The sequence below is a fragment of the Oryctolagus cuniculus genome, chromosome 19, assembly GCF_964237555.1.
Source record: "Oryctolagus cuniculus chromosome 19, mOryCun1.1, whole genome shotgun sequence".
NCBI classification, from domain to species: domain Eukaryota; kingdom Metazoa; phylum Chordata; class Mammalia; order Lagomorpha; family Leporidae; genus Oryctolagus; species Oryctolagus cuniculus.
In genome coordinates, this window is record NC_091450.1 from 46564829 (window position 1) to 46636691 (window position 71863).

General features: G+C 49.0%; 1 pseudogene; it reads left to right on the forward strand.

The window, feature by feature from the left end:
* Positions 1-20471: 20471 nt before the first annotated feature.
* LOC100351320 (transcription factor A, mitochondrial pseudogene) lies at positions 20472-41362 on the forward strand (annotated as a pseudogene).
* The last annotated feature ends 30501 nt before the right edge of the window (positions 41363-71863 follow it).

A 71863-nucleotide genomic window follows, 5' to 3' on the forward strand; every position in this document is an offset into this window, starting at 1 on the left:
TCTCTGCTGTGGCCAGGGAGTGCAGTGGAGGATGGCCCAAGTCCTTGGGCCCTGCACCCCATGGGAGACCAGGAGAAGTACCTGGCTCCTGCCATCGGATCGGCGCGGTGCACCGGCCACAGCACACCGGCTGCGGCGGCCATTGGAGGACGAACCAACGGCAGAGGAAGACCTTTCTCTCTCTCTCTCTCTCTCTCTCTCTCTCTCACTGTCCACTCTGCCTGTCCAAAAAAAAAGAAAGAAAGAAAATAAAACGCTATTTCTTACCATAGAGATCTGGGGCTGGCTGGGTACCAGCTCCCAGGACAAGCTCATAAAGTCTGCTCCCCCCACCCCCACCCCAGGGCGGCCTGCGGCTCTCCGGTTGGGGCCGTGATCTGCTTTGCTGGGCTCTGTCATTTGTCAAGATGTCATCAGCTCTGGGGCTTGGGAGGCAGCCGCAATGCCGAGGAAGAGAGGCGTTAGGAGGCAAGGCTGGTAGCCCGAGTCTCGGGCCCTCCTTAGGGGCGTGTGTGCGGGCTTCGGGCTCCAGCGTGCAGAATTTTCCCGCACAACCGCGTGCCGCCTCCCGTTGTGAACTGAACAGGACACCCTTCCGTAGCAAAGGAGCTCCGAGCCTCCAAGCTGCAGGCCTGGAGCTGCTGTTGCGACAAAACCTTGCAGACACAAAACCAATTCAGGCTCAATCTGGGTGGAGCGCAGAGGAGGATTCAGTTCCCTGTCTCTGCTGGTGTCTGGCTCCCCTCCGCAGCTTCTGTCCTGGGCTGCTCCTGCTGGCTATAGCTACCCTCTGACGTCGCCCCTAGGTAAGGTAAGTCTTCTCCAGTGCACCTCCCCTCTCCCCTGTGATCCCAGGGCTCCGCCCCGACCCGTGCTGGCGCCCCCTGCGTGCGTAGACAGACTCGCAAATCTGAGCGCCAGCAGCATTGAGCCCCACCCCCTTCACCCCGAAGTCCCTGAGTCGGTTAACGGCACCAGCCTTCATACCTGGTCACTCAGGCCAGGGATCCGGGAGTCAGCCCCCATCGCCAGTCTGTCCCCCATACCTGACCCAATGCTACCAACTCTTCCTCCAAAGTAGGTCCCAGCTTATCCACTCCTGCTTGCTCCTAGGCTGCCACTGCGATATAAACCATCATCAGTGGGTGCCCGGACTATTGCAAGAAACTCCTGTGCCTAGGACCCCTTGGCCTGCAGCAGCCAGAGGCACGGCTGCAGCTGTGCTGTGCTGACCTCTCTCTCTCTCTCTCTCTCTCTCTCGTGCTGGGAGCCCTCTGAGGGCTTCCCACGGTGTTACAATGAAATCCGCCCTCCTGCAGGGGCCTACAGGCTCCCATCACGTTCTTACATCACGTCCCGAGTGTTTGGTCCTCCATTCTCTCTGCTGCAGCCACCCTGACCCCCTCTCTTTTCATCACAAACATCAAACCCACTCACTCCTCTAGACCTGGTAAGACCCTGGTCCCTCTGCCTAGGAGGGAGATCTGAGGTCTTTTGGCAGCTGCTTCTCACCAATCAGGCTCAGCACGAACGGACAAATAGGGAGAGAGACTGTGCTTGACCACTTTGTCCAGAGCAAGCCCCTCTGCCTCCCTGTCTCCCAGTGAGTCCCATAGCAAGACACATACTACCAGGGTGCCCAAGACAGTATGATGGCGAGCAGGAAGAAAGTGATAGTATTTCTATTTCTATGAATTTTTTACTCCATTTTACAACACTCCTAACTTGTGTATGTTTTGTGATGCATTAGTGCAATGGTACATGCATGTTTTTTATAAAGTTACACAGACACACATCAAAATTGTATATAGCAAACTGCAAAAAAATTTAAACTGCTTTTTGTTTATTTGAAAGGCAGAGAGAGAGAGAGAGAGAGAGAGAGAACATCTATCCACTTGTTCAGTCTCCAAATGGCAACAGCCAGATCTGTGCCAGGCTAAAGCCAGATGCAGGGACCTCCATTCAGGTCTCTCTCCATTCAGGGTGCAGGGGCCCAAACACTTGGGCCATCTTCTGCTGCTTTCCCAGATGCATTAGCAGCGAGCTGGATTGGAAGCGGAGCAGCTGGGATTCAAACTGGCACTGCAGTATGAGATGCTAATGTTGCAGGCAGTGGCCTATCTCACTGTGCCACAGCGCTGGCTCCATGAAAATTTTTCATGGAGGTATGCAATCAAAATTTGGAGGGTGTGGGTGGTGGTTCACTGGTTAAAACTCCACTTTGATACATGCAACCCACATCTGAGTGCCTGAACTCATGTCCCAATCCACTCCCAATTTTAGTTTCCTGACAGTGTGCACCCTGGGAGGTGGCAAGTGATAACCCAAGTGGCTGGGTTCCTGCCACCCATGTGGTAGACCTGGGTTGTTTCAATCTGGCCCAGCCTTGGCTCTTGTGGGCATTTGGAGAGTAAACCAGCAATGGGAGGTCTCTCTCTCTCTCTCAAATTAATTAATTAATTAATTAACATTCAAAATAAAAAACTGGGAGCCAGTGTTGTGGCACAGAGGTTAAGCCGCTACCTATAACACCAGCATCCCATACCAGAGCTATGGTTCAAGTCCTGGCTGCTCCACTTCTGATCCAGCTCCCTGCAAACATGCCTGGGAAAGCAGTACTTGAACCAGAGAAGGGGAGAGCTCTCTCTCTCTCTCCTTCTGTCTCTCTCTCCCTCATCTCTCCATCTCTATCTGTCACTTACCTTTCAAATAAATATATATTTAAAAAAAAGAAAAGGAAAAAGTGGAGGGCTAGATATTTAGCTTAGTAGTTAAGATGCTGGCTAAGACACCAGCATCCCATGTTGGAATGTGTATATTCCATGCCTGGTTCTACCTCTTGATTTCAGCTTCCTGTAACACACATCTTGAGAAGCTTTGGCTATTCTGGACATTTGGTCATTGAACCAGTGGGCAGAGAATTTCCTCTCTGCTTTTTCATCTCCCTTTCTGTCACTCAATTTTTTTTAAGTTGTATTTTAAATGTTGGGAACTGCTGCTGTATGGTAACACTCCATTTTATTATCTTATTGTTATGTACCACTAACCACAATTTTCCTTTTGTTTAATCGATTGACCCTATCTCTTGCCTAGGACGTAAGTTCCACATAATTTCATGTCCTGTTCATGTGGTGTTCTCTGTGTGACCAGCACTTGTTCAGTAAACTGCTTGCTGTCTGATTGAATCCATGGGTGAATGAACGAACAGTCTTTGCCAGGACCTAGTGGAATGGGCTAACCACAGCTAGCTCTACCCAACCCCTTTCCAAGCTCAGGAAAACAGCAAATAATGATGGCAGTCCATGAGACAAGACTCCTCATGGGAAACTGGGCAAATTTTGGGAGCTTTTGCCCCATTTCCAAACCATCCCCCTGATTCTACCTGTCACAGGCTATCAGGCAACCAACATGCCAGCATCAGATGGCCAGCCCTCAGGAAGTCATCAATACCTTAAAATAAACTAGCTTCTTTAAAATTATGTGTGTATGGGGTCGGCGCTGTGGCACAAATATTTGGGGAGGTAAACCAGCAGATGGAAGATTTCTCTGTCTCTCTGCCTTTTGAATGAATAAAAATTTAATTTTTATAAAGTATAGAAAAGTTGCAAGTAAAAAGGACACACATATATGGCTCTACTGCTATTTGCCAATTGTGAAACATTTCCTCTTCTGGCCTTATCACTTGCTCTCTTTTCATTATCTCTGCATACACATTTTTTCTGAACCACAGCAGAATTGATTCCATGCACTCAAATAAACACTTCCATGCTCCCCAGAATAAAGATACTCTCACAAGTACAATGCAGTCATCAACTTCGGTAAATTTAACATTGAAACAGCATTGATCTAATCTCCCATCCGCCCTGTGTTCTTAAAATCTTGTCAAAGACGCTCCTAATTCCTCAGCTGGAGCCTCACCTGGAATCCCCATGTACAGCCCAGAAAGCTGCGTGTGCTTCGTGCTGCCTCGGCCACAAACAGCCACAGACCTGATGTCTTCCGACCGCGCGAATGCACTCTCCTCCTGTTCCGGAAGTCAGACGTCCAAAGCCAGGGTCACTGGACCAGAGCCAGGGTTGTTGGCAGCAGTGCTCGCTCCCAGAGGCTCCAGGGAGGATTCTGTCCCCTTGCCTTTCCCAGCTAGCAGTTGTCCCCGCCCCCTCTGAGCCCCCCATCGACATTCCTTGGCTTACAGCACCTGCTCTGTAACAGGCCTCCCACTTGCTCCTTTGATCTGCTGCCTCCCTCTCGCAAGGACCACCCAGGCACCCCAGGATCACTTTCCCCCTGCCTTAACTTAATTGCACCTGCATGTGGGTGTCACCACTTCCTCCCTGAGGCCAGGCAGCCCCAACCCTACACCAGGAAGTCACGGGAGAGTCTGGGGACGCCACTCAGGCTAGGGTGTGCTGCTGGTCTGCCCTGGACCTGGGGAGGCATCAGGATTTAAAAAGCAAGGGGTGGGCATTGTGGTGTAGCAGGTGGAGCTGCCATTTACAATGCCGGTGTCTCATATCAGAGTACCACTTCGCATCCTGGCTGCTTCACTTTCGATCCAGCTCCCTGCTAATGGACTTGGAAAAGCAGCAAAGGGTGGCCCAATTTTCACCCACACCACCCATGTGGGATACCAAGATTGAGTTCTGGGCTCCTGGATTCAGCATGGCCCAGCTCCAACCATTGCAGTCATTTGGGAAGTGAATCAGTAGAATTTATTTATTTATTGAAAGACATAGTTAAGAGAGGCAGAGATAGAGAGAAAGAGAAAGAGAGGTCTTCCATCCACTAGTTCACTTCCCAACTGGCCACAACACCCAGAGCTGAGCTGATCCAAAGCCAAGAGCCAGGAGCTTCTTCTGGGCCTCCCACATGGGTTCAGGGGCCCAAGGACTTGGGCCATCTTCCACTGCTTTCCCAGGCCCTTAGCAGGGAGCTAGATCAAAAGTGGAGCAGCTGGGGGCCAGCGCTGTGGTGTAGTGGATAAAGCTGTCACCTGCAGTGCCGGCATCCCATATGGGCACTGGTTTGAGGCTCGGCTGCTCCAGCTCTCTGATCTGACCTGGGAAAGAAGTAGAAGATGGCCCAAGTCCTTGGGCCCCTGCACCTGTGTGGGAGACCCGGAGGAAGCTCCTGGCTCCTGGCTTTGGATCAGTGCAGCTCAGGTCATTGCGGCCAATTGGGGAGTAAACCAGCGTATGGAAGACTCTCTCTCTCTCTCTCTCTCTCTCTCTCTCTCTCTCTCTCTCTCTGCCTCTCCTTCTCTTTCTGTGTAATTCTAACTTTCAAGTAAAAATAAATAAATGTTTTTTAAAAAGATTTACATACTTCTTTGAAAGGCAGAGTTACAGAGAGGGAGACACACACACACACACAGAGAGAGAGAGAGAGACAGAGACAGAGAGACACAGACAAAGAGATCTTCCATCCACTGGTTCACTCTCCTATGGTTGCGATGGCCAAGGCTGGGCCAAGCTGAAGGCAGGAGCTTGATCTGGGGTCTCCCAGGTGAGTGGCAGGGGGCCCAAGCACTTGGGCCATTGTCTGCTGCTTTTTCGGGCACATTAGAAGGGAGCTGGATCAGAAGTGGAGCAGCTGGGACTCAAACAGGCACCATAGGGCTGGCCTCCGCTGAGAACTTTTCAAGTAAAGAGGTTTATTTAACTCACCATGCTTGTGGCTGGAAGATCCAAACATGGTGGCATCGGCATCCTGGCTGCGGCACAATGTGGCCGAGAGGCAGAAAGCGAGCTGACCATGTTCAGAGAACGCATGTGTGGACCACGCACGGAGCGAGCAACTGTGGAGGGGCCGGGCTTATTCCCTGACCACAACTTGTCCTGGGGACGCCTCTAGGACCATGAGACCTGACAGCATCCATCCACTCATGAGGGTGCAGCCCCTGTGGTCTGGTCACCTTCCACAGGGCTCCACCTATTAAAGGGTCCACTACTTTGGTGTGGACGTTTGGCTCAACAGCTAAAATGTCATTTGGGACTCCCACAACCCATGAAAGACTCCCTGGGTTTGAGTTCCAGCTCCACTTCTGATCCAATTTCCTTCTAGTGGCCACCGTTGGAAGCAGCAGATGATGGGAGAGAAAGAGAGAGAGAGAGAGAGAGAGAGAGAGAGAGAGAGAGAGAAATTGTTCATCCCTGGGTTCACTCCCAATACGGCTCCAACAGCCAGGTCTGGACCAGGGCACCCTGGTCTCCTGTATGGATGGTGGGAGCCCAAGACCATGAGCCATCTTGCACTGTCTTCCCAGGCACATAGGAAGAAAGATGGACCACAAGAGAGCCGCTGGGACTCTAACCTGGATTCCAGTGTCACAAATGACCATTCAGTTTGCCATGTCACAACTCCAGCCCCTACATGCCTATCTGCTGAATGACAAACTCACGTACTTTACCTTAGTCATGATATCATCATCCTACTGGTCTACCAAAGCCACTCCCCCCCATCCACCCACACACACCCACACCCACACACACACACACACACACACACACACACTATCTCCTTCATCATCACTCACATGAGTTACTTCCTTGTACCCTGCTTGGAATCAGTCACCGCCTTCAGGACACAGCCCTGTGCTGCATGTGGCCCTGTCCTGTCCCCAGCCTACATTCCTAGAACCTGGCAGACAACAGGTGCCCAACACAGGATCTTCTAGTGAATCCAAGAGCCAGGAAAAGGCACCCCTGGGCCTCATTCCCTGGGCTGCAGCCTGGAGCTAGGGGCTTTGGTCTTTTCTATTCCAGAAAGACACCCCTCCGGAAACTAGGTCAGACACAGGTCCCGTGGGAGCCCAGGAGCCCGCCTGCTGTGTGCTCTTCCTCACTCTGGTCTTGAAGCCGCGAGCCCCCTTCTTACCAGGCGCAGTTGCTATTTTCAGAGGCCGTTTGTGACTAGCTGCCATGACAACAATGTCTCACCTCGTTCCTCTGCTCACTAAAAATGCTGTGCTATGTAATTGGTTTCTTCAGTGTGGGGTCTGCGCTTTCTGGGGTGTTCTGTGCTCCAAATGAGAGGGAATGCGGAGATAAACCATTGTCCTCATTTCTTCTCCCAGGAAAAGCTGGTTCTTTCCAGCGGCTGTCAATCCTCTAGGGGGAGTGGAGAAAGGAGGCGTTAATGATGGAGAATGTATCACCCCCGGGCCACTCTGAAGTACTGCTGCTGCAGCTCTGAGTCAGGAAGTTCGGGGCCAGGGAAGGTGGCCGAACCCCTGCATAGCATCCAGACTTTCCGAAAACACAACCTGAGGGCGTCCATCAAGGCATGGCTTCCGGCTCCACACCTCCACTCATCCACCCACCAAGTTCATGCCTCAGAAAGGCAATCCTGGGGCCGGGGCATTGTGGCCCAGAGTTAAGCCACCTGGAAGGCTGCCTTCCGGTATCAGAGTAACAGTTTGAGTCTTGGCTTCTCCACTTCCAATCCAGCTCCTTGCTAATGCACCTGGGAAAACAGCAAGAGATGGCTCAAGTGGTTGGGCCCCTGCCACCTGTGTGGGAGACCTGGATGGAGTTCTGTTTTTTAAAGATTTATTTATTAGAAAGTCAGAGTTACAGAGAGAGAGAGAGAGAGAGAGAGAGAGAGAGAGAGAACCCTTTCATCCACTGATTCACTCCCCAGATGGTCACAATGTCCAGAGCTGAACCAGGCTAGGGCAAAGCCAAGAGCTTGGAACTCCAAGTCCTTGGCCATGATCTTCTGCTTCCTCAGGCACATTAGCAGGAAGTTGGATTGGAAATGGAGCCACTGGGATTCGAACCAGCACTCATTTGGAATGCTGGCATTGCAGGTGGTAGCTTAACCTGCTATACCACAATGCTGGCCCCCAAAATAAATCTTTCAAAAAAAAAAAAAAAAGAAGCGATCATGGCAGCTGACTCCATTCAATCTGTACGTGTTCGATGTGGGCCCATGCAAGGAGTGGGGACAGGTGACATGAGACAATACCCATACCCACCCCACATGGGGAACTGGGGAATAAGACAGCTCTGGGGTTCTTGTGTCTCCATTGTCACCATAAAGACAGGATGGAGCAAGTCCTCCTGCAGCTCCAGCTGAGTATCCCAAGTCCCCAGACACCTGCCACTGCCACCTCTAGGGTCCTGCTTCTGGTTTTCAGTCTGGAGAAGGGGAGAGGCTCAAGAATTCTCTTTTATTTCACACCATTAATAACTCAGCAGCATGGCCTAAAATATTGATGGACAGAAGTGCTGAGCCCGCTCCCAGCAGGAAGAGGTGGGTCATGGTGATCTGCAAGGTTGCTGTCTCGGTCCCTCGCTGGAGAGGCAGTGCAGAGCTCTCCAAAGCCAGGAATGACAAAGGCAGCCTCTGAGAGCATGCTGCTTGCTGGAGGAAGCCCAGAAACTGGGTATCGGTGTGGGGGGGTGGTCCCTCTAGGCCCCAAGAGAGAGAAGGAGGCACAGACATATTGTCTCTGCACCTGCTTTGTCTGCCTTTGAATACTCCCATGAGCACCAGGGAGCTATCCCTGCACCCAGCTACAATCCACCTAGCCCAGAGTGGGCTCCCGCCCTGCGGCTTGCAATGATGCAGGTGTCCAGTTGTTCTGAGGGCTCCCACCTGCAGCCAATTTGCGGCCAGCAGAGGATGTTCTTAAGCTCCGACTTTGCAATGATGCCCCAGGTGACCCGGGAAGGGACAGTGTCACTTGGCTCACCTGAGTGTCCTTTTCCTCACACGTAAGCAAGGAGCTTGAGCTAAATCATCCCTACAGGTGTCTCCAATTCTATGACTGCAGCAGGAGAAGCAATTTTAAGATTTACAGGGAGGTTGGTGGGGGGGAGGGGAGAAAGGAGAGAGGAGAGAAAGTAAAGGTTCTAATCCCAGCGGAAAATATGAACAATAACAATCACATTATACTCAGACTTAGATCGCACTCACTATGGGCCAGGAACTTTTTTTTTTTTTGACAGTCAGAGTGGACAGTGAGAGAGAGAGACAGAGAGAAAGGTCTTCCTTTGCCGTTGGTTCACCCTCCAATGGCTGCCGCCACCGCCGCCGCACCACGCTGATCCAAAGGCAGGAGCCAGGTGCTTCTCCTGGTCTCCCATGGGGTGCAGGGCCCAAGCACTTGGGCCATCCTCCACTGCAATCCCTGGCCACAGCAGAGAGCTGGCCTGGAAGAGGGGCAACCGGGACAGAATCCGGCACCCCGACCGGGACTAGAACCCGGTGTGCCGGCGCCGCAAGGCGGAGGATTAGCCTGTTGAGCCACGGCGCCGGCCCCAGGAACTTTTCTAAGCCTTACATGGTGGGCACTTTTATGTATGCCCATTTTAGAGGTGAGACCACTGGGGCACAAAGCCCTTCAGGAATTTGCTACACTTTAGCCTCTGCAGTGTGTAGAAGCAACCTCTGTGTTCTAATCACTGTTAAGTTGATGACATTGTATCCATTCAGTCATTCATTCATTAGGCCAGCAATTATCAAGCACCTGCCCATATACCTGGCACTGGTTGGATCATGACTTAGAGGCCTTATCAAGGGGCTCGCATGAAGAGACCACTTACAATGTCCATATCCATAGTGGAGTGATTGGGTTTGAGTTTCTGCGCTCCTTCCCATCCAGCTTCGAGCTAATGCACCCCCTGGGAGGCAGCAGGTGACAGCCCAAGGACTTGAGTTCCTGCTGATAGGGAGCAGATGGAAAGGACCTGAGGTTTGACAGCCCCAGCCAAGCTGCCAAAAGACAGCTCCACTCAGGGGGCCCAGCAGTTCCCACTGGCTCCTGCATGTGAGTTTCCTCAATGTTGCAAACACAGAACCAGCACCAGTTGGAAATATCCAATATGGCTGCAGAACGTATCCCTGGGAGGACCTTTGGGGTGTTATAATATCATTATAATAAAATCACTGTGGAGGGGGTCACGCCAACTTCCATTACACACCTGTCCCCATGACACTTCCAATATTTAAAAAAAAAAGAGGGGGCATGAAAGTGGGTGGTTCCTAAACCCTACCCCAAACTCTGCCCCCTAAAATGTATTCAGTTAAGTCCTGCCCCAGACACTATACCCTGTGTCTCCAGATTATATAAAAAGATGGCCTGAATCTTGCTGAGGGTGTTATGGGTTTGGGTCTTTTTGTTTCTCTCTCTCTCTCTCTCTCTCTCTCTCTCTCAAGCTTGCCCACTCTGACTCCTTGAGTGTGCATCTTTCCTTTGCTTTTTATAAATCCTGCTTTCCTGTGCATCCCTACACCTTGAATTCTTTCCTCTGTACCGGGAAGAGCCTGGAAGCTCAACCACTGGCACCATTGTTGCCTACAGCAGCGCCGCCCACGTGAGAGCTGCATGACAAGTCCCAGGTTCCTGGCTTTGGCCTGCTCTAGCCCTGACTGCTACAGGCACCTGTGGTGTGAACCAATGGTTATAGAAGATCTTTCTCTCTGTGTGCTTGTCTCTCTATCACTCTGTCTTTCAAATAAATAAGTAAAACTTAGAAAGGAAGACGCTGCATCAAACGCATGGATGAACTGGCATTCAAGCAGGCCAACTGCACTTGTCTGCCCCACAGCCCTGGATGCCCACCTGTGTCCCCAGGTCCTCCAGACAGCTGAGGTCAGCCTTGACCTTTAGGATTTCAGTAAAATAGCCAAAACTGCATCTACAGAGAGGAGCTGTGCAACACGTCAGAGCCCTTTGCTGGAGGGGGAAGCTTACGCGTCTCCTGCCAAACTCTAGCTGCTGTTCCACCTCCTTCACTGTCCCCTCACTCCAGCCCCGTACACCCAAACGTGGGTTTGAGGACGCTCGAAAGAAGAAAAAGCATGCGATTGTATGAATTGTATGAAAGGGCCTCAAACAAACTTCACATCTGCTCAGGACTTACAAAAACAACCACAACCCACGGTGAACCAGGAATAGAAATTTCTTAAGCTAATGATCATGTATTAAAAAAAAAATCCTACAGCCAGCAGCACGTTGAATGAGGAAACTCTGAATACTTTTCCCTTAAAATCAAGAACAAGACAAGACAAGATGGATTTATTGATTGATTGACTTGGAAGGCAGACAGACAGATGGACAGAGATCCCCTATCCTCTGGTTCATTCCCCCAAATGCCCGTATCAGCTGGGTCTGAGCCAACTGAAACCAGGAGGTGAGAATCCATCCAGGTCTCCCAGGTGGGGGGCAGGGGCCCAAATATTGGAGCCACCACCTGCTACCTCCCAGCCTGTGTACTAGCAGGAAGCTGGAGTTGGGAGCAGATCCAGGATTTGAACCCAGGCACTCTGGTATGGGATATGGATGTCCCAAACATGCTTAACCACTACACCAAATGTTGGCCCCAGAATGTCCACTTATCACTCTAGAACATTGTAAGTACAGTTATCAGCATTGTACTGGAAATCATAGCAAAATAGGGCATGAAGAAGAGACATTAGGGAACTTCAGAAAGTTAGTAAAAAGTCGAAATTAAATGATAATGTACATTTTCCATGAATGTTGTGAGCCCCTCAGAAAAGGCATGTGGATTGGAAAGGAAGAAATAAAGCTATCCCTCTTCTTGAACAACACGATCAGTTACGTGGAAAACCCCAAGGAACTCACCAAAGAACTAAAAATTATAAGTGAGTTCAGCAAGGTTGAGTGACACAAAATCAGCTACAACAATGATATTGCTATGTCCTCACAAGGAATAATTGGAAATCAAAGCTGTAAAATCCGTGTCAATTAGGCCAACTCTAGAAAATGAAATTCTGAGATATACAACCAGCAAAACGTAAACAGAGTCTGTTTCTGAAAACCATAAAACACTCATGAAAAAAATCGATGAAGGCAAAAGCACAGTCATACATCACACGCTCATGGGGATGGTTTCTGAGCAAGGCAATCACAGGCAATTTCCTCATGCTGCATCATGGAACACTCACTCCACTGGTACATCCTGTGACAGTGAGCGCTACGCTGGATGGAGTCGCCTCCGCTCGTAGGCTGCAATCCTGCGTGCCAGGGTATTGTACTGAATACTGTAGGCAAGTGTAACACAATGGCAAATAGTCCTGTATCTAAGCATAGAAAAAGTACAGTAAAATAACTATTACAGGGAGCCTGTGCTGTGGCATAGCAGGTAAAGCTGCCATCTGCAGCCTTTTCATCCAGCAAGGCCACCGGTTCAAGTCCTGGCTGCTCCACTTCCAATCCAGTTCCCTGCTAATGTGGCCTGGGAAATCAGTAGAGGATGACCCAAGTGTTTCAGCCCCTGTACCCATGTGGGAGACTTGGAAGAAGCTCCTGGCTCCTGGATTTGGACCAGCCTAGCCTTGGCCGTTGAGGCCATTTGGGGAGTGAATAGCAGATGGAAGATCTCCCTCTCTCTATCGATCTCCCTCTTTCTCTCTCTCTGTCTCTGTAACTCTGCTTTTCAAATAAGATAAAAACCAATTTTTAAAAGATTGTCTTTAAAGGACGGCGCCGCGACTCAGTAGGCTAATCCTCCGCCTTGAGGCGCCGGCACCCTGGGTTCTAGTCCCGGTCGGGGTGCTGGTTCTGTCCCGGTTGCCCCTCTTCCAGGCCAGCTCTCTGCTGTGGCCAGGGAGTGCAGTGGAGGATGGCCCAAGTGCTTGGGCCCTGCACCCCATGGGAGACCCGGATAAGTACCTGGCTCCTGCCATCGGATCAGCATGGCACGCTGGCCGCAGCAGCCATTGGAGGGTGAACCAACGGCAAAGGAAGACCTTTCTCTCTGCCTCTCTCTCTCACTGTCCACTCTGCCTGTCCAAAAAAAAAAAAATTGTCTTTAAAAAATACAATACAAGAGAGGAAAAGAGGTGTACCTGTGTGGGGCACTTGTCATGAATAGGGTGTACGGGACAGGAAGTTGCTGTGAGTGAGTCAGCAAGTGAGGGTGAGGGAATGTGAGGGGGTAGGACCCCACTGGACCCTGTTGCAGACTATATTCACTGTACATTTAGATGACACTACAGTTTTTAAAATTTCCTTTATTCAGTAGGAAGTTAACCTTAGCCTACTGTAACATTCTTTTTTTTATAAACTTTTTTTTTTTAATTTTTTGACAGGCAGAGTGGACAGTGAGAGAGAGAGAGAGACAGAGAGAAAGGTCTTCCTTTGCTGTTGGTTCACCCTCCAATGGCTGCTGCGGCTGGCGCGCTGCAGCCAGTGCACCGCATATACAGGTCAGGACCACCAATGTCGTTGTCTTCCCCTCTGCACCCTATCCCATCAAAAGGTCTCCAGGGACAATGGCAGGTGAGGAGCACCATCTCCTATGATAACAATGTTTTCTTCTGAATACCTCCTGGAGCACCTGCCTTTAGCTGTTTTATAGCCTTTGACTGTTTCTTGTAAGTATAAGGAGTACAAACTAAAATAACAACAAAAAATATAGCCTGGTAAGTATATAAACATATTTGTTTAATATCATCAAGCATTATGCTCTGAACACAATTGCATATGCTGTACTTTCCTCACTAGTAATACAGTAGGCCTTTACAGTAGCATCACCATAAATATTTGAGTAACACATTACACTATAATGTTAAAATGACTACGTTGTCACTAGACACCTGGAATTTTTCAGTGGCATTAAAATCTCAGGGAACTCCTGTGTCCATGTGGTCCACATTTGGACAAAACATCATTATGTAGTAAATAAAGGAGACATACCATGTTCATGGATCTTGAAGCTTCAATATAGCGAAGACATCACTTCTTCCCAAATTGACCTATATATTTAACATAATTCTAATCAATCACATTCATATTAATTTATGGATAAATTTATAAGGAAAAGTTAAAGATTTAGCATAGGAGCCAACTTTGGGGTAAATGGGTTAAATTGCCACTTGCAACACTGACATTCCATATTGGAGAGCTGGCTTAAGTCCTAGCTACTCTGATTCCAATCCAGCTTCCTGGTAATGTGCCTGGGAAGTAAGCAGAAAAGCAGAAGATGGCCCAAGTGCTTGGGCCCTTGTCACCAGTGTGGCAGTTCAGGATGGGTTTTCTGGTTCCTGGCTTCAGCTTGGCCTGTACCTGGCTATTGCAGCTATTTGGGGAGTGAACCAGCAGATGGAAAATCTCTCTCTCTCTTTATATATATATATAAATATATATATTAAATTATATATATAAATCTCTCTTTATATATATATATAAAATCAGTTTCCCCCATCAACCCCCATCACTCTGCCTTTCAAAAAAAATAAAATTTTAATTAGATTAGACAAAACTGTCTTGAAAAAGAAAAGTAACCTTGGAGGTATCTCACTACCCAATTTTATTTTTTTAAGATTTATTTATTTTGAAAGTCAGAGTTACAGGGAGAAAAGGAGAGAGAGAGAGGGAGAGAGAGAGAGAGAGATACCATCCTCTGGTTCCCTCCCCAGATGGCTGCAACAGTCAGCACCAGGCCAGGCTGGAGCCAGGAGCCAGGAGTTTCATCCAGTTCTCCCATGTGGGTGGCAAGGGCCCGAACACTTGGGCCATCTGGAAGATGGTGGATTACAAGTGGAGCAGCCAGTACACAAACTGGTGCCCATATGGGATATTGGCATTGCAGATGATAGTTTTACTGCCACACCACAATGCCAGCCGCTCACTATCCAATTTTAAGATTTACTGTATAACTATAGTAAGAGTAATACCAAGTTGGCATTGTGTTGGTGAAGCAATAGACGTATGTATCAAGAGAACAGAATAGGTCAAGAAATAGACCCACATAAATATATACAATTGATTTTTAACAAAGATGAAAAGGAAATTCTTTGGATAAAACATAGCTTTTTGATAACCAATATCAAACAATTAAATTCCATATGCAAAATATGAACCTCAACCAAAACTTCATGTCTTATACAAAAATTAACTCAAAGTAGATCATACATTTAAATAGAAAATGTAAAACTGTAAAGCTTTCAGAAAAAAATGCTCAAGAGAAATTTTTCATGACTCGGGATTGGCAAGGACTTCTCAGACATAATACCAAAAGCACAATCTTATAGAAAAGTGATAAATTATTCTTAAGAGAATTAAATGACAAGCTGCAGAGTGGAATAAGATATTTGCAAATCACACATCCATCAAATGATACAAAATGCACTCTCTAAAGTAACTCTCAAAACTCATTAGTAAGAACCTAACAGCCAATTAAAAATGAGTGAAGAACTTGAATGAACCTTTAACCAGAGAGGACTTTGGGAAATCAAACAAGCACATGAGAAGACAGTCAGCCTCATTACTTTCAGGGAAATCTATGTTAAGATAATCAAGACAAGACACTACACTTAGCAAAATGCTAAGAAAGAGAGAGAGGTAGGCATTTGACTTAGCAAGGAAGACTGCTTGAGATGTCCTTATCTTTTTTCAAGGTTTTATTTATTTATTTATTTATTTGAGAGCAGAGTTATAGACAGAGAGAGGCAGAGGAGGAGAGAAAGGTCTTCCACCCTTTGGTTCACAACCCAAATGGCTGCAACTGCCAGAGCTGTGCTGATTCGAAGCCAGGGAGCTTCCTCAGGGTATCCCGAGTGGGTGCAGAGACCCAAGCACGGGGCCATCCTCTACTGCTTTTCCAGACCATAGCAGAGAGCTGGATGGGAAGAGGAACAGCCGGGACATGAACTGGCACCCATATGGGATGCTGGTGCCATAGGTAGAGGCTTATGCTATGCTACAGCACCAGCCCCAACTTGCCCTTATCAAACATGGGAGTATCTGAGTTCAAGTCTTGGCTCTACTCCCAATTCCAAGCCCTGCTAATTTGCATGCTAGAGACAGCAGGTAATGGCTCAAATAGCTGAGTCCCTGCCACTCATGCAGAGAGACCTAGAATGAGTTATCTCCTGGCACCCTCTCTCTCAAATAAAATAAATAGAAGGATTAATTCATTAACTAATTAAACTCCTTAAAGAAAAACTACAAGGGCTACAAGATGACAATGCACAATCATACATACAGTCACTCTGGAAATTAGTTTGACAATTTCTTATGAAGAAATTGAATGATTTTGGAGTATTTATCCTAAAGGAAAGAAAACTTGGGTTCTCAGCAAGAAAAGTGTATGTGAATTTTCACAGCCGTTCTCTTCATTATCACACAAAACTGGGAACAATGCAATTATACTTTGACAGGTGAATAAGAGGTGAATGGGTAAAGAATCTTGGCACTTCCATACAATGGCACACTACTCGGCAATAAGAAGGAATAAACTAGTGATACACATAACAGCTTGACAAGATGGAAAAGAATGCATCACTGGTTGTCGAGGACTGGAGTAAGGAGGGGACGTGATGACAAATGTGTAGGTTGAGAGGACAGTTTTGATTGATTGAACTGTTCTGTATCCTGATCCCATTTGGCTGCACTAACCTATAGATGTGCTAAAATGTACGGAACTGTACATTGGGAGTGGGGGCCAATTTTATAATACATTAATTTTAAAAGTAATCAGCTGGTGCTGCAGCTCACTAGGCTAATCCTCCACCTGCGGTGCCAGCACACTGGGTTCTAGTCCCGGTTGGGCGCCGGATGCTGTCCCGGTTGCTCCTCTTCCAGTCCAGCTCTCTGCTATGGCCCAAGTCCTTGGGCCCTGCACCCCATGGGAGATGAGGAGAAGCACCTGGCTCCTGGCTTCGGATCAGCGTGGTGCACCGGCCGTGGCAGCCATTGGAGGGTGAACCAACGGTAAAGGAAGACCTTTCTCTCTGTCTCTCTCTCTCACTGTCTACTCTGCCTGTCAAAAAAAATAATAATCCAAAACTCATAACCACAGTCAGCTCACCATCTACCTTGTACTTCCTGTGGGAAGGGGAACCTTATTAACCCTGAAAAATGTTGTGCACCAATGTTGGAGTCATTTCCAAATGAACACATCCATCCACACTGATCACTGGATCTCCCCAACTTGCAGAGCTGGAAACCTTCTGACGCCAGCGGTTGTTTAGCATTGCATTCAGAGAATTGTGCAATTTTACCCTAGCAACTCTCCTCAAAGATAACTAAAAGGGAGTTCCCATCCCTGGTTAACGTCTCTTGAGAAACACTGAAGAGGATCCAAAGTTGAACCTCAACAACACTTGTTCTGCACTCTCTTCTTTCTCCTCACTAGTTCTCTTGTGCTCCGTGAGAGCCCAGAGCCTCTCCTTGCCAACACCCTGCTCTCCCCCCTCCCACAGAAGCTTCTCTCTCTTGCCTCTCCAGGTGCATTTCCCCACGCAAGTGGCCCTCTTCTCCTTCTATTGGCTCTTTGTTCTGCAGCTCCTCCTGGTCTTTCTCATCACATCTTTGCCTGACTTCTCTCCAGTTTGCCCCTCTCTTACTGACTATGGGAAAATTCTATAATTGGAAAGTTTTTTAAAAAATAAATAAAAGCCTTTTATTTTCACTTTACTTGAAAGCCAGAGAAACAGACAGAGATCTTCCATCCATTGGATCATTCCCCAAAATACCTGTGAAAACTAGGGCTGGGTCCCTGAAACCAGGAGCCAGGAACTCCTTCTGGATCTCCCATGTAGGTGGCAGAGACCCAAATACTTGAGCCATCATCTACTCTCTCCCAACGGGTTCTGAAGCAGAGTCAGATTTAGAACCTGGGAACTCCAATATGGGCTGCCATCATCCCAAGTTGCAACTTAACCACTGCTTCAAACCCTTGCCCCCCACTCCACCCCATGCCCTGGGCAGGTTTTTCTTTTTAAAGATGAGGAAGTTTGCATCTGCAGAGGCAAGAGAGAGAGGCTTCTGTGAGTCGGGGGAGAGCAGGGTGTTGACAAGGAGTGGCTCTGGGCTCTCACGGAGTACAAGAGAACTAGTGAGGAGAGAGAAGAGAGTGTAGAAGAAGTGTTGTTGAGGTTCAACTTTGGATCCTCTCCATGAGTCAAGCACATGATGGTTCAAGTAATTAGGTTCCTGCCAGCCACATGGCAGAGCTGGATTGAGTTCCTGGCTCTTGGCTTGGGTCTCAGCCCAGCCCTGGTTCATCCTCTCTCTCTCTCTCTCTCTCCCCTCCCTCACTCACTCCCTCTCCCTCCCTTTCCTCTTATCTCTCTTTGTCACTTTCTCAAGTAAACAAATGTTTAGCAAATAAATATGAGTGATTCTTTGCCCCATGATATAATCCCAAGTGCAAACTTCCCAAGGTCAAGGTTTAGCATTTGACTTCCTGCACAGGGAATAATTCTGCCAGCCACCCTCCCATTGGGCTCCTTTTCCCGTCACCCATCTCCCACACATGTCCAGTTCATTACTAGGGGCCTGAAGAGGAGCCTCACTCTAGCAGGTTTTGCACCTGAGACATCAGAGCACCATCTCACCTGTGCAAGTGAAGGTCAAGGTCAAGAAGTAAGATTGTATATAGGAGGCACATTGTGCTTTCTGTTCTTCACTCTTTATCCATCGTAATGATTTTAAGTCTCTCTGTTAAATAATGTTTTCCAGATTGTTCTTTCATCTCCAGTTCTTGGAAAGCTGATGCATTCACAGCTGTGCCTCTCACTTGTGTGAGTTGCAAGGTCTGTTATGACTTCCTCTTTGCTAGTGGAGGCGAGTGTCTTTTCTATGATATTTCATGCCAGCTGTAAGAATAGCTTTATGCTGGCTCCTCCATGTCCCCGGGGCTCTTGCTAGTGAGGGTACATTTCCATTATGTGTTTCTCTGTTCGAAACTCCTACCCACAGTGATGGTCTAAACTGAGACACGTCACAACCTGTACAGTGCACCTGGAGTTCTGGTTCATCCATGGTGCTGATCCTTGAAGCCGGGAAGCTCCTGAAAGTTCACCTGACCTTGCCCTTGGAAAGGATGTAGACAGTAATGCTTCTCTTACTTACACATACTTGGTCATTTACATCTAGTACCTTTGGAAAGTTCCCCACATACTTGCTTTCAGTTAAGTTTTAGAAACAGGGGATTGATACTTATCCAGTTCTCCACAGTGAAGTTGAGAATCTGATGGGGTCACTGTGGCAGACACATCAACGGCCTCAACAACAGCCAGGCCCCTTCTTCCTTTGCTGACTACAGTTGGTTTGGGCAGCTTTGTGTTAACCCCAGTGGATGAATCCTGATGGGTCTAAGACAGTTTTGGCCATCATGTCATGCTGCCCATTCCCGGCTGCTCTGGGAGTTGCAGCTCTAACCAGTGGAGACATCAACCTGGACAATTCCAGGGGTGATTTCTCCTCTCTGAGAGAAAGGCAGGTGCTCATGAGAGTGCTTCTTTCTTTCTGCATCTTGATATTGTCCCTTTCTGCCTGTCTTTGCTAAATGATGTTCAGAGCTGCAGCTAACACTTTGCAATCATGAAAAATCTATCCAAAAATCACAGAAATTCATTTTTAGCACCAGGACACATGTGAAATGCTGATCCAGCTCCACAAAGGCCTCCCTGCAGACTTTTATTGTGTGAGATCATTTATAATGCCTTTGTTGTTAAAACAAGAGCAGTCCTATCTTCCGTTACTTCAGAGTCAGATGCTGAAACAGAAATAGAAACAGGAAAAGAGTTTCTCTTTTCCCCCTTCGCAGGCTGCACCAGGCTGGCAACCCAGGGGTGCCTGGTAGAACAAGTGTGCCCTCTGTGGGTGCTCGAGGAGTGGGGAGGGGGTGATGCTATTTAAGCCTTGCCTTTCTGTGCCCGCTGTGTGTCTGCAGCATGTGCCAAGTGCAGCCCTGGATGGTTTGCAGGTTTGCAACCCCTGAGAGCAGCAGAATTCAACCCTAGCTAATTTGCACAGAAACAGGGCTTTATTGGAAGTGTGCCAGGGTAGCTCAGACCATTAAAGGAAATGCAGAGAAATCTGAGCAGACCCAGGGAGCAGAAGGGCTCTGGCAACCTCAGCAGCAGCACCCTTGCGGCTTCTCTTTAGGAGGCTGCCAGAAAGGGCTCCTGGTGCCTTTGTTCATCAACTTGCAGGGTCAGGAGAGAGAATTGGACTGATGGATCATGGGAAGGTCCTCGCCTCTTGGAAACTTCAGTGTGGGCAGGAGTCAGGAGGGTTTGTTGGGCTAGCCTCAGTCACTGCCCAAGGATGGACCATGATTCCCAGGGAAAAGGGTCTATCTCCAGAAGAGCATGGAGGAAGAGGTGGTGGCCACTCCGCAGTCACCTTTGTATCTGCACCAGCCCTTCATAGAACCTGAACCCGAAGGATTTGATCTCGCCGCCTATCCTTACTCCAAATGGAGACAATTTATTGTCATCAGGCTGACCCACAATGGGAAAACCAGGAGGATTTTTCAGCAGGAGGAGCATGTGTTCCAACTCTTCTTTGACATCACTGTGGCTCCCGCGCAGTACAAGGAACAGATACTGACGAGGAGGCGGGCAAAGAGCAACATGGGGCACGGCTAAGGTTGGAGGGAGGTGGTTGGTAGGATGGAGAGGGAGGGAGCTGCCATTTCTGATGGGTGATCGGGGGTGTGGAAAAAGGAGAAAACCCAGTTCTAGCTTTGGATCCCGGGTGAAAAATGGCGGTGTCCATGAAGATGGGGTGAGCGGGAATGGCTGTTCAGACACTTAGATGCCTGTGCCAGGGGCGATGTCAAGTAAGAAGGCCAAAGCTATGGGTCTAGCCAGGAAATACAAGAGCATTGGAAAAGGTTGTGGAAAAATGGAACTAAACAGTGTTTGAAGTTCATCATACCCAAGGCCCTCAGAAATTCATGGGAAATGCATATTGCAGCGGAAAAAAACTATGCATGGATTTCTAAAATGTTTGCACTGAGAGCTTGTTTGGAGGTTCTAGCAGGGGAGCACAGCTACCTGTATACCCTTGACCAAAGACCGGTCCTCCTCTAGCAGGGAAGGTCATCCTCTTTGACGCAGCTTCGGGAGGGACGCACAAGGAGCCGTGAGGGAGGAAGGGGACACCCGCCTAGCCAGCCAGATCAGCAGAATCAACTCTGGCGATCAATGGGGTGACAGATGTCGCAGCCAGATCACCCTCACATAGAATGTGTTTGCACTGAAATAAACATACCCTCCCCTCTAATTCCATTTTTCCATGAGAAGCACCCTCGTGCATAGTATCTGGGAGTCATTACTCTGTTCATGTAAAGGATGGGATCACCGGGGTCAGAGGTCAGGACAGGAGGACAGAGGGTCGAGCCTAAGCTGAGAGGCTGAGGCCGCTCACACAGGAGCCATGCATGGGACACTGGGGGCAGCCCCTCAGCCTCTGGCCAGTATCTCTATTCGCTTGGCTTCAAGACTTGGGTATAATTCTTCAGCAACTCTAGAAAGGGAGAGGAAATTGAAGCTCAATTGTTGAGCAGGTTTTACAACCAAGCTTGCTATGTATTGGGTCTCTCGCTCTGCCTCCCACCCTCCAGGGAAACTGGCACAGCAGACTTGTCCCACAGGAGAGCCTCGGCCGTCTGTACTGAGCATGCGCTCCTGGCCCCAGGCTGCAGGGACGAAAGGGAAGGAGACCCGGATGTTGTTGGGCTCCGAGGCCACTGCTGAGCTTAGCAGCCAACTTCCGGTGCTCAACAGGAAGTCCAGGTCAAGGTATGCCATTTTGTCTTGGCTGACCATCAGAGTTGCTCTGGTGGTTGAATTTATACTGCTAAGTAACTCCCGTGATAGGGGGCTGTAGGAGGGGCCCTTGACCTTCCCAGGAGTCAGAGGAGACGGCAGAAGCAAGTCTTCATGGGCCATGACGCACAACTACCGAGGGGCCCGCCCAGATCCTCTCTGCACAGGGGTCTCGGCCCTGCCACAAGACGCTATCGATCAGGAACAGGTTGGCCCCAGCAAGGCCTCTCTTCCCTGGACAGCCAAGCCACACTCAGAAAAACCCAAGTGCCTGGGAAGCAAGAGGCTCTGAGTCCCGTCTTCTCATTGTCGGAGAAGAGAAGTGACTGTGCTAAGGGCATCCAGAAAAGTCCCAGCTAATCAATCCCAGAGGGGACATCAGGGTCAGGAGGCCTGAGTCCACCTCACCCTGGCTCTGGTCAATTCTAGGAGCTGCCTGGCAAGCTCGGGTGTGGGCAGCCCCTCTCACTAGGTGAATTCACCACCAGGCAGCAGGTGTCTGTGGGAGCCCCAGCTGTCTTGTTGCACTTCACGTGTGTCCAGTAAAGCATCCAACTCGCCAAGCTCAAAGGCAAAGGGACAGAAGACTCAGCACTGGCAAGAAGGATGCTGGCTGCCGTGGGAGAACAGGTGGGCCTGGCCGCCATTGCGCCTACAAGGTCATGGCTGGTCTGTCAGTTGGTGTTGTCACACAAAGTGGATGTCCCATTTTGTCTCTTTTAAGCTTGCAGAATGGTGAACAGCATTGTATTTCTTTGAAAAAAAAAATTCTTGGGGCCAGTGCTGTGACATAGTGAGTGCTGGCATCCCATATGGGCGCAGGTTCGAGACCCAACTCCTCTACTTCTGATCCAGCTCTCTGCTATAGCCTGGAAAAGCAGTAAAAGATGGCCCAAGGCCTTGGACCCCTGCACCCACACAGGGGACCCGGAGGGAGCTCCTGGCTCCTGGCTTCGGATTGGCACAGCTCTGGCTGTTTCAGCCAATTGGGGAGTGAACCAGCAGATTGAAGACCTCTCTCTCTCTCTCTCTCTCTCTCTCTGTGTGTGTGTGTGTGTGTGTAACTCTCACTTTCAAATAAATAAATAAATCTTTAAAAAAATCCTTCACATTAGTTGGCTTTGGGGCAGGGAATGACTTTTGCTACATCAAAACACCTTAGAAAGGGAAATTTTTGCCGTCTTGCACTGAACCTATACTGCTTAATGTGTATTGTACATTCACTTACTCATTCCTCAAACACCAGTCACATATAGGTGCAAGGGACTCAAAGGGAAAAATGTTTTCTGCCAATAAAAGATGTAGGAGGGATGTGAACACAGGGTGTGAACTGGAGACTAGAGGTTGATTATGATAATATTATTACAGGAAATACATTCACAATGTTGAACACTCAGAAGCAAAAAAATTGAAAGATCACAAAAGGTGTTTCAGACAAGTACTAGCCAAAGAGACATTAAGTAGATAGAACAAAAAGTCATTGAAAATAGAAATTGAGATAAAATACATGAAAAAAGATCAAGGAATCATTACACGGCAGTAAACAGTTCAATAGAGAAGATGTAGCAATTTTAAACTTGCATGCACCTAAAAGCTTCAAAATACTTAAAGAAAAAAAAACTCTTTTAGGAAATATCAATTGGAAAGTACTTCATCATAAGGGAATATTTTAACATGATTCACTCAGTTGATAAAACACCAGATTTATATATATATATATACACACACACACACACACATACACACACACATACACACACACACACACACACATATATACACATGTATATATATGTAGGAAATTTGAACAATTACAACATGTTCACAAGTGCTATGGTTTCAATAAGGACATGGCTCCCACACTCAGGTACGTATTCAAAGTTTAAGCCCTCAAAGTTTTATGTTAATTTTGCAAAGGGGCCAGACACTGAATCCAGTTACAGTGTTCAGGACAGGGGGCACCATAGGTCCTGGAGGGTGCACCCCCAGGATGTGGTTCTGACGGAGGATTGGTTATAGAAGCCAAGTTGTTGGGGCTGGCACTGTGGCACAGTGGGTAAAGCCGCTGCCTGCAGTGCTGGCATCCCGGCTGCTCCACTTTGGATCCAGCTCTCTGCTATGGCCTGGGAAAGCAGTAAAAGATGGCCCAAGTCCTTGGGCCCCTGCACCCGTGTGGGAGACCTGGAAGAAGCTCCTGGCTCCTGGCTTCAGATCGGTGCAGCTCCAGCCATTGCGGCCAATTGGAGAGTGAACCAGAGGATGGAAGACCTCTCTCTCTCTCTCTCTCTCTCTCTCTCTCTCTCTCTTTCTCTCTCTGCCTCTGCCTCTCTGTAACACTGTCTTTCAAATGAATAAATAAATCTTAAAAGAAGAAGAAGCCATGTCATGCTTAGTGGCTCCTCTCTCTGGTTCCTTGCTTGCCATATGATTGTGCCTCTGCACACACTCTGCCCTCGCCACCACCCACCTTCCTGAACCCATTGGGTCTGCCCAATTTGGGGACTGCAAACCTCTAAAACCATAAGCCCAAATGAACCTCCTGCATTTATAAGGAGCCTGTGCCAAATGTTTAGTTGGAGCTACGCATGACTCACTGATACAATACAAGACTTGCATGTATCTTCCTACTAACCAGGTTGGAAAAATTTTTTTAACTAGAGCAATGCCGAGTGGACATGACAAGTTATCTATTAGTGGGAGCGTGAATTGTCTCAATCACCTTGGAAAAGAGCTGGGTGGTGGAAAAGTAAGCATTGGTAGGTGGCTATGTGTCACCTGGCAGTGCCATCCTTGCATGCACACCTTGGGGGAACTTTGATCCATGTGCAGCAGGAGGCATGTATAAGAAAGCTCACAGCAACATTGCTCCTAACAGCCAAAAGTTGGAAGCAGTCCCAGGATCCATCAGCAGTAGAATGGATAAACCGTGGTGTAGCCTATCATTGCAATGGTCTACAGGAGGGAAAGGAATGAACTGTCTTTTCTTTCTCAGGTTGCTTGACTAGTTTCCAAAAACATGGTAATGGAATAAAGCCCAAAGCTAGCTGATGTTAATAGATTGCTTGGCTGGGGATCGGTGGGTAAGAAAACCAAGGGGATGGTGAACTCTAAAGTAGACTCATGGCTGCCTCTGGAAGATCCAGGTAGGAATGAAAAATGTTGTTGGAGAAGGCAACTTGGGGGTTTCCAAGGTGCTACTGATGTTCTGTTTGTTTCTTAACTAAGAGCGGATACACACAGCTGAGGGGTGCTTTAGGCAGGTGCGTCAGGTGTACATTTTGTTGCTATTCTTTAATTGAAATGCAAACACTTATTATTATGCACTCTCATAGGACAGCATTTTTAAAAAAGATTTATTTTATTTATTTGGAAGTCAGATTACACAGAGAAAAGGAGAGGCAGAAAGAGAGAAGTCCTACACCTGTTGCTTCATTCTCCAATTGACCACAATGGCTGGAGCTGTGCCCATCTGAAGCCAGGAGCCAGGAGCTTCTTCTGGGTCTCCCACGTGAGTGCAGGAGCCCAAACACTTGGGCCATCCTCCACTGCTTTCCTAGGCCATAACAGAGAGCTGGATCGGAAGTGGAGCAGCTGGGACTCAAACTGGCACCCATATGGGATGCCGGCACTGTAGTCGGTGGCTTTACCAGCTATGCCACAGCACTGGCCCCAGGACAGCATTTTTAAAGAAAGCAAGTGTGCCAGGATGTTAATAAGAATGGTCACAGGATAGATGGACAGCTAAAGATTCATTATATTTTCATCTTTATACATTTTTGCCTTCTTTGAATCTCCTATAATGAGCATGTATCATTTTTGCCACCAAAAAAAAAAGAAGTAGTGAAAGAAATCATTTGTGTTTGCTCACATAAAACTTTCCTGTGTCTAAAACTGAATAAAATCAAAAGTTAAATACAACAAGGAAAATAATTTACCTGATCTGAAACTTGCAACAATAAATAAGAACAAGGTAAATGGGTAAAAGGCATGAGGAAGGAATTCATAGAAAAGGAAATATAGTTGTCTAAGAGTATGAGAAAATATTCAACACTGGATTTAGTAATCCTCCCAAATGTACAAGAAACCACAGAGAGACAGGATGATATAGTGGCATAGTCATAGGAATTTATAAGTGAAAAGCAGAGTATTTGTTTGTTTGTTTGAAAGGCAGCGTTACAGAGAGGAAGCAACAGAGAAAGAGAGAGAGATCTTCCATCCCTTGGTTCACTCCCTAAATGTCCACAATGGCTGGAGCTGGGCCAGGCTGCAGCCAGGAGCTTCCCCTGGGTCTCCCATGTAGGGGGGCAGAGGCCCAAGCACTTGAGCCGTCTTCTATTGCTGTTCCAGGTACATTTAGCAGGGAGCTGGAACAGAAGTGGAGCAGCTGGAACTTGAATTGGCATTCATATAGGTTGCCTGTATTGTGGGCAGTGGCTTAACCTGTTGCACCACAATGCCAGCCCTGTGTGTATCCTTCTGACAATCCTCTTCACCCTTTCAATCTCTGCTCGTGTATAAAACAGTGAAAATCAGAGCGGGTAATTGGCACAGCACTGAAGTCATCACTTGGGACAACTGCATCCAGCTGTTCAAGTCCAGCTCCCACTGCTGATGCATTCCTGGGGAGAGAGCAGGTGAGGCTCAAGTAATTGCATCCCTGCCACCTACGTGGGAGACCCAGATTGTGTTCCAGGCTCCTGACTCTAGCCTTGCCCCAACCCAGCTGTTGCGGGCATTTAGAGAATGAACCAACAGGTGGGAGATTCTCTCTCTCTCTCTCTCTCTCTCTCTCTCTCTCTCTCTCCTTCCTTCCTCCTTCCCTCCCTCCTTCCCTCCCTCCCTCCCTCCCTCTCACCCTCCCTATCAAATAATCTGAATACATAGATAAATGTTAAAATAAAATAACAGAAATAATACCCTGTAGATTGTTCTAAGGATTAAACAGAATCAATTCCAAGACCTTAGCACAAAGACTGGCACATAGAGATCGCTACGAAGTGGATTTGCTTTTCTGAGAAGTGAGAGAATGGGGCCAGCAGGTGGTGGCCTTCTGATGAGGCAGGTGGATACTAAACAATCATCCCATCCTTTATGTAGTTCACCTCTTTATCTCATTTCTAATTTTATCCAGAAATAAAAACCTGATTCATTATACAATGTATCTTATCCATTTGACTTTTCAAGCATTCAAGTAATACAAACCCAAGTATCTTCTTTTGTGGCAACAACATACTTACAGACTGAGCTTTAGAGACAGGGAAAAATTCATTTAAAATATCTGATACACTCTTCTTCCCAAAGACAGAAGAACGAAGACTTAACTCGGTAATCACACAAATGGTATGTAACAGGAGAAGAAAAGAAAAAAGAAATTCCAAGAGTGTGGCAGTGATAAGAGGAAGAGAGGGTGTCCACAGCTGAGCTGACTCAGCTGAAGCTGAAACCTGGGGCTGAGTGTGAATACCATAACCCAGGGGAATAGGAGATTTTACTTTTCGGAAGATGGTTACAATATTATCTCCTGTCCCATGTGCAGTTCTAGTCAGGTGACTTCAAAGTCCTCCACTGGGGACTTTGAACCCATTGAACTAGGTAGGCTGCAGCAATAGTTAGCATGAGGCTGCGTGGCTTCTGACATTAGGTCATGAAACATGACACTGCTTCTACCCAACGCTCCTGGGACTCTGGCCGTCAGAACCCAGCTGCGCCATGTTAAGCCTGCACAGCCCATGGTATAGAGGGAAGGAACTGAGCCTCCCCTCCCCCACCCCAGCCTGCATCCCGGGCTGAGCTCCCAGTAACAGCCAACCACGCAAGTGCCTAACTGGAAAGTGACTCCTGGGAGCTGCTTTGGCTGACCCCACACGGAGCCGAGCCCTTGGCACTGGGCTGTCCCCCACCCCCGCCCCCAGCATGGCAGGTCCTGGAGTGCCATGAATAACTCCTGTTGTTTTAAGCTGCTAAAGGCTTGGTAGGCGGGGATGTTGTTATACAGCAACGTGGAGGATCAGAAAGGAGGACTTACAGGCATCAAGAACAAGCATGTGCAAATGTCCGGAGTTCGGGACCAAAAGAGGCTCAGCCAAGCTGGAAAGCGGGTTGATACCAGATCAGTGCTGATAGCCTGGGCGACAAAGGCAGGAAGCAATCAAACCAGCGGTCACTCTGGGAACAGCCAGCACTCGACAGCTTCCAGGAAATGGGAGTGTGACTGAAGAGTTCTATGCTTAGTCTTTTTGCTTGTTTTGTTTTGTTAAAAAAAAAAAAAAATCTGATTATTTATTTGAGAGACAGGTAGGGAAAAAAAAAGAGAGAGAGCTGTCATCTACTGACTCACTCCCCCTCCCCCCACCGCCCAAATGCCTGTGGTGGGTGGCATTGGGCTGGGCGGAAGCCGGGATGAAGCCAGGAACTTGACTCAGGCTGATTTCTTTCTAGGGCTTTTTATTAATATAGAGGGAACAGATTTTATACACTCCTTAGGTAGAGTTCCAAGAAGACAACCACCCTTACCTCACTCCCCTCTCCTCCTCCCTCCCAATCCCCCTCCCTTCCTCCCCTCTCTCCATCAGTTTTTGCAAGTACATAGCTTTTTTTTTATGTGAATTGTTCTTTTTTTAAGATTTATTTTATTTATTTGAGTTACAGAGAGAGGTAGAGACAGAGAGAGAGGTCTTCCATCCGCTGGTCACTCCCCAGATGGCCACAGTGGTCTGAAGCCAGGAGCCTTTTCTGGGTCTCCCATGTAGGTGCAGGGCCCAAAGACTTAGGCCATCTTCCGCTGCTTTCCCAGACCAGAGCAGAGAGCTGGATCAGAAGAGGAGCAGCCGGGACTAGAACCGGCACCCATATAGGATGCCAGTGCTTCAGGTCAGGGCTTTAACCTGCTGCGCCACAGCTCCGGCCCCTGCAAGTACATAGTTTTAATCCACTCTGTATTCATGGACCTAATTCACCATTAATCATAATATTCAGGGCCGGTGCTGTGAAGTAGCACATAAAGCCGCCGCCTGCAGTGCTGGCATCCCATATGGGTGCTGATTCGAGTCCCAGCTGTTCCACTTCTGATCCAGCTCTCTGCTATGGCCTGGGAACGCGGTGGAAGATGGCCCAAGTCCTTGGGCCCCTGAACCCACATGAGAGACATGTGTGGAAGAAACTCCTGGCTCCTGGCTTTAGATCAGCTCAGCTCCGGCTGTTGCGGCCAATTGGGGAGTGAACCAGTAGATGAGACTGGGCTTCAGTCATGGGGAAGATACTGAGCTGACATGAGTCGCCCTACGTGTCCCACCAGCTCTCCGGTGTCCGGGGTCCACCCTCCAGGGTGCTGGCTGGCCCTGAGCATCCTTCAGATGGGGACTGGGTCCTGTGCCGCTGCCAAAACAGGCCTGTCTCTGACCCTACTGGCTTAACCTGAACCACTCTCCTCCACCCTCCGTTCCCAGTCCCCTCTCCTCCCTCATTCTTTTTCTTCCTTATGTCATAGGGGAAAGTTGGCTCATATTTCTGCTAAATCAGTACCTCTCACATGAAGCCCTAATCCAAGGTCTTAAGTCATTTGTTCTCTTGTGTAGGGCAATACTGTCCTAATAGCTCTAGAGGGTGGTGATTCCAGGACGATGGGCAACAGACTCATCAAAACAAGGACTCACAGCAGGATGCTGGTGGCTTGACCTGGGGAAGGGGGAGTGAGGAGGATGGAAGTGTAAAAGGATTGAGAGAAGGAGATCCCAGGAGATCATCCCACAGTGAGGCAGATTGGCCACTCCCAGGGACATCAGTGGAAGGCAGATGAAAACTTGGTCCTGAATTTGTTTGTCCGCCTGGTTCTCTCCAGTGGCTCTCCATCTGTCACTCGAATTCAAGTCTTCATCCGAGCTATCCGCTTGCCGTCAATTTCCTGTTCCCCAGTTCATTGCCATGAGCGGCCATTAAGGAGCCTGTCAGGATGGGTTAGAAAACTGGGGCTCACAGGAAGAAAGTGTCACCCCAGAAACCTTGTACAAACCCTGCTTTGTGCCCACATTACAGGGTGCATCCCTAATGGGTCCCCCGCTCCCCCTCTCCTCCTTTTCTATGGCTCCGTGTTCTCTCCCTCACACATCTCATGTTCCTCCCTGTACACCTTCATCTAGCACCAGGTCTCCATAAAGGGAGAAAGCATGGAGTAAATATGAACCTGAGCCTGTATTAACAGAAACAGATTCCAGAAGGAAGGAGGTGACCATACCACTGTCTGCATTTTGCTCCTCATGCAGAGTGTGGTGCTCCCTCAAGGTAAAGGCGGTCCCCGATCTAGCTATATTCATGGAAGAAAGCTCACAAGGATTAAAGGAAATACCAGGAGGTGGAGGAGAATGTCCCCCTGAGATGGTGGTTCCTTGGATTGGGATGGGAGCAGTGGCAACAGTTAGTCACATCTTAAGAGGGACACAGACAAAGACGGGGAGCAAAGGAAAGCACATTCGGGCTTGGGAAGATGTCAGCCCACGTCTCGACTGGTGTCAGCCTGGGGGTATTTAGACCAATCGGCAACAGAGAGCCCACCTTTCAAGTCTGGAGAACCAGAGGAGAGAACTAAGACCACGCAGGGAAAATCAGCTGTCAGGAGAATGCTTTTCTGTTCATATAAGGATTAACTTTTTTTTTTTTTAAATACAGAGAGTTCCCAGCCTCTGGTTTAGTCTACAAATGCCCATGACATCCAAGGCTGGGCCAGGCCAAAGTCAGGCGCCAAGAGTTCAATGTGGGTTTCCCACGTGGGTGGTAAGGACCCAAGTACTTGAGCCACCACCTGCTGCCTCCCAGGGTCTGCAGTAACAGGAAGCTGAAATGAGCCAGGACTCAAACCCAAGTGCTCCACTATGGAATGTGGACATTCCCAAGCAGCGCCCCAAGTGCCAGACCAAATGCCCATCCCAAGGCTGAACTTTCTAATAGAAAGAAACTCTCCTGGGGCCGGCACCGTGGCACAGTAGGTTAATCCTCTGCCTGCAGCACTGGTATCCCCTATGGGCGCCGGTTCTAGTCCCGGCAGCTTCTCTTGCGATCCAGCTCTCTGCTGTGGCCCCGGGAAGGCAGTGGAGGATGGCCCAGGTCCTAGGGCCCCTGCACCAGCGTGGGAGACCAGGAAGAAACTCCCGGCTCCTGGCTTTGGATCAGCACAGCTCCAGACGTTGCAGCCATTTGGGGAGTGAACCAGCGGATGGAAGACTTCTCTCTCTGTCTCTTCCTCTCATTGTCTGTAACTACCTCTCAAATAAGTAAATAAAATCTAAAAAAAGAAAGAAATTCCTAAGAAGGGAAGAACTGCCTCAAGGTGATGAATTCTCTGTCATGTGTGTGGAAGCGTGGACTGCTATGGAGAAGCCATGAGCATTTGTCAGAGGGTTGAATTTTCCTAATGATTTATTTTATTTATTTGAAAGACAGTTACTAAAGGAATGGGGGTGGGCAGAAATAGAGAGATCTTTCATCCCTGGTTCACTCCCCAAATGATTGCAACAGTCAAGTCTGGGCCAGGCCAAAGCCAGGAGCCAGGAGCTCCACCTGTGTCTCCTGCATGGGTTCAGGGGGCCATCTTTTGTAGCTTTCCCAAGTGCATTAGCAGGGAGCTGGAGGAGAAGTGGGGCAGCTGGGACTCCAACCAGCTCCCATATGAGATACTAGCACTGCAGGCAATGGTTTTAACCCATTATGCCACAATGCTGGCCCCAAATGGTTAAACATTTTTATTTTTACTTTAATATTGTCTTAGACCATGTTATGTTGCTGTAACAAAACAACTGAGGCTGGGTGACTTATGAAGTAAAATATATGTATTTGGCTCCTGATTCTGATGGCTAGAGGAAGGGAGCAAACAGCCTGGCGTGAACACCTGGGTATGACCACCAGGCTGCACCACGGCCGTGTGCAGAACGGCTGTATGTGTATAAGCCAGGAATCAAGAGATGGCGGAGGGGTCATAATACCCCACTCTGGGGGCTAGTCCACTCCTACCAGATCTGACCCCCTACCACAGAACAGTATCAATTCATTCATGAAGGGGAGGGCTGACCTAATCACCTATCACAAGACAGCACCTCTTCAAGTTGCCACCACCTCAACACTATCACACTGGGGATGAGGGCTCCAGCATCTCAGGGGTACAAACACCTTCTAAATCATAGCATGGGTCTTTCCTCAGGGCTTGGAAGCACAGACAGTTTGGGTTGATACGTTGTTATAAATAGTCCAGCCCTCACTGCAGAGCTTGCTGGGAACTCCTGTGGGTGATCTGGGGGCTGGACAAAGCCAACGAAGACCCTGGGGCTGGACTGATCCCAGGAGGGAAGTCAGTCCATTCAGATAGTGCAGAGCCAAGGTGCGTGAAACCAACTCAAGTTCATTTCTGGATCTGTTCATTCGTTCATTCAACAGACATTGAGTGAGTGTCTGTGTGCTCCAAGGCTGAATCTCCAGACATTCTCAGTGTGGCTGGGAAGGACAGAGGGCGGAAAGAGCCATAGACACTGAAGGGGGAGCTGCTGACTCCCGTACCTGCAAGAATGAGGATGATGTCAGCATCCGGCAGACCTGGACCCAGGGTGTTCTGGCCCCAGAGATGCTCATGGTGTTCTTGGGATCCCCTCACCCCACCTCCAGTTCTGCTTCTCCACAAGCATCTGCCTTATTTTCCTTTGCCACAGGTGACTTTTTTCCCATGGAGCATGGCTGTGCGCTGCCTCCTTACTTCAGTATAGAAACACCAGGGAAGGCTCTGATTGGCCAGGCATGGATGCATGTTCTCCCTGTGATTGGTTCCTTTGGAATCATGTGACTGAAAGAAGGGACAGTTCGGGACAGCATTGGACTTCAATGTTTTCATTTTCCTTACATTCCCAGCACAACGGTGGACATGTGGGAGTCTAATGGCTCTCAGTGGTTGGCATCAATTTCCCGGTGTTTCAAGGTACCCAGATATGAGCCCCTGAATAAACCGTGGCTTTTGAACAGCAGGTATTGTCTGATTAATGAAATTAACATAAACATATTGAGTTTACTTGATAATAAGCAATCACAATCAATTGATAATGAAGTGAAATACACAATCACCTAATTGAGAATAATTGGACTGAATGACAAACTTAGACTCCTGATTAAAATTAATTGTATTTCTGAGACAGCCTTGGAATCCCAAATGCAAGTAATTAAAACTTGCACAGGTAAGACAAGATAAATTCTCCTGTATGACTGTCCAGGAAATAGGCAAGTTTCCAGTCAATTTTTCACCTAGATGAAGGAAAGCAATAATAGGCTGCCTTTGGAGTGTTGCTTCAGTTGAAAGTGAGAGCCAGGTTCACGTGAATGGGCAAATATTGAACCTTGATCTGCAAGAGAACCATTTAGTCTGGATGCTCTAGGGAGGCTTAACCAACTAAATGAGGATTTAAGTTGCCTAAATATAAAAACTGAGCACTTTGTGGAACATTTTAAGAGGTGGGTAGGTCACTGGCTCAGACCACAGTGGAGACTTCACTCCTCAGGCATTGCCCAGCCAACTCAGGTACCCCCCAGGGGTCTCCAGGTCTACGACCAGCTCTGTCAGTCTTCAAGGCAAAAGGAATCACCTAAAATCTTGTTAGCATGCTTATTCTGATGCTGGGAATTAAGGAGACACCTAAGGTTCTGCATTTCTAGCAAGCTCCTATGTAGTGGAATCTACCTTGAGTAGCAAAGGTCTCTAGTAAACCACACCATCAGGTCTGTTCCTAGAACTTCCACAAACATTCTACAGACGAGTGAGAGAACCAACCAATAGAGGCTCTCCTGGCCATGGCTACTGCAGGTTACCCAGCAATTAGGCACAGCTTCCTAACAAGTCATGTTCTCCCTCATCGGTAGACTTTTCCATGCTCCACTTTGCCTGGAGTGCATAAAAAATAGCCAAAGACCTGGAATGAATTCTGGATGATTGAAGAAGAAAAATACCTACAGGGAAATGGAGAAGAGTAACATCCTTAAGGAGGTAGAATAGGAACTTCCAGTCCTCAACTCCAGATTAACAAGTAACGGAACAAAAGAAGTTTATGAGACCTCTGAAAATCAGGTAAGGTGGTCCAGCACCCCCAGCAAGTGTGAAGCCAAGAGCAGCAGCAGTGAACCAGGTAAGAAGAGGCAAGTCACGTTACATGTGGTCACACCGCCAAGCCAGCTGCACTCAGCATCAGAAGAGAACACCCTGGCTCATGACTTCTTCCCTTGGGCAAAGAGAAGAGTGGAACATGCCTTCAGTGTCCCAGGGACTGACATCTATCTCACCTACTCAGAGAACTGATGGGGAATCAGCAACCTTGGATGAACTTGGGCCACGGAGAACAGTGGCATCAATGAACCTGTATACCACAAATAAACACCAGGGGGAGCAAGAGACTGTGAGCTGCTCTAAAAGAAACTGGAATATTTAGCTGTTGGGAAAATCCCCATGGAAACGCCCAGAGAAATTGCATCTTCTCAACAAATGTCCCAAGGGCCCCCAGGGTCCCTTTTTATTATTATTATCTGACAGATAGAGTTAGACAGTGAGAGAGAGAGACAGAAAGAAAGGTCTTCCTTCCGTTGGTTCACTCCCCAGACGGCCACCACGGTTGGAGCTATGCCAATCCAAAGCTGGGAGCCAGGTGCTTCTTCCTGGTCTCCCACGCGGGTGCAGGGGCCCAAGCACTTGGGCCATCCTCCACTGCACTCCCGGGCCACAGCAGAGAGCTGGACTAGAAGAGGAGCAGCCGGGACCAGAACCCGGCGCCCATATGGGATGCGGGCCCTGCAGGTGGAGGATTAACCAAGTGAGCCATGGCACCGGCCCCACCAAGATCTCTAGAGATAGAGTGGTTAAGGTTTTCCCTTGTAAAGATTGGAAGACAGAGCCGGCATAGTGGCGGAGCAGGTAAAGCCAACACCTGCAATGCCGGCATCCCATGTGGGCACTGGTTTAAGTCCCAGCTGCTCCACTTCCCTGCTGATGCACCTGGGAAAAGCAGGAGAGGATGACCAAGTGTTTGAGCCCCTGCCAGTCACTTGTGGGGGGCCCGGATGAAGCTCCTGACTTGGCTTTGGTCTGGCCAAATCTGTGGATGGATGATCTCCCCCCCCCCCCTTCTATCTTCCCCTCTCTCTGTAACTCTGACTTTCAAATTAAATTAATCAATTTAAATAAATAAATAAATCTCCAGAAACCGACCCCAAAGAAAGAGGTTTTTAGTCATACTTTTAAAGTTCAATGTGTTACAACAGAACACAGACAACAAAAAGCCAAGAGGCAGGGAGGGTGTATGAACAAAATGAGAATATCAGCCAACACAGAGAAACTATTGAAAAAGAGCCAAACAGAAATTCTGGCCTAAAGAATACAATCGCCGAGTTGGAAAACACACTAGACTGGTTCGACAGCAGATTAGATCAAACAGAAGAAATAATCTGTAAACTTGAAGACAGGTCGTTAGAAATTTTCAAGTCAGAGAAATAACTAAAGGAGAGTGAAGAAATCCTGAGACATCATGGAGGAAATCAACAGCTGTGTGATGAGGGTTCCAGAAGACTAAGACAAAGGAACAGAGAACTTTAGTTAAGAAATAATGATCAAAAAACTTCCCAGCTTGAGGAAAGCAATGGACATCCAAATTCAAAAAGCTCCAAAGATTCCAATTAAGTTGAATCCAAAGGAGTCAAATCAACATACGTTGTGATCAAACTGTCACACTCAAAGACAAAGCAAGAATCTTGAAAGCAATAGAAGAAAGATAACTCATCACATATGAAGACACTCCCATACGATTAGCGTGGATTTCTCAGCAGCAACTTTATAGAGCAGGAGAGATTAGGGGAGTGTATTCAAAGGGCAAAGAAAATAGCTATAAACCAATAAGACTAAATCTGGGAAAACTATCCTTCAAAAATGAAACAGAGGAGCCAGCACTGTGGTGTACTGGGTTAAGCCACTGCCTGCAAAGCCGGCATCTCATACAGGTGCCTGTTTGAGTCCTGGCTGCTCCACTTACAATCCAGTTCCCTGCTAATGCACCCGGGAAAGCGGTGGAAGATGGCCGCAGTGCTTGTGTTCCTGCAACACTAGGGAGACTCAGATGGAGTTCCTGACTCCAGGCTTCAACCTGGCCTACCCCCAGGCCATTGCAGCCATTTGGGGAGTGAGCCAGCAGACGGAAGATCTCTCTCTCTTTCTCTCCTCTCTCTCTTTCTCTCTCTCTCTCTCTGTCACTTTCTCAATAACTCTGGCTTTCAAATCAAATAATAAATATTTTTAAAATGAAGAAGAAGTCAGACTTGGTATTAATAGGAAAATAGAATCCCAAATTAATAAAGCTGAATGAGAGAGTTCATCTCCTCTAGACCTATCTTATAAGAAAAACTAGAAAAACTAAAGGGAGTCCTAGAAATTATGAAAGGACACTTGACAAAAACCTGAGACATACAAAAATATAAAGTCTGCTGGTAAGGAAAAATGTATAGACAAAAATACAACAAGGGTGCATAAGATATTCTTAAATTCTAGTGTAGAGTTTTAAAAACAGACAAACATAACTGTTGTTACAATAGTACATTAGTGGATACATAGTATATAAAACTTTTATTTGCGACACCAATATCGTAAAGTGGAGGTGGAGAAATGTAGAAGAATAGTTTAAATATGTACTTAAATTGTTAGCAGCTTTACATGGATTGCTAGAATTACAAAACATTTTTGTAGCCCTAAGGTAACCATAAAGAAAATACCTAGAGGCCAGCGCTGCGGTGTCGCGGGTAAAGCCGCCGCCTGCAGTGCCAATATCCCTTATGGGTGCTGGTTCAAGTCCTAGCTGCTCCACCTCTGATCCAGCTCTCTGCTGTGGCCTGGGAAAGCAGTGTAGGATGGCCCAAGGCCTTGGGCCCCTGCACCCTCCTGGGAGACCCGGAAGAAGCTCCTGGCTCCTGGCTTCAGATTGGCCCAATTCCAGCCATTGTGGCTGTTTGGGGAGTGAACCAGCAGATGGACAATCTCTCTCATGCTCGCTCTCTCTCTCTCTCTCTCTCTCTCTTCTCTCTCTCTCTTTCTCTCTGCCTCTGCCTCTCTGTAACTCTGCCTTTCAAATAAATAAATAAATCTAAAAAAAAAGAAAGAAAGAAAATACCTAGCGAGACCAATGTTGTAACAGGTAAATATGCCACCTGCAGTGCCGGCATCCCATATAAGTGCCAGCTCAAGTCCTGGTTGTCCACTTCCGATCCAGCTCCCTGCTAGTGCATCTAGAAAAGCAGCAATAGATGGCCCAAATGTTTGGGCCCCTGCCACCCATATGGGACACCCAGATGAAGCTCCTGGCTCCTGGCTTAGGCCTGATCCAGCCCTGGCTGTTGCAGACATTTGAGGAGTGAACCAATGGATGGAGGATCTCTCTCTCTCTGTCTGTCCTCCTCTCTCTGTAGCTCTGATTTACAAATAAATAAATAAATCACAGAAAACAAACAAAAAAGAGAATATCTATAGAAGATATACCAAAGAAAATGAGAAAGAACAAAAGGATTTCAATATAGAAAAAAATCAATGGAACACATAAGATGGCCTTGAAAAGAGGGAAAATGGAACAAAATAGCCACAAGCCAAGCATAAAAAAAAAAAAAACAAAATGACAACAGTAAATCTTTCCCAGCAGTAATTACTTTAAATGCAAATGTATTCATTAAACTTCCTAACCAAAGGACACAGAATGGCTAAATGAATTTCAAAAAGAAAACAAGATGCAACTATGAGCTCTTTCCAAGATGCTCCCCTTACACGTAAGGATTAAAAAGCATGGAAAAAGGTATTCCCTGCAAAGGGTGACTTCGCCGGAGTTCGGCAGACCATACTATAACACACAAAATAGACGTTAAGTCAAAAGCTGCCACAAGAGATAAGAGGCATTATGTGGAGACTTCAGAGAGTTCATGGAAATGGACATGATCTCTTAAGTCTGTTTTTTCCACGAATTTTTAAGTACCCTGTATTATACTTGTATAATGGTAAACAAGGACAATTTTCAAGAAATATATAGCACATATATGTATGTGTATATATATATATATGCACCTAACACCAAATATATGCAGTAAACTGCTTTTCTAACCACAAAGGAATGAAATCAATAACAGTAGGAAAATTGGCAAATTCACAAAAATGTGGACATTAAATAACACATTCTTCAACAACCAATCAATGGGTCATAGAAGAAATCATGAAACAATTAGAAAATATTTTGAGATAAACTAAAACAAAAACACAACATACCAAAACATACGTGGATGCAACCAAAGCAGTTAGTACTACAGTACAGGGAAACCTGTAGAGTTAAGTTCCCACATGGAAAAAGAAAGATGAGGGCCAGCATTGTGGTGTAGCAGGAAAACCTGCCACCCGCGATGCTGGCATCCCATACGGGTGCTGGTTCAAGTCTCGGCTCCTCCACTTCCAATCCAGCTCCATGCTGGTAGCCTGGGAAAAGCAGCAGAAGGTGACTCAAGTGTTTGAGCCCCTGCTACCCATGTAAGAGACCTGGAGGAAGCTCCTGGCTCCTGCCTTCCACTTGGCTCAGCCCTGTGTGTTGTAATCACCTGGGGAGTGGGGAGTGAATCAGCTGATGGAAGATCTCCCCTCTCTCTCTTTCTCTCTCCCTCTCTCTGACTCTTTCAAGTAAATAAATTAAAAATAATAAGAAAAACCTCAAATCAACTACTTAAATTTACATTATGAGGAACTAGAGAAAGAAAAAACTAAGCTGAAAGTTAGCAGACATAAAGAGATAATAAAGATGGGAGCAGAAATGAAACACAGTAGAAATTCGTGGAACCAGGTTAACTTATTGAAAAGATCAATAAACGCTTAACTATACCATGCAAATCATTTTGTGCGTCAACCTGGCTGGGACAAGGGTTGCCCAGATATCAAGTTTAACATGGGGCCTGCGCCACGGCTCAACAGGCTAATCCTCTGCCTAGTGGCGCCAGCACACCAGGTTCTAGTCCCGGTCGGGGCACTGGATTCTGTCCCGGTTGTCCCTCTTCCAGGCCAGCTCTCTGCTGTGGCCCAGGAGTGCAGTGGAGGATGGCCCAAGTGCTTGGGCCCTGCACCCCATGGGAGACCAGGAGAAGCACCTGGCTCCTGCCTTCGGATCAGTGTGGTGCGCCGGCCGCGGCGGCCATTGTGGGGTGAACCAACAGCAAAAGCAAGACCTTTCTCTCTGCCTCTCTCTCTCACTGTCCACTCTGCCTGTCAAAAAAAAAAAAAAAAAGTTTAACATGGTTCATCAGTATGTCTGTGAGGGAGTTTCTAGACAAGGCTAACATTGGACTCTCTAGACTGAGTGGAGGGGATTATTCCATCCCCCAGTGAGAATGAGAATCATTCAAACCATTAAGGACCTAAATGGAGGATGGGAGATTTTGTATTCTGTGTGTGCGTGTGTGTGTGTGTGTGTGCCCAGCCCTGAACGATGAGCTGGGACATTGATATTTTCTCCTGCCCTAAGTGCTCCTGGCTCCCAGGCCTTCTGATCCAGAGAGGATTCTACGCCATGGCTCTATAGCTCTCACATCTCCCAATTACAGCACCAGCCTACCCAGGTCTCCAGCTGGCGGACAGCAGATTATATGGCTCCTTGGGCTCCTTGTGAACTGGTGCCATATAATCATCTCTATATATGTGTGTGTCTCTTATTGGTTCCATTTCTCTGGAGAATCCTAAGAAAAAGAGAGAGAAGACGCAAATAAATAATTAAAATTAGAAATGAAGGAGGAGACATTATATTTGATGCCACAGAAATATAAAGATGTATGAACAATTATACCAACCTAGAAGAAATGGATAAATCCCTAGAAGCACAGAACCTTCCAGGTCTTAATCATGAAGAAACAGAAAATCTGAGCAGCCCTATAGCTGATAAGGAGACTGAATGAGTCATCAGAAACCAATCAACAAAGAAAAGCCCAAGACTCAACAGCTTCACTGGAGAATTAAATGAAATATTTATAAAGAATTAATGCCAATCCTTCTTACTCTTCCAAATCGTTGATGAGGGGACACCTCCAATTCATATGATGATAGAAAGTCAGACAAAGATATGAAGAGAACTACAGACTACTATACCTGATAAAAATCCTCATCCTCAAAAACACCCAGCAAATTCAATCTCAGAGCACGTTAGAAGGATAATGCGGCCGGCGCCGCAGCTCACTAGGCTAATCCTCCGCCTAGCGGCGCTGGCACACCGGGTTCTAGTCCCGGTCGGGGCGCCGGATTCTGTCCTGGTTGCCCCTCTTCTAGGCCAGCTCTCTGCTGTGGCCCGGGAAGGCAGTGGAGGATGGCCCAAGCGCTTGGGCCCTGCACCTCATGGGAGACCAAGAGAAGCACCTGGCTCCTGCCTTCGGATCATCGTGGTGCACCGGCCGCAGCGCACCGGCCGCGGCGGCCATTGGAGGGTGAACCAACGGCAAAGGAAGACCTTTCTCTCTGTCTCTCTCTCTCTCACTATCCACTCTGCCTGTCAAAAAAAAAAAAAAAAAAAAAGGATAATGCACCATAACTACGGCATAGCCATCCCTGGGATGCAAGGATGATTCAACATAGAAAAATCGTACCTCGCGGGTGGCGGGCATGATAACAGATCCTGGAGGGTAGCACGCGGTTCGGGTTATTGCTGTTGTTACGTCTGTTCTCGCGGGCGGGGAGGCGCCTGGAGATTCCAGTGCAGGTACTGTCTAGTCCGCCGGTGCCTTGCCACTTCTCCTGGGGCGTCTAGGGCACGCTGAGGACCCTGGGGGAAGTCTGGAGTGGATCTGTGCAGGGCCTGTGGAAACCTACCGCACTCATGTTTCAGTTTTGCGTATATTCCGAGATGGTGTTCATCCACCTTTGACAGCTATCCAAAGAAACCTATGATTTCATACCTTCAGTTTTCTAAAGAACAGCTACCCATATTTAAAGCTCAGAACGGAGAGCTAATTAAAAAAAAAAATTGCCAAGCTGTGGAGGGAACTTCCTGATTTAGAGAAAAAGGTATATGAAGATGTTTATGGGGTAGAGTGGGAGGCCCACAAAGAGGAGATTAACCAAATTCAAGAAGCTCTAACTCCAAGTCAGATGCTATCTATGGAAATAGTAATCATGCAAAGACGTTTAAAAAAGAAAGCATTAATGAAAAAGTTAGCAATGCTTTGGAAATCAAAAAGATCCCACTGAGCTTATGACATTTTTTAAAAGATTCATTTATTTATTTGACAGAGTTACACAGAGAGAGAAAGAGAGGCAGAGAGAGAGGTCTCCCAGCCACTGGTTCACTCCCCAAACGGCCTCAATGGCAGGAGCTGCGCCGATCCAAAGCCAGGAGCCAGGAGTCTCTTCTGGGTCTCCCACGTGGGTGCAGGGGCGAAAGGCCTTGGGCCATCTTCCACTGCTTTCCCAGGCCACAGCAGAGACTTGGATCAGAAGTGAAGCAGCCGGAACTCGAACCAGCACCCATATGGGACGCCGGCACTGCAGGCGGTGGCTTTACCCACTATGCCACAGCACTGGCCCCAGCATTTTTGTTTCTGAAAGTTTCCAAGAAGCTAAAGATGGCTCATCACAGGCAAAGCTGAAGGCTGTAAGTGATAACTGGAAAAACCTGCTGAGTTCTCAAAAACAAGTATATATTCAGCTTGCTGAGGATGATAAAATCCATTACGATAATGAAATGAGGCTTGGGAAGAACAAATGGTTGAAGTTGGATGAAGTGGTCTCATACGTCGCAAAATGATGTACCAAAGATGGATCTGAGGAGAGTTTAAACAGAAGACTCGGCCGGCGCCATGGCTCACTAGGCTAATCCTCCGCCTGCGGCGCCGGCACCCTGGGTTCTAGTCCCGGTCAGGGCGCCGGATTCTGTCCTGGTTGTTCCTCTTCCAGGCCAGCTCTCTGCTGTGGCCCGGGAAGGCAGTGGAGGATGGCCCAAGTGCTTGGGCCCTGCACCCCATGGGAGACCAGGAGGAAGCACCTGGCTCCTGGCTTTGGATCAGCACAGCGTGCCAGCCATAGCAGCCATTTAGGGGGTGAACCAATGGAAGGAAAACCTTTCTCTCTGTCTCTCTCTCTCACTGTCTAACTCTGCCTGCCAAAAAAAAAAAAAAAAAAAAAAAAAAAAAAAAGAATCCATGCAAATGTAGCGGTGAATCATTCCACCTTTGATGGAAAGTACACCAGACTGTGAAGTTTTTTATCTATAGGATGATGATGGGGAGAGTGATCTTGTGATCTTGTTTCCTTATGTTAGGAAGGCAGGAGTTTCCTTTCCAAAATTGTCACAAATTGTAGAAGCGACCGTGTTCTATGGTATAATTGTGCATTTTGTAAAAAGCAACCAGAAGTCAGCGAGGTTAAATTCCAGTTCCTCAGTATAATTCACACAGCGTGTTGAGTGGATGATTGTATGTGTGGTTTTCAGTTGCAGCTTTTTATAAAAGAGATTGAGAAATTTATAAACCTTTCTCATTATCTTTTTCTTTTTCCCAAAAACTAAGAAATTATGTACCAAATCTGTGCATATTGTTCTATATTGTGTAGAAGAAACATTTTAATCTTTAATTTTATGCTTGTGAATTATACATTTTCAGGGGAAACATTTATTTTATATCTTCTTTTAAGAATGGGATTGCATTTGTTTTTCTGGATAATTTTCTTGCCCTTGTATGAATATATTTAAACACAAAGAAAACTTGTGTAAATTTTTAAATGAGAAATTTAATAAAACATAAGTCTCCAAAGTCTTGGGAATTTCAAGCATTTTACCTAACTTTCAAAGGCCTTTGTAGAGAATAGCCAGTATACGGTCTTGACAATTCAGCCCATTATCTGCTGTTCATGGTGAGATAAGAATTGTTTATTCTTTTATATCATTAAAAAAGATTTATGATACATGAAAATTAATAGGAAATTTAGGGCCCATAAACAGAGTTTTATTAGAACACAGCCTTGCTCATTCTTTTACTTAGTGTCTATGGCTGCCTTTGCATTACCATGACAGAATGGCTCCAATCAAGACTGTAGTGTGCAAAGCCTAAAATATATTATATATCTGGCCTTTTGCAGAAAAAAAAAAAAAAACATGCAAAAAGCAATAGATGTAATGCACCACATGAAGAGAAATTTTTTTTTTTTTGACAGGAAGAGTGGACAGTGAGAGAGAGAGACAGAGAGAAAGGTCTTCCTTTGCCGTTGGTTCACCCTCCAATGGCTGCCGCGGCCGGCCCACTGTGCTGATCCGAAGCCAGGAGCCAGGTGCTTCTCCTGGTCTCCCATGGGGTGCAGGGCCCAAGTACTTGGGCCATCCTCCACTGCACTCCCTGGCCACAGCAGAGAGCTGGCCTGGAAGAGGGGCAACCGGGACAGAATCCGGCGCCCCGACCGGGACTAGAACCCGGTGTGCCAGCGCCGCAAGGCAGAGGATTAGCTTAGTGAGCCGTGGCACCGGCCATGAAGAGAATAAAGGGCAAAATATCATATGATCATCTCAATTAATGCATTAAAAAACATCAGACAAAATTCCACAAGGCCCTTTCATGGAGGGTAGAGAAGACATTGTGGAACTACACACACGGCCATTCTGAAAAATCACTGCACACGGGGAAGGCGAATCCTAAGGACAAAAACAGTGCCTCTTCTATGAGAAAAAAAACAGCCCAGTGTCATCGACCCACCACCCTGCAGACTGACCGTCCAGAGGAACTGTGCCATACTGGGAATTTCACATTGGTCTCTGTTGCTGGCAGAGTGGGCACCCGGCAGTGGCTATAGAAGGTTGATCTTAGTGAATGGAGATCCATGTTTCTGGGCCCATGCACAACCTCCCTCTCCGAGCTCATAAGCCCGTGAGGCAAACAGGCTGACTAGTAACTACATGATCATTTTTTTTAAAGATGTATTTACTATTTGAAAGGCAGGATTACAGAGAGAGAGAGGGAGAAAGAGACAGAAAGAGAGAGATCTTCCACCCACTGACTTACTCCCCAAATGGTCACAATGGCCGGAGCTGGGCCAGTCTGAAGTCAGAAGCCAGGAGTTTCTTCCAGGGCTTCCACATGGGTGCAGGGGCCCATGCACTTGGTCCGCCTGCTTCTGCTCTCCCAGGTACATTATCAGGGAGCTGGATCAGAAGTGGAGCTGCCGGGACTTGAACGAGTGCCCACATAGGATGCCAGCACTGCAGGTGGCGGCTTTATCTACCACGCCATAGTGCCGGCCCCCAACTTGATCACTGAACTCCTCCTCTGCTTGATCACCCTTGGGTGAGCACTCACTGGGAACACAAATGGCTCTACATTTTGTGCCCTTTCAGAATGATACACCTCCTCTTCCCCACACTCCCCTGTCATCAATTTTCCAAGTTCCCTGACCCTCCCCAGTGAAACCACTGGCTACAGCTCATGAGTCTGCCCATTTCTTCTTCCAAGGAGAGTGAACAATCATGGGCACTGTTCAAAGTTCTGCCCACTGGGACGAGGTCCCTTTACCACTTTCCTTAGGGGCTATTCTAGAAAGGGGCTGTTATGCTGCCTCTATGCAATTTTGGGTGGTACCCACATCTCATGCAGAATCTTGCCTGAGTCTTGTCTTGTCCTGTCAACCGATCATAGGGAAACTCCTCATTAGGCCAAAGGCATAGGCTGGGGGACAGATGACAGTGTAGCAGGAGTGAGGACCATGGCCACTGGGGCTCCTTCGTCATGTGACTCACAGGGCCTTCAGGGCTTGCTCTGGCCTGGCCAGCTCTATATCATGTCCAGCCGATGACAGAGTACTGCAGCACATGCCGGACTCAGGTAACAGCCCATTTGTGATGGGAAACTCAGGGTGCGTGCTGACTTGCTGGTCCATGAGCAACATTAGCCAAGGGCTGTTTCTCAAAGGGAGAAAAGTTAACCCTTGGAGGATGGCAGAGTTTTTCTCCAGAATCCTAAGGGCACTGTGATTCATTTGTAGGATCCTCCTGCCCCTAAAGGCTCTGAATAGCATCCCTAACCACCACTGACATTGCAAACATCATGGGAGCTGCTGGATCATATGGCCCAAGGGGCAGAACACCTTGCACTGTAATAAGACCTGTTGTAGATAGCATCTCAATCTAATTATGGGGTCTGGGAGGTGAGTCTATTGGGAGGCCTTTGCCCTCAGTAGGCAGTTTTCTCACAAGAGGGCTGGCTGTGCAGGCCTAATTAGGGGCCAGCCACTCACTCTCTCTGCTTCCTGGCTTACAATGTGATCATTCCTCCCCCCTCCTCTGGCCTCACGACATGCCTGGATCAATCAGGCTATGCAATCTTGGCCTGTGAACCTCCAAAACTGTAAACCAAAATAAACCTTCTTCCTTCCTGAGTGGATATGCTTAGGTATTTTTTTTGTCCTAACAAAAAGCTGGCTAATACAGAAAGTCGGCACCCAAGAAGGGGGCCATTACTGTTAATTCTGCATGAGGACCTGGAGGAGCCTTTGGAATTGGTTCACCGGAAGAGGTAGGAAGAGGTTTGGAGGTACCGAGTGGAGAAGGCTTAGGATTCTGTGAGGAAGAGAGAATTATGGGCACTTCTGCTGAGGGCCTATAAGCCAAAAGAGCTGAAAAAGTATGAACAACTAAAGGTCATGCTAATGATTGGAAACTGGACTCATGGCCATCTCGTTCCCTGTTGGCATAAAATCTGGCTTTTTGTGTCCCTGTCCTGAGACTTTGTGGGAGGTTGAACTTGAAAACAGTAGACTGCTTTGGGAGAGATTTCAGGGTAGTAAAGTGTGCATCCAGCAGCATGGGTGGCATTGCCTGCTGCCTGGGAGTTAACAATGAGCTGCCATTCCACCACCACCTTCTGCCCCCACCAGATGCCTGAATCAACAGGGCCACCTGATCTTGGACTGTGAACCTCCAAAATTGTAAGCTGAACTAAGCTTTCATCCTAAGTAGCTCCTCTCGAGTATCTGAGCTACAGAATGAGAAGCTGACAAACCCAGCCACACACACACACATGAAGCTTGTCACCTCCTAAGAGGCGCATAAGCCACTGGGCCTATTTGTTTGTCTTCTCACAGGACACCAGTTAGTTCCTGCAAGAGTGTGCCATTATAAGGAGACCAAGCCTGGTGTCTGGATCTGCCTGGCTTCCTGCCTCCCATGTGCTCTGTCCCTCTCATGCACTCCTCCTTCCATGCCATCTGCCATGTTGAGATGGGGCAAGGGGGTGGATTGCCAGGATGCCAGCTTCTGGACCTCCTGACCTGCGGCCAAATAAATGTCTTTTCTCTACAAAGCCCCCAGCCTCAGGTATGTTGTTACAGCAATAGCAAATCGATTACTCCCACCTTTCTCTGTCCTCTCCCTTGCTACACAGTCCCTTCACTTAGCTCCACTGTCCCTGTGCCTCAGGACGCGGGCTGTGTCCTCCCAAAGCCTTCCCTGACTCCTGCTAGGCTAGGTTGGAGTCACTTCCCACATGTTGCCATAAGTTAATGTGTATCCTGTCAACTGCACGAGGGTGTGGGCCTTAAGGACATAGGCCTCCTGGGGCAGGCGTCATGGCTGATCCACAGCCTGCATCCCATACTGGAGTGCTTGGTCCAAGTCCCGGCTACTATCCACTTTCAGTCTAGCTTCCTGCTAGTGCACCTGGGAGGCAACAGATGATGGATCAAATACTTAGGTTCCTGCCACCTACCTAGAAGACCTGGATGGAGTTCCTGCCTCCTGGCTCCTACCTTTGGTCTGGTCCAGCCCTGCCTGTCACAGGCATTTGGAAAGTGAACCAGCAGATAGAAAATCTGGTGGGTAGGGGAGGGTGTCTCCCTCTGTCACGCTGCCCTTCAAATAAATAAATCTTAAGAAAAAAAAAAAAAAGGTGGGGAGGGTGGGAGGAGATAAACCCCAACATGATGCTGACTTCCTGATCCTACACAGGTCCCAAGGCTGGATAAAGGGTAGGAAGGAGGGGAAAGGAAGAGAGGAAAGAGCCCACCTACCCGACAAAGCTGCATTTCCCAGAAAGTGCTGAGTGGACAGGGTGCTGAGTAGCCTACTGGGGGCAGAACGGGGTGACAGGCAGGAGGAAGAAGGGGCTGAGTGGGCAACCTTGAGTCTCCAGGGACTGCAAACACGATGGGGCCGATCGTCAGAAACCAGCATCCCGGGGTGGTGACCCACGAGGCTTCTTCTCAGACAGAAAGCCTGCACACATCGTAAATATGCTCGGTGTGCCAAGAGCCCAGGCTGCACCCTGCCCATCAGTTATGCAACATGCCACAGGTCTATTTGTGCTTTTGCAAGGTAGGAAAAACACATGTCAAATTTTCAAAAGGTGGAGTATTAAAATTTGCTGCTCCTGTCTTCTAGGGTCCCTCCACCCAAACAGAATAAAACAGAAAGCAGAACAGGTTGGGGGCAGGGGGCTGGGAGGATGCAGCCTAGTCTAGGCTATTACTCCAGGAGTGACAGCCATGGAGCTGAGTCATCCAGAATCTTCTTTAATGGTCAGGGAAGAAAGGGGTAGAGCTGAGCTGGCCCCAGGCTAAGGGCAGAGCACCCCATAGAGGTCTCCATGTGCTATGGCTCTTCAGCCATAGCTGTGCCCTCAATTTCCTGCTTGCTGCAGGAAGCACTGTGGACCCGCAGCCAGCACCCACCAGGCCCTCCTTCCTGGAAAAGCCCAGACTTGCAGACTTGCCACCCAGTCGCTGAAACCCGCATTCCACTCAAATTCTCTTTGACTGCGTTTTGAATAACAATGCATCCTACTAAGCCAGGCTAATGGGAAAGTAATCTTTCTCTTTCTGAGCTATTGCTCTGTGAAGTGCTTACCAAATAGGGTTTTTAAATAGCAGGAGAGCCAAACTCAATTTGGGAATTAATGTGTTTAAACCCAGCTGGAAATGTTCCTCCTCCTTCCCCAGGGTGAAACTGGAATTAGAAGTCCCCAGCTTATCCCCCACCACCCAGAGGGCTTTGGGGGGCTGGGGGGATCCTGGTGAAGTCTCCTGCACCTGTCTCCACAAAGTCAGATTCTAGAGAGCGAGGTCTCAGCCACAGTCTCAATGGATCAAGCCACAGAGAAGGCAGACGAGGACTGAGACACCTGAGTTTATAAGGATGAGCCTTAGAAGCCGGTGAGTGTAGAAAAACCACCCCCTCTCCTCTCAGACCTGAGACCACCAGGGCTTCTGATACCAAGTTTTCATCTTTTGAGACAGACCAAGACCCCACGGCTCAGGTCCCTTTTTTTAAAGTTTGCTTATTTAGGTATTTATTTTTCTTTGAGAGGTAGACAGACATGATGGTTATCTTAATGAGAAAGACCCAGAGGCCTAAAAGAGAGAAATGTTTTATAAAATCCAACAGGTGTTTTCAATAACGCTGTGTGGAACAAGCAAGTGCCTCTTCTTGTTGGTAAATGAGTTTATACTTCTAAACATGGCTATTTAAAGTCGTTTGCCATCCACAGTTTTGTATCCTCCAAACACTAAAAATCAGATTTACTACTCATAAAGTCACAACATTGTTGGTTCGTGTTTAAATGTGTCCTCTTTTAGGTTCCAAAGGACTTTTTTTTCCCTGATCTCTATTGTATTCAAAACTTTGGGACAGTTCTGTAAGCCGATCAAGCCAATAATGGACTGAGAAAAGTATGATTAACTCCATACTGAGAAAAGTATGGTTAATTCAGGTTACTAAGAGCAGGAAATAATTCTAATTAATTGGTTGTATTTAAAAAAAAAGTTTAAAGATTCTAAGAAGTCATTATTGAAACTGTTTGATGGTTCTGCCTTGTATGTTGTGTTATATGTATGTACATATTGTATATCCACATGGGAAAATTTATTAAGAGCTCTGTTTTAATTGGCTTATGGATAAGATTGCTCATAAATTTAAACTGCTAAATTAACCGAAAATACCTTTTTGGTTTTTGTAACCTAAATAAATCTCTGTGTCAGATGTTTAAAATTTGTTGGAAGAAAGAAACTAAAAGTGTTTAAGTAGTTATGTGTTTGTGCTTGGATTTGCTGGTCAAACAGGTTGTTCTAGTGTTAGGTATTTAACAATGTTTCTAAATACATGTACTCTTTTTTTTAAAGATTTGTTTATTTATTTGAAAGTCAAGGTTACACAGAGAGAGGAGAGGCAGGGAGAGAGAGATAGAGAGAGAGGTCTTGCATCTGCTGGTTCATTCCCCAGATGACCACAATGACTGGAGCTGTGCCGATGTGAAGCTAGGAGCCAGGAGCTTCTTCTGGGTCTCCCACGCAGGTGCAGGGGCCCAAGCACTTGGGCCATCTTCTGCTTTCCCAGGCCACAGCAGAGAGTCGGACTGGAGGTGGAGCAGTCGGGACTCGAACCGGTGCCCACATGGGTTGTCGGCACTGTAGGCGGCGGCTTCACCCGCTACTGGCCCCCAAATACATTTACTCTTGTCTTGAAACTTTTAGAAGGCATTGGACCTTTGGGTAAATGTTTTCATAAGTTGATATTTGATGGTTAAAATTGTTTGCTAAGTTCTCACCAGATATTCAGTTATTGACAGTAAGCGATTTGGGAAGCCTGACTTGTTTCCTCATTTCTCTGCTCTCCTCCAGATGGGAAACTGATTCTATTCTGAAGGACTCTCCAGGATGTACAGGCTGATCTTTAGACCTTACAAAATGGATGGAAATTGAGGGTGCAAGATGCTTTCTTCCCTCAAAAGTTACCCTTAGCAAGATTAAAAGTTGGGGCCGGCGCTGTGGCGTAGCAGGTAAGGCCACCGCCTCCAGTGTCGGCATCCCAGATGGGCACTGGTTCAAGTCCCAGCTGCTCCACTTCCAGTCCAGCTCTCTGCTATGGCCTGGGAAAGCAGTAGAAGATGGCCCAAGTCCTTGGGCCCCTGCACCCATGTGGGAGACCCAGAAGAAGCTCCTGGGCTTTGGAACAGCCCAGCGATGGCCATTGCAACCATTTGGGGAGTGAACCAGCAGATGGAAATGATACTTTCCAGCTTATTAATAATTTTAAATATTGATTAAAGGACTTGTGGCACCTTTCTCCTCCTCCTATTCTTCCTCTTTTTCCCTCCTCACCCCACAATCCTCCTTGAGACCCTAGGTGCCAAACCCACCCTCAGTTTCTTTGTAATGCAAATAGCAAAGGGGATAAGTGGCACAGAGCATCTTGTGTTACAGATTGGGGAAAAGTTCCCTGAAGCTTCAAAGAGACACCCACTTTCCCTAGCCCCCTTCTACACCTCCCCCTCCTAGTGGCAAATTCCCTCCTAACCGGATAAAACCTGAGTCCCAGATGTGCCCAGCGAGCATCCCTTCGCATGAACAGTCTGTCACCAACCTCTTTGCTTCCAATAAAGCAACCTGTCTCTGTTGAGGTTGATCTCTGTCTCCTTTTCCGTCTCTCCTTTCTAGGGGTATGAAAGACCAGAACCCTGAGCTATTCCAGACCTAACATTTATATTTTGAGAGTTCTTGCCATCTATTCAGAGAAGAATTCTGACTATCAGCTCAAAATAAACCAGGCGACATGGTAAGTTTTTAGCATTTAGTCAGTGAGAGAAATACACAACAGTTAAGGCTTTATTTAGGGGAGAAAAAATTCTGGGCACATATGCTGGGTTCATACCAGGCAGAGAGCAGCCGGGGAGCCCTGTGGAGCAAAGGATGTGGACAGGGAAGCAACCACTGGTTCACTTCCCACATGGCCACAATGGCCAGAGCTGGGTCCAGCCAGGAGCTTCTTCTGGGTCTCCCACATGGCTGCAGGGGCCCAAGGACTTAGGCCATCTTCCACTGCTCTCCCAGGCCATTAGCAGGGAACTGGATTGGAGGTGGAGCAGCTGGGACTCAAACTGGTGTCCATATGAGAATCTAACAGCGGATTTGCCCACTGTGCCACAAACTCCATTCCCTGTGCTCAGTATTTCCCTCTGGCACCAAGGACCAGACTCGAGTTTTCAGTAACACACACAGCTACCACGCACCTCCCAACAGAGCCCCCACCACAGCAGTGGTCCCCAGCTCGGCTCCTCTCTCTCAATCTCTACAGCCATTTTCTTTCTTCTCGGATCCATCCTTCCACCTACCTGGGCTGCAGCAGAACTCCGGCCCTTAGCATCCTGCTGAGCAGGCTTGTGGTAATGAGAGAGAGAGACACGTTCGTGTCCTCAGGGAGAGTAGAGGTTTATCAGGCAGAGAAATGATTGAATTCTTGTGTGTGTGTCTTTTGAAACCGGGCAGAATCGCCTCCCAATGATGATGCCTGTCGGGAGCTAGACGGAAGAGGAAATGGAATACGGGCTTTTCTGAGTTCTGAGATATTGACCGGGGATTAATGGAGAGAAAAGGATAATTGGCTAATGGATCGAGTCGTTTGTATTCTCAATCGCCAGGTGAGGGTGCCCCCAGCTGGACATGGCCTCTTCCCTTGTTAGATCTGTTGCCATGTGGGAGGTTGGAGACCCCAGGCTCTGTGTCAAGGGACCCCCAAGACCACCCTCAGGCTCAGGGATTTGCTACAGGGACTCAGAGAACTCAGAAAAGCTGTTGACACTCATGGTTAGTTTATTACAGCAAAGGGATCTAGATTAAAACCGGAAAAGGAGGGGCGGGCATTTAGCCTAGCAGTTAAGATGCCTGTGTCCTGTATCAGAGTGCCTGGCACATGGGAGACCTAGACTGAGGTCCCTAGCCCTGGGCAGCTCCAGCGTCTACATTGTCACTCACACTCATTTCTAGTTCAACACCCTAAGAGCACCTGATGTTCCCTGAAGTTGTCATTCATATTCCAGGGAGAGATGCAATCCCCAGGTACCTTGGACTGGGGCCAGACTTGACCCAAGAGCAGCCCCTGGGCAGATGGGTCAGACAGTGGCCCAACAGGGAGGGCAGTGGACACAGCAGTGAAGTCACCACTTGGGATGCCCACACCCCATGCCAGAGTGCCTAATCTGAGCCCCTCCAGTGCACACCCTGGGAGGCAGCAGGTGATGGCTCGAGTACTTGGGTCCCTGGCATCCCTGCCAATTCAGGGAGTTCTGAACTGAGTTTCAGGCTCCTGGCTTCTTTAGCCCAGCCCTGGCTGTTGTAAGCACCTGGGGGAGTGACCGAGTAGCTGGGAGATCTCTCTCTCTCTCTCTCTCCCTCCCTCTCTCCCTCACTCCTCTTTAAATAAAATGAGAATGAATAAGCTAGTTAAAATTTTAAGTATACCAAAGTCACTGCTTGCTTCACTTTAATACTAAGATCTCCACGCCAGGAGGAACTGAAGCCCCATGACCTTGATATCCATTTCTGAATTGTGTGGACTTGGACCATGTGATGACAAGAAATTCCCCCCTTACATATTCATATCCCCATGAAATAAAAGATACCCATGTCCTCTGACTGTAGGGTCACAGCTTTGGAAACCATCCCCACTGGTCCCTTTATTCGTGCACATAAATTATGTGACAACTCCCTGTGGTGAGTTCCTTAGAATTCTCCAGGAAGCAGGCCCACGATTGGGGCGAGTAGGACCACGACAGCTCTGCCCACCAGTAGGCTCAGGAAAAAATGATTTCTCTTAAACCCTAGTGTTTTCCTCCTTCATTGCCAGTCCTCTACAAATCTGCCTTCCTATACAACACAGCGAGTTGACCATTCCCAATCATTTCTGCGACGTGCCAGCCCTTAGGACTCTTATTTTCTTTAAAATAAACTTTGTTTTAGAGTTACAAAAAAAAGTGCAGAGAGGCACACAGTTCTCAAAGACCCTTGCATCCACTTCTCTCTCCTACCAACATCTGATTCTGCTACGGCACATTTGTGTCCACCGAGAACCAATACTGATGGACACAGCCGAAGTCCATACCCTCTGATGATACCAATACAGGTTCTGATATGGGCAGGCACATAGGATAAAATTGATTAGATTTGTGAGCTGGAAGGCCACACCTTCACCACGCCCCCTGAGTGATCTCCTGCCCCTACCTGCCCCTACTTGTATGCCCACCTGCCAATCATGCTATGGCACCACGCCCCTTCGGAAGTGGATAAAAGGCCTGGAACACAGTGAACCTAGGCCTTTATTTTTTCCCGTTCTTCACCCTTATTACCCTGGTTTCCCTGTGCCTTTGGGGTGCGTGGCCTTTGGGGCACCAGCTCTCTCTGCCTTAGCTTGGCTGTCTGTGATAAGCTGCTTGTGGCTGCTCGTAACCAAACGCTCACAGCACATGGCTCCTGCTCTCTGCTTGGTATGGACCCCAGCTTAATCCCTAGACTTTTCTTTCTTCCTTAAATGGAGCCCTCACTCTCCTATGCATTTCTCTCTAAATAACATCTTTAAAACTTTACAATGTCAGGGCTGGTGCTGTGGCTTAGTGGTTAAAGCTGCTGCCTGCAGTGCCGGCATCCCATATGGGCGCCGGTTCTAGTCCCAGCTGCTGCACTTCCGACCCAGCTCTCTGCTAAGGCCTGGGAAAGCAGTGGAAGATGGCCCAACTTCTTGGGCCCCTGTACCCATGTAGGAGACCCAGAAGAAGTTCCTGGCTCCTGGCTTCAGATCAGCACAGCTCAGGCCATTGAGGCCAACTGGGGAGTGAACCAGTGGATAGAAGACCTCTCTCTCTCTCTCTCTCTCTCTCTGCCTCTGACTTTCAAATAAATAAATAAATCTTTAAAAAAAAAAAAAAAACCTTACCGTGTTGCCTGGTCTATTTGAGCCAATATTCAGAATTCTTCTCTGAATTCATGGCAAGAACTCACACAGCTTATTAACTTTGGAAATATTAATAAGCAAAACAGTTTCAGCTCTCCCTATGTCCCGGGGTGTTATCCAAGACACCACATTACATTTCATCATCCTAGCTCCTTCAGCTCTGTGTGGTTGTGACAGCTTCTCGAACTTTCCTTATTTTAGATGACCTAGATGGTTTGGAAGAGTCCTGAATACTATTTTCTAGGATGTTCCTCATTGAGATTTGCCTGATGTTTTTCTCATGGGGTTATGGAGTTTCGGAAAGTCCACAGAGATAGGGCACCATTACCGTATCCCACCGAGGAGATGTACTATCATGATACATCACTCTTTACCTTGACCACCTGCTCAGGTGTACCCATCAGGTTTCCTCTACACAAAGTTACCCTCCCCCCCCCCCAGTACTGCTTTGGTGGGAAGTGTCCCCGGAAATAATCTTACTCAGACTGAAAGGCAAATAGGAGAGCTTCATTTCCAAAGAAAAACGATCTATGGATTGGGGAAAACATCACTGGGCCAGTGCAGTTCCCAGAGCACAAAGAACAAAGAGAACAGGTGAGTCGGGAAGAGGGAAGTTTTCATAGTCATAGAAATCCTGGTGACCTGGGTCCTTGATGTGATGAGGTTCAGCTGGGCAGGGACACATACAATCACATAACTGTTACAGATCAAGCCCCCCAAAAAGAGCCGGAGGCACTGCCATAGAGTCCTCAAGCCTAGGTCCACTCGCTGACTCCCAGAAAGACAGTCACTGACATGGGGGGCGGTGCTGGAAGGAAGTAGGTTTTTATTTGCAAAGTAGCTGGGCAGGTTCCCCGATGGATTAAGGGTAAAGGGTCTTACAGTCTAAAATTGGGACTGAGAGGTACATGTTCAGCTCATGTCCGAGTTCATGGTCAGCCATGCACGTAGCCTTTATTTGCTTGGTCAGCGATGCCATGCTTCTCAGGAAATTCCTAGGATGGCCCAGTGGGTTTCAGTCAGTTTGGAGGCTACACACAGGGCATATGTACTTACTACTCTAGATGTGGACTTGCCCTAAACAAAACTGCTGTAGACAATCCTAAACAAAACCAATGTAGACATCAAGGTGTTAGCTACTGGAGTAGCAAATGAGTTCCTGAGTCTGGTGATTAGAATTCTGCAGTCAGCTGTACCACTCCCTGAACCTAGCGAGTTAATTTAATTCAATTATTTGAAAGGCATGCCGGCGCCGTGGCTCACTAGGCTAATCCTCCGCCTTGCAGCGCCAGCACACCAGGTTCTAGTCCCAGTCTGGGTGCCGGATTCTGTCCCAGTTGCCCCTCTTCCAGGCCAGCTCTCTGCTGTGGCCAGGGAGTGCAGTGGAGGATGGCCCAGGTGCTTGGGCCCTGCACCCCATGGGAGACCAGGAGAAGCACCTAGCTCCTGCCATCGGATCAGCGCGGTGCGCCGGCCGCAGTGCACCGACCGCGGCGGCCATTGGAGGGTGAACCAACGGCAAAAGGAAGACCTTTCTCTCTGTCTCTCTTTCTCACTGTCCACTCTGCCTGTCAAAAAAAAAAAAAAAAAAGAGAGAGAGAGAGAAAGGCATAGGTGGACAGAGAGAGAGAGAGAGAGAGAGAGAGAGGTCTTCCATCCACTGGTTCACTCCCCAGATGGCTGCAAAGGCTGGAGCTGCACCGATCCAAAGCCAGGAGCCAGGAGCCAGGAGCTTCTTCCAGGTCTCCCACGTGGGTGCAGGAGCCCAAGGCCTTAGGCCAACTTCTACGGCTTTCTCAGGCCATAGAAGAGAGCTGGATCGGAAATGGAGCAGCCGGGATACGAACCGGCGCCCATATGGGATGCCGGCGTTGTAGGCCACTGCTTTAACCCGCTGTACCACAGCTCCAGCCCCATAGAGAGAGCCCACATTTCTAACTGGGCTGTTCTTTTTGCTGAACCACAAGAATGTCCCCCACTAATTTTTATTTGCAGGAGTAAAACAACGAAGAGATTGGGGTGCAGCCGAAGGTAACTCCTGGAAATTGCTTTATGGAATAAATTTTCATTTGACCTTGATTTCATATTACTTTTCCCTTCTCCAAAAAAAGTTGAGAACTGAAATAAAACTTCTGATTAGCAAAGACATCTAGTTAGTGTTACTGCTTAATGAAAGTCTCATCTGATGTGCTACAGCCTTCTTGTTGGCTAATTTAGTACTGTGCCTTCTTCTCTATATGTGTTTAATTCAGTTTCTTTTTATAAAGATGTTAAGTATTTGATGATAATTGTTTCCATGGATACTATAAATTTCATTTTCTTAGGAAAACACAAGTTCTTGCACTTCAACATTATATTTACTGCAAAATAGATGCTAATGCTAAGGAGCTTTTACATTTTACTAATTTTTTAAAAGTTTATTCATAGGGCTGGTGCTGCGGCTCACTAGGCTAATCCTCCGGCTGTGGCGCCAGCACTGGTTCTAGTCCCAGTTGGGGCACCAGATTCTGTCCTGGTTGCCCCTCTTCCAGTTCAGCTCTCTGCTGTGGCCTGGGAGTGCAGTGGAGGATGACCCAAGTCCTTGGGCCCTGCACCCCATGGGAGACCAGGATAAGCACCTGGCTCCTGCCATCGGATCAGTGCGGTGCACTGGCCACAGCGTGCCGGCCGCAGCAGCCATTGGAGGGTGAACCAACAGCAAAGGAAGACCTTTCTCTTTGTCTCTCTCTCTCACTGTCCACTCTGCCTGTAAAAAAAAAAGCCTTGGGGCCAGCACTGTGCACAGCGGATTAAAGCCCTGGCCTGCGGTGCTGGCGTCCATATGGGCGCTGCTTTGAGTTCTGGCTGCTTCACTTCCGATCCAGCTCCCTGCTAATGCACCTGGAAAAGCAGTGGAGGATGTCCCAAGTTCTTAAGACCCTGCAGCCACATGGGAGACCTGGAAGAAGCTCCTGACTTCAGATCAGCTCAGCTCTGGTCTTTGCAGCCATTTGGGGAGTGAACCAGCAGGTGAAAGATCTCTCTCCCTCTCTCTCTCTCTCCCCCTCTGCCTCTCTGTAACTTTGCCTTTCAAATAAAATAAATAAATCTTAAAAAAAAAAAAAAGCCTTGGGCCGGTGCTGTGGCTCACTTGGCTAATCCTCCGCCTGCAGTGCCGGCCATCCCATTTGGGCACCGGGTTCTAGCCCTGGTTGCTCCTCTTCCAGTCCAGCTCTCTGCTGTGGCCCAGGAGGGCAGTGGAGGATGGCCCAAGAGCTTGGGCCCCTGCACCCACATGGGAGACCAGGAGGAAGCACCTGGCTCCTGGCTTCGGATCAGTGCATTGCGCCAACTGTAAGGCCATTTGGGGGGTGAACCAATGGAAGGAAGAACTTTCTCTCTGTCTCTTTCTCTCTCACTGTCTAACTCTGTCAAATAAATAAAATAAAATAAAATAGATCTGTGCTCTCCCAGCGTAGGCCCCTCACCCCCACTCCTTTTTCCCTGCCTGCCACAGAGGGACACCATGGGAGGCAGGAAGTGAGGACAGACATGTCCCCCGTGTAGTGGCCGCCACTCACTCACTGGCTCCCTGGTATACAGAAGACCAGAGGAGGGCTTAAAGAAACCCTCTGTGTCTCTATCTTGCTCAGCCTCCTCTCTCTCTCTCTCTCTCTCTCTCTCTCTCTCTCTCTCTCTCTCTTCCTTGGCCTCTGTCACTTGTAGCCATGTCACAGCTCACCACTGAGGTCACCTCTCCCAACAGTTAGCACTTCCCGTGTTTGCCATGGTCAGAACAGAAGCCCCCCACCCCGCGTCCCGCTGCCGCCCCCTGCCATCTTATGCCATCATATGTTGGAACCTAAGACCCAATGTGACAGCTCTTACCAGGCAGGACTTTTAGAAGCTGAGAAAATTAGGAGGATTCCACCCTCACAAAGGATACTGATGCTCTTTATACGAGAAGGATGAGGGAGCTGTTTATCCCTTTTCTTGCCCTGCCGTCCCCTCCACCATGCAAGGACCCAGCTGCTGTCTTGGAAGCAGAAACCAGGCCCTCAGCAGATGTCAAGGCTGCCACACCTCCAGGACCATGAGAAATAAATTTCTGCTCTTGATAAATCACCCAGGCTCAGGCGTTCTGTCACAGCGGCAGGAACGCACTGAGACAGTGATGGAGGATTTTGGGGAGGATGGTTGACAACTAAGCTTCCCCCAGCCACATGGGGCCTGCAGCTGATGGGGCCTGCAGCCACATGGGGCCTGCAGGTACCAAGCAGCTGATGCCTCTCTCAGCTCCGCCCTCTCTGCCCCATCAGCAAACAGCGTTCAGACAAGACCCCGCATGGAGTGGGGGGAGGCTGCAATCCCACCACCGCGCAGCCTCCCATAAGCTGCCTGGGATAGCTGAGTCCACAGCTTTTCCTGTTGCATTGTTCTGGGCAGGAGGGCTCCCCATCGGTCCCTCTCTCATCCTCGGCCAGTAGTCTCCATGGAAACCAAAGATGCAGAATGATTCTCAGGTGTGGCCCGTGCACTGGGATCACCTGAGAACTTGCTAGAAATGCCCACCTGGGGGGCATTTCTACTATGCTGTGGCATAGTAAGCTAAGCTGCCACCTGCAGTGTCAGCATCCCACATGGGCTCCAGTTCGAGTCCCGGCTGCTCCACTTCCCATCTGGCTCTCTGCTATGGCCTGGGAAAGCAGTAGAAGATGGCCCAAGGCCTTGGGCCCCTGCACCCACGTGGGAGACCTGGAAGAAGCTCCTGGCTCCTGGCTTCAGATTGGCGCAGCTCTGGCTGTTGCAGTCATCTGGGGAGTGAACTAGCGGATGGAAGACCTCTCTGTCTCTCTGTAACTCTGTCTTATAAAGAAAGAAAGAAAGAAAGAAAGAACGAAAGAAAGAAAGAAAGAAAGAAAGAAAGAAAGAAAGAATACCCACCAAACCAATCAGAAACTGTGGAAGGGGAGCCCAGGAATCTGAATTTAATAAGCTCACTCGGGGACTCTGACCTCTCTGCTTCAGCAGGGGAATCAACCTCTCTTATGCTTTCCACTGTGCCTTTGAGCCTATGTGAGGATCCTTCAAAAAGCTCATGGAAAATGAAATTAAAAGATAAGTTTAGGGGCTGGCACTGTGGCATAGTGGGTAAAGATGCTGCCTGTTGGGGCCAGCTCTGTGGCACATTAGGTTAATTCTCCACCTGCGGTGCTGGCACCCCATATGGCCGCCGGTTCTAGTCCCAGCTGTTCCTCTTCCAATCCAGCTCTCTGCTATGGCCTGGAAAAGCGGTGGAGGATGGCCTAGGTGCTTGGGCCCCTGTACCCACGTTGGGGACCTGGAGGAGGCTCCTGGCTCCTGGCTTCAGATCAACTCAGCTCTGGCCATTGCAGCCATTTGGGGAGTGAACCAACAGATGGAAGACCTCTCTCCCCCTCTCTTCTCCCTCTCACTGTCTGTAGCTGTTCCTGTCAAATAAAAAAAAAAAAAAAAAAAAGCTGCTGCCTGTGATGCAGGCATGAGCACCTGTTGGAGTCCCAGCTGCTCCACTTCTGATCCAGCTCCCTGCAAATGTGTCTGGAAAGCAGCAGAGGCTGACCTGAGTGCTTGGGCCCCTGTACCCAAATGGGAGGCCCGGATGAAGCTCCTAGCTCTGGGCTTCAGCCTAGCCTAAACCTGGCTGTGTGGACACTTGGAAAGTGACTCAGGGGCTGGAAGATTTTCTCTCTCTCTCTCTCTCTCTCTCTCTCCTCTTTAACGCTGCCTATAAATAAATAATAAATCTTTTTTTTTTTTTTTTGACAGGCAGAGTGGACAGTGAGAGAGAGAGAGACAGAGAGAAAGGTCTTTCTTTGCCGTTGGTTCACTCTCCAATGGCCGCCGCGGCCGGCGCGCTGCGGCCGGCGCACCGCGCTGATCCGATGGCAGGAGCCAGGAGCCAGGTGCTTTTCCTGGTCTCCCATGGGGTGCAGGGCCCAAGCACCTGGGCCATCCTCCACTGCACTCCTGGGCCACAGCAGAGAGCTGGCCTGGAAGAGGGGCAACCAGGACAGAATCCGGCGCCCTGACCGGGACTAGAACCCGGTGTGCCGGCGCCGCTAGGCGGAGGATTAGCCTAGTGAGCTGCGGCGCCGGCCATAATAAATCTTTTTTAAAAAAAGATAAGTTTATTTTTGGTGTAAAAACTCTGAAATCCTTCGTATGAGGGGTCTTAAAATGGCTTGTAGAAGATGCATATATGAAAAACTGCAGCGTTTTTACTCCAAAATAAAGTTTTAATCCCATGGTGCCACACATAGTCTGAAATACCCTGATACTTTCAACTTCTTTGGTTCTCAACTTTGAAGATTGGTTTATTTATTTGAAAGGCAGAGTTACAAAGAGGTGGTGGAGAGGGTCTTCCTTCCGCTGGTTCACTCCCCAGATGGCCACAAAGGCTGGGGGTTAGAGCTGGAGTCAAAACTGAGAGCCAGGAACTCAATCCAGATCTCCTGCATGGGTGGCAGGAACCCAATTGCTGAACCATTGCTTCTGCTCCTAGGGTCTTCATCAGCAGGAGACTGGGGTGAGGATCAGACCCAGCCATCAAATCCAGGCCCTTCAGTGTGGGACACGGGCAGCTTAACCACTAAGCTAAATGTCTATCAGGTCTCAGTTGCTAAGCAGCATAAGTGACATTTCTAAGTCCACTCAGCCACTAGGTGCCCTGGTAGAACGGAGATCTTGAAACAGGTGGAATCAGTGCTCTGGGGTGACATCTAGTGGAGCAGTCGCCACAGTGCAAGAGCAGAGCAGCCCAAGCACACATCAAGCAAAGAGAGTCAGGACCCCCCAGACAACAAGCTCTGGAGTGGTTCCCTGCAGAACAGCAGGAAAATGATGCTGAGACAGCAAATGCCAACTACGTTCTTTGCAAAAAGGCGGCGAGAGACCTGGGTTTAATAAGGACATGAGGCATATGCACCCTAACCTTGATTTGACTTCAAATCCACGTGGCAGAGAAGAATGGGAATCCAGAATTTAGGATGTTATGCAAAGTCAGATGGCCAGAGGGGTGCTTCTGAGAATGATGGGTGTTCTAGGTGTGTAGGGCTCAACTCCTCCCCAAAGCCAATGCAAGAGGTTTACACACTAACGTCTTAATGGTGATAGTTGATGGATTAAGGGTAGGCAACACCAGCCAATGGTGGCATCCGAAAGGTGGGTCTCATGGGAGGTGTTTGGTCACTGGGGGCATACTCACATAGGATGGTTCTCATGAGAGGGCTGATTATTATTTGATCTCACATTTGACCTCCTCTCTCTCTCTTTCTCTCTTCTCTCCCTGTTTCCTGGCTCACCCTGTGGTCATCCCTCCACAGCCACCATGGCCAGGATCCACAGCTGCTGGGCTCTGGGGACACCCAGTCCTGGACTGGAACCTTCTATCTGTGAGCTGAAATAAGCCTTTTCTCTCCCAAGAAGCTCATCTCGGGTATTCGAGTTAAAGTAATGAAAAGTGGACAAATAGGGGCTGGTGTGTGGTACACTGGATTAATGCCCTGGCTTGAAGCGCTGGCATCCCAAATGAGTGCCGGTTCGAGTCCCAGCTGCTCCTCTTCTGATCCAGCTCTCTGCTATGGCCTGGGAAAGCAGTAGAAGATGGCTCAAGTCCTTGGGCCCCTGCACCCACGTGGGAGACCTGGAAGAAGCTCCTGGTTCCTGGCTTCAGATCGGCGCAGCTCTGGCCATTGCAGCCATCTGGGTAGAGAAGCAGCAGATAGAAGACCTTTCTCTCTGTCTCCACCTCTCACTGTAACTCTGTCTTTCAAATAAATAAAATAAATCTTTTTAAAAAAGTGGACAAATATACCAGGATTTCTGGGAATTGTCACAACTTCTTCACGCCATGAAGCCCTTTTCTTTTTTTAAAATATTGTATTTATTTATTTGAGAGGCAGAGTTACAGACAGAGAGACACACACAGAGAGAAAGGTCTCCCATCTGTTGGTTCACTCCCCAGATGGCTGCAATGGCCAGAGCTGGGCCAATCCAAAGCCAGGAGCCAGGAGCTTCCTCCAGATCTCCCACATGGTGCAGGGGCCCAAGGACTTGTGCCATCTCTCACCGCCTTCCCAGGCCACAAGCAGAGAGCTGGATTGGAAGAGGAGCAGCCAGGACACTAACCGACGCCCATATGGGATGCCAGCACCAAGCCCAACCTTTTTCTTAAGAGAAAAAGCAAAACAGGCTGGCACCGCGGCTCAACAGGCTAATCCTCCGCCTTGCGGTGCCGGTACACCGGGTTCTAGTCCCAGTCGGGGCGCCGGATTCTGTCCTGGTTGCCCCTCTTCCAGGCCAGCTCTCTGCTGTGGCCCGGGAGTGCAGTGGAGGATGGCCCAAGTGCTTGGGCCCTGCACCCCATGGGAGACCAGGAGAAGCACCTGGCTCCTGCCTTTGGATCAGCGCGCTGGCGGCAGCGGCCATTGGAGGGTGAACCAACTTCAAAAGAAAGACCTTTCTCTCTGTCTCTCTCTCTCACTGTCCACTCTGCCTGTCAAAAAAAAAAAAAAAAAAGAGAGAGAGAGAGAGAGAAAAGCAAAACAAACCTGTTTCTTTTCCTTTCTTTCTTTTTTTTTTCTTTTGACAGGCAGAGTGGACAGTGAGAGAGAGAGAGACAGAGAGAAAGGTCTTCCTTTGCCGTTGGTTCACCCTCCAATGGCCGCCGCGGCCGGTGCGCTGCGGCCGGCGCACCGCGCTGATCTGAAGCCAGGAGCCAGGTGCTTCTCCTGGACTCCCATGGGGTGCAGGACCCCAGGACTTGGGCCATCCTCCATTGCACTCCCGGGCCACAGCAAAGAACTGGCCTGGAAGAGGGGCAACCGGGACAGAATCCGGCGCCCCGACCGGGACTAGAACCCGGTGTGCCAGCGCCACAAGGCGGAGGATTAGCCTAGTGAGCCGCAGCGCCGACCACAAACCTGTTTCTGAACTGTTTCCTAACATACAAACCACTCACGAGAGCACAGAAGATGTGCAAACAGGGGGCTTCCTGGTGGAGCTGCTGACAGAGAAGCCCGTTCTAGCTAAAGTAGATCTTGTGTGTGTATGATTTACCCCCTGCTGCATTTACCCAAGCTGGTAGGATGGCTGCGGGAAGGGGCTCCAAAAAGTGCACAGGAAAGAGACCCACAAGAGCGGAGTTTAAGTTGATGCAAAATGTTCTGACGTCCATGCTCACCAGGAGTCTTGCAGAAGTTCATGCAAATAGGCACTATGCAAAAGCAACACGTGGGTTGCAAAATTGGTGTACACCAAAATGCACTTGTCTTCTGATTCCATTGCCCATAGACTTTTTGCAATCTGCTGAGTGACAGCAAATGTGCTTGTCTTAGTTCTGGAAGCTGGATGGCCAGAGTCAAGGTGTTGGCAGCTTCGGTTCTTTGTGAGGTCACTCTCCTCGGCACACAGGTGGCTTCATTCTCGCTCTGTCCCCACATGGCCGTCTCTCTGCACACAGGCATGTTGGGGCTCAAGTTTTCTCTTCTTTTAAGGACATCAATCCAAGGCTGGCGCCGTGGCTCAACAGGCTAATCCTCCGCCTTGCGGCGCCGGCACACCAGGTTCTAGTCCCGGTCGGGGCACCGGATTCTGTCCTGGTTGCCCCTCTTCCAGGCCAGCTCTCTGCTGTGGCCCAGGAGTGCAGTGGAGGATTGCCCAAGTACTTGGGCCCTGCACCCCATGGGAGACCAGGATAAGTACCTGGCTCCTGGCTTCGGATCAGCATGATGCGCCAGCCGCGGTGGCCATTGGAGGGTGAACCAACGGCAAAGGAAGACCTTTCTCTCTGTCTCTCTCTGTGCATTCTGCCTGTCCAAAAAAAAAAATAAATAAATAAAATAAAATAGAAAAAAAAAGATATCAACATAGGAGTTCTGGCAGGACACAAGGCTGTCCCTAGTGGTGGCTGATGGAACACAGATAGGACTTAAACTCCCTGGCTCACTCCCTGGTGCGCCCCATGGGCCAAGTGTAATGTCCCTTTCTCCTGTGGCTTTCACACATCAGGCCTCCCTCCCCAACCCACGCCCACACCATTAAGTCTCTCCTGTCCTTTTGCATCATAGAACTCAGCCTAATTGCAACTGTGTCTTTATCTGTGCAAATGCCCATTGGATGACACGCTTCAGGGACCAAGTCCATTTTGCTTCCTGCTGGGTTTCCAGCATCTGACAAAGTACCTAGCATCTAGTAGGTGCTCAATAAATACATGCACAACTAGGTGATCTGTTGCTACTTACTGATTTGTTCGAAGAAGACAGGGGCTCCAACTAGGCAGCACTTGGGATAGATGTCATAAAAAAGCAGGACCAGAATTTTTTTTAAGTCGCCAAATATAGTTTTTCAGTAACTTCTTAAGGTCCCGCCTCCGGCCATGCCCATCCTCCGTCCCTGACATGCCTAAGTGATGGATGGCTTCAGAGAGGGGCAGCAAGTGCAGGATCAATGCTTCTGTAATTTGCTGTCAAGGATGAAGCATCAAAGGACTACTTCAGTTGGGGTGGCGTGGGCTGGGGTGAGGCGACCAACATGTTGGGGTGCTGTTTGGAGGATCCGCGTGCGATACCGGAGACAAGTGTTCCTGCAGTAACCTCCAAACGAAGCGAGTTGCCGGCACATCCACCTGGAAGCCCAGTTCCTAAGCACAGTTGGATTTCTCAGCTGTGCACTCCTAGACAGCGAGGAGTTGCTAAGCCTTCTGTGTTTTCAGCAGAGCCTCCCATTTCTTTGGGTCCTGCCTGAGTGCATCTCTTTGATTTAATTCACGTGGAGTTGCTCTCTTTAACATGTTGACCACAGCCAGCACTGTGGCATAGTGGGTTAAGCCGCCACCTGCAGGGCCAGCATCCCATATGGGCACCAGTTCAAGTCCCAGCTGCTCCACTTCTGATCCAGCTCCCTGCTGGTGTGCCTGGGAAAGCAGCAGAAGATGGCCCAAGTGCTTAGGCCCCTGCACCCATGCAGGAGACCAGGATGGAGTTTCAGGCTTCTGGCTTCGGATTGTCCCAGATTTGGCTGTTGCAGCTATTTGGGGAGTGAACCAGCAGATGGAAGGACCCCCCCCCCATAATTCTGCTTTGCAACTAAATAAATAAATATTTAAAAAAATATTGGCCAACCCCAACTCCAGCACAAACACAACACAGCACATGACAACGCTTGTATTTTCCCAGTTCAGGCACCCCTAGGCTTTTGATGGGGTTGCATCCTGATAAGCCCATGCTGTAAGTGGAAAATATTGAAAATGCACCCAACCTGCCACACCTCACGGCCTAACAACACTGCACATGGCACAGCACCCGTTGCTTCCCTCTGGTGAGCACAGGGCTGCCTGGGAGCTGCCCTCCCTGCTGTTACCCAGCCTCAGAGAGAGGAGCGAGAGCAATCAGACCTCATAGCGCTGGTCCAGGCAAAGACCCACATTCAAACTGCAAGTGCAGTCTACTGAATGTGCACCACTTTTATACCACTGGGAAGTTGGGAGGTGGAGACTGTAGGAGCCGTTCTGTAGTCTCACGACGCATCGCTACGCAAACCATGCTCTGAGCACAGGGCAGTTCCCATAAGCACCCGGGAGTCTGTTAGAAAGCGGAATCCCAGGCCCCAGCCAGGGCTCCCAAACTAGAATCTGCATTTAAACAAGATCTCCAGGGGGTTCGTGGGCACCTTTAAGTTTGACAAGCACTCACCTAGAGCGACGTCACAGGCAAGCTCCCTGGACACTCACCCAGACCCTTGGGGGCAACTCTGCCCCCTCCCCACGGTAAACCTCAAGAATGACACACTCTAGGATCCTCCAAATTTGTCTCCTTGAAACAGAATCGGCAGGGGTGGGGGTGGGGGTGGTCTGTGCTGTGGTGTAGTAGGTAAAGCCATCAGTTCGAGTCCCAGCTGCTCCTCTTCCTATCCAGCTCTCTGCTAAGGTCTGGGAAAGCAGTGGAGGATGGCCCGAGTGCATGGGCCCCTGCACCCACGTGGGAGACCTGGAAGAAGCTCCTGGCTCCTGGCTTCAGACCAGTGCAGCTCCAGCTGTAGTGGCCATCTGGGGAGTGCACCAGCAGATGGAAGACCTCTCTCTCTTTCTGCCTCTCCTCTCTCTTTCTCAAGCACCTGAGCCATCATCTTCTGCCTCCCGGGGCACATATTATTAGCAGGGAGCTGGAATCAGGAACATCGCCAGGACTCAAACCCAGGCATTCTGCTGTGAGATGCGGGTCTCCCAAACAGCACATTCACCACTGTGCAAACTCCCACCCCTTCGATTTTCAGAGCAATGCTGCAAAGGACACAGAGCTGGCAAGCATCAAACTCGACGGGAGCCCAGCGCTGTGTGACTGCAATCAGAGCAAGCATGTGCCACTGCCGAATTCCCAACAGTGTGCCTCGTCACCGATGTCACCCCAGAACCCAACCCTCATGTGGCCACCTGCTGACACCGCAGACATGGGGTCTTCCCAGATGGTGGGAGCCCCAGGTGATTTGTAACTGGCAAAGGTACCTGGCACACAGTAGGTTTGCAGAATACTCATCTGGAAAGATTACAAAAAAAAAAAAAAAAAACAGCTGGAGGGTGTTAGAGCGGGAAGCCCCTCAGCTTCTTCATCTCATGCAGAGGATCAGAAAGCCTCGGGAGAGGAGCTGGAGCTATGGCACAGTGGGCTAAGCCTCTGCCTGCGGCGCCAGCATCCCATATGGACACCGGTTCGAATCCCAGCTGCTCCACTTCTGATCCAGCTCTCTGCTATGGCCTGGAAAAGCAGCAGAAGATGACCTGAGTCCTTGGGCCCCTGCACGTGGAAGAAGCTCCTGGCTACTGGCTTTGGATTGGCACAGCTCTGGCTGTTGTGGCCAGTTGGGGGTGAACCAGCAGATGGAAGACCTCTCTCTCTGCCTCTGCCTCTCTGTAACTCTGCCCTTCAAATAACTAAATAAATCTTGAAAGAAAGAAAGTCTTGAGAGAATAAATTGGCTCCCACCAAGGGGGATAATGGTCAGGGAATTCTTTTCTTTCTTTCTTTAATTAATTAATTAATTTAACTGAGAGTGCCCATCCATTGGTTCACTCCCCCAAAATACCAGCAATGGCCAAGGCCAAAGCCAGGAGTCAGGAACTCCATCCAGGTCTCCCACATTGGTGGTAGGAACCCAATTACTGGAGCCCTCACTGCTGCCTCCCAGGGTCTGCATTAGCAGGAAACTGGAGTCAGGAACTGGAGCCACGAATCAAACTCAGGAATTGAACTGACATAGAAGTGGACATCTTTTTTTATTTTTTTTTATTTTTAAGAAGAGTTTCAGAGAGAGAGAGAGAGAGAGAGAGAGCGTGCTTCCATTAGCTGGCTCACTCCCCGAGTGGCCTCAACACCCAGGTCTGGGCCATGCAGAAGTAGGACCCAGGAACTCCATCCTGGTCTCCCATTTGGGTGGCAGGGACCCAAGTGCTTGGGCCATCTTCTGCTGCCTCCCCAGGCGCATTAGCAAGGAGCTGGATGGGAAACAGAGCAGCCGGGACTCAAACCAATGCTCCACTAGGGGATGCCAGCATTGCAGGTGGTACTGGAACATGGACTTTTCTCCTCTCCTTCTCCTTCTCCTTCTTCAAGATTCATTATATTTATTTGAAAGACAGAGTTACAGAGAGAGGTAGAGACAGACAGAGAGAGATCTTCCAGTTGCTGATTTACTCCCCAAATGTCTGCAATGGCCAGAGCTGAGCCGATCCGAAGCCAGGAGCCAGGTGCTTCTCCTGGGTCTCCCACACAGATGCAGGGTCCCAAGGACTTGGGCCATCTTCTGCTGCTTTCCCAGGCCAGAGCAGAGAGCTGGATCCGAAGTGGAGCAGCCAGGACTCGAACTGGCACCCATAAGGGATCCAGCACTGTAGGCTGGAGCTTTAACCCACTGTGCCACAGCTCTGGCCCCAGTATGGGCTTCTTAGCTGCTGGGTTAAATGTCTGCTGGCTGAGGCATTGAAGGAATGCCAGTGGATGCCCTCAAGTACTATCTGAAGAAACCAACGCTGTGAGGCTAAGACCACGATGTCCCATTAGGCCCAGCGCCCCCTGCAGAGGGCTGGAAAGGTCCCTTGGGGGATGGTCTAGCATCAAGGTTAAAGCCCTGGATTCCAGTCCCAACTACAGATGTGTGAAGCCTGGTTCCACCGCCTATGACCCGAGTAAACCCAGCAAAGTCATTGCAACCTCTGGCCTCAGTTTCCACACCTATAAAATGGGGATTCAAAATACTGCATACCCCAGAGGGTCATTCCAAGATTAAATTAATGAACATAAAGTTCTTGTCACCATGCCAGGCACTTGAGGACATTGAGCCATCTCATCTCTAGTATTTATTTCTGTTATTTTTTTTTTTTGTCAGGAGCCAAGTCTACTTTGTCTTTTCCATTGTAGCCACAGACCCTGGCAGGAATCCACCAACCCTGGTAGATGCCAGCACATGACAGGTCCTTGATGAACAAACAAATGAACTGTTCATCAAATCAGGGCCCAGAGTGCTCCCTTAGCTGTCTCAAAAGCCGACCAACTTCTACACACACGAGCAAGACAACGGACTAACGGAAGACTACAGGACAGAGACCACCGTTCAAAACAGAATCGATTTTCTTTGTTGAAGCAAAATTCTTTGGAGACATAAAGGCTTAGAAATAGCTGTAGGCCGGCACTGCAGCTCACTAGGCTAATCCTCCGCCTTGCGGCGCCGGCACACCGGGTTCTACTCCCGGTCGGGGCACCGGATTCTGTCCCAGTTGCCCCTCTTCCAGGCCAGCTCTCTGCTGTGGCCCGGGAGTGCAGTGAAGGATGACCCAAGTGCTTGGGCCCTGCACCCCATGGGACACCAGGAGAAGCACTTGGCTCCTGCCATCGGATCAGCGCGGTGCACTGGCTGTAGCGTGCCAGCCGCAGTGGCCATTGAGGGTGAACCAACGGCAAAAGGAAGACCTTTCTCTCTGTGTTTCTCTCTCTCACTGTCCACTCTGCCTGTGAAAAAAATAAATTAAAAAAAAAAAAAAAAGAAATAGCTGTAAAGCCCAGAGAAGCGACGAGGACACATAGGGTCAGGGAACCTCGGGGGGGGGGGGCAAGGGGAGCAATTGGAGAAGTGGTTCCAGTGACCACTGCTCTGCCTCCAATCCGGCTCCCTGCTCGTGCACCTGGAAGGCAGCGGTAGATGGCCCCAGTGCTTGGGTCCCTGCACTCACGTGGGAGAATAAAAGTAGTTTCAAAAACAAGGAGAGCTGATGGACACCATGCCACCTCTCACTGCTGCCTGCAGTGGCAGGAGAGTGATGAATGACAGCAAGGGATGAGTGTTACAGTGCTGGGAGCTCCTTTCCAAGGGCCGAGGGGCCTGGCCCCCAGCTGCTGGTGGAATGTAAAACAGAGTAGCCTAGGGTGGTGTTTGGCACAGCACTTTTCTTGGGCTGCCCCCATCCCACTTTGCAGTGTCTGGGGTGAAGTCCCAGCTCCTCCACTTCTGATCCAGCTTCCTGCTGATGCACACCCTGGGAGGCTGCAGGTACATGGGTCCCTGTCACCCAAGGGGGAGACCTGGATGGAGTTCCAGGCTCCTGGCTTTTGTGTGCACTGGGAGAGTGAACCACGGGATAGAAGCACTCCCTCCCTCTCTCTCTCTCTCTCTCCTCTCTGTCCTACTCCCCATTTCTATCCCTCTATACTTTCAAATAAAATGAAAATTATTTTTTTCCGAAGACAATGTTGTTGCACATGGGAGAGACAATGCCTGCCATCCCCTGACACTTGGGACCAAGGCCCCTCCTCTGGAGTTTCTCTCCACTCTGCCCCCTCCCTGAAAACCACACCCCTCCATATCGTGCGTGATTTGGATTGGGGACCGAAGTGGCCGTGGCCAGAGCGACAGTTACTTCCCAAAGCTTGATCAGAGAATGAATGCTTCAGTTTTTTTAAGATTTATTTATTTATTTGAAAGGCAGAGTTATAGAGAAGCACAGGCAGAGAGCGAGAGAGAGCGAGAGCGAGAGAGAGAGAGAGAGAGAGAGAGCGAAGTCTTCCAGCCACTGGTTCACTCTCCAGATGGCCGCAATGGTCGGAGCTGTGCCCATCCGAAGCCAGGAGCCAGGAGCCTCCTCCAGGTCTCCCACGCGGGTGCAGGGGCCCAACGACTTGGGCCGTCTTCTACTGCTTTCCCCAGGCCACAGCAGAGAGCTGGATTGGGAGTGGAACAGCCAGAACTCGGGATGCCGGCACTGCAGGCAGGGGCTTTACCCGCTGTGCCATAGCGCCATTGATAAACGTGTTTATATATTTCTTAGAGAGACGGAGACAGACAGAGCTCCCATCCAGCGCTCTACTCCCCAAATGCCTATAAGGGCTCAAGGAAGCTGAAGCCAGGAGCCGGGGACTCAATCCAGGTCTCCCACGAGGGTGGCAGGAGCCCGGCCACCGGGATCTGCGTCAGCATGAAGGGAGTCAGGAGCTGCAGCCCAGGCGCTGGCTCAGCTTCTAGAACAAACACCCGTCCCTTGCTGCTCTGGTCCAGAGGCCTCGTCTTCCTTGTTGGCTTCTCCAGGGGTTGGAAGCAGCAGCCGTGGGCGTTAGCACACCGCCTTGTCTTGAATCCAAGAGCTACGTCCGGGTCCTCACGTTTCTCCAGAGAGTGGACCCCGTGTCCTCCCGCTTGTCCGCCCTTGGAGGTCCTTGAAGGACTCCCCCAACCCCACCCCCAGGAACCCCTCTCTTCTTCCCAACCCCACACGCGTGTTCTCATACGGGTGTGCTACGCTGCCTGGGCCTCTGTCGCTTGCAGGGAAAAAGGACAGCGACTTCAGCAGTGGTCTAGCACCTGCAGTCCCTACTGGGCATTCTCCAGTCGGGCTGGTGCGCATCGCCCCCTGGTGGCCGACGGCCAGCTCTGCTCTACAAGTTCTCGGCACCAATTCCTTCCCCACCCCCACCTCCCTCTGGGGCTCATAGTGGACACTGCGCACTTCTTAGGGGAGGGGAGAGGAGGGGAAAAGAGTCACACAGGTGAAAGCCACGTGACAAGGACCACAAAGACCGGCGGTCACCAGCAGAGGCTGAAAGAGGCAACGCTGGATTCTGCTAGTCTCGGAGGGAGCACCAGGGGCCCTGCGGATGCCCCCACCCGAGACTCCTGGCCTTCAAAAGCCGTGAGCTCGGCCATGTCCATCGTCGTCAAAGGAGTGTGCGGTGCTGGGTGCTGAGGACCACTTCTGCAGCACCCCCTGGGTGGCCACGGGTGACCCGGCCCCCGGGGCTCGTCTGTCAGCCTCCTGCACACACACGCCCACAGCTGCGATGGCCCATCAAATGCACGGCCCGGGTTCAGCAGCATTCGGCACAGCAGTTAAGTTGCTGCTTGGGACACCTGCATCCCATATTAGAGCACCTGGTTCACGTCTTGGCTCCTCTGCTTCCGGCCAGTGCACACCCTGGGAGGCAGCAGGTGCAGGCTCAAGTCCTTGGGTCCCTGCCACCCACGTGGGAGACCTGGATGGAGTTCCCAGCTCCTAGAGTTGACGTGGCCCAGCTCTGGCCATTGTGGGCATTTGGAGAGTAGATGGAACCTCTCTCTCTTTTTTATCTTTCTCTCTCCTTCCTTCACTCTTTCAAATAGACAAATAGCAAATGAATAATAAAAATAAAGTACAAACGCGCCCTGACCCCTGCCTTTGTCCGGTAAGCTTGGTGCTCGTGTTATACCCCCAGAACACCGCCAGGGGGCGCTGGGTGTGTTGAGATGGCCTCCTCCTTCTTTCTCGAGGCTGATTCTTTCCCCGGGGCTGCAGGCACCGTGACCCACACTGGGGACTCCCTTAGGCCCCATACCCCTCCATCCCCACCCTCCATTCAGACAGAGCTCACAGCGCCCCCTCCACCTGTGAGTCCTGGGCCCTGGGTGCCTGCCCCACAGCAGGAACGGACTAGCTCTGTGACCCCGAACTAGCACCTGCCCTCCACTTCAATCCCTGCTGACACAACTAGGGACACTGGAAACCACACCGGGGGTCCCCTCAAAGCCACCCTCTGCCAGCAACAGCCACAATTCTGGAGCTGGGGCCTGGAAAAAAAAAAGAATGAAATTCCGACACACGTCACCGACAGCCTGAGCCAATCCTGAAATGCTTATCCTGAGCGAAATGAGCCAGACGCCAAAGACCACACCTCTCCTTGGCCTCAGGCGCAGGCCAGTTCAGAGACAGGAAGTTGAAGGTCTGAGGCTGAGTGTGGGGGAGAGAATGCTTACTGGGTGCAGCACTGCTGTTCAGGGTGATGGGGGACATTCTGGAAATACAATCGCACAACATTGTGGGTGTGCCACTGAATCACACACTCGAAAACAACTGAAATGACCAATCCTGTTACAGACGTTTTACCATAATGTGAATAAGGGGACAATCCCGGGAGTAGGAAATATCCCCAACAGGCAAATCCAAGGGGACCAAGACCAAAGGATGGATAACACCTGTCTGACACGCACTGGGGGGCCCTTGGGCATGGTGGGTGCAGGTTGGTGTTGTGGTGCAGTGGATTAAG